Source organism: Hylobates moloch, unplaced genomic scaffold (assembly GCF_009828535.3).
Source record: "Hylobates moloch isolate HMO894 unplaced genomic scaffold, HMol_V3 SCAFFOLD_43, whole genome shotgun sequence".
NCBI classification, from domain to species: Eukaryota; Metazoa; Chordata; class Mammalia; order Primates; family Hylobatidae; genus Hylobates; species Hylobates moloch.
In genome coordinates, this window is record NW_026652318.1 from 666,897 (window position 1) to 738,985 (window position 72,089).

At 38.9% G+C, this 72,089-nt stretch overlaps 1 protein-coding gene across 2 annotated transcripts; it reads right to left on the minus strand.

Annotated features, from left to right (window-relative positions):
* Nucleotides 1-8,641: 8,641 nt before the first annotated feature.
* LOC116463579 (protein mono-ADP-ribosyltransferase TIPARP) lies at nucleotides 8,642-42,895 on the minus strand. Of its 2 annotated transcripts, none has more exons than XM_058434739.1 (6): nucleotides 42,806-42,895; nucleotides 38,077-39,034; nucleotides 21,886-22,054; nucleotides 20,035-20,195; nucleotides 11,719-11,997; nucleotides 8,642-10,729 (listed from the first exon to the last, which is right to left on the minus strand). In XM_058434739.1, the coding sequence occupies exons 1-6, from the start codon at nucleotides 42,810-42,812 to the stop codon at nucleotides 10,282-10,284; spliced, it is 2,022 nt and encodes a 673-aa protein (XP_058290722.1). In that variant the 5' UTR covers nucleotides 42,813-42,895; the 3' UTR covers nucleotides 8,642-10,281. The 2 variants fall into 2 exon arrangements, with proteins under 2 accessions (XP_058290722.1, XP_032002663.1); XM_032146772.2 differs by lacking the exon at nucleotides 42,806-42,895 and adding an exon at nucleotides 41,898-42,148.
* Nucleotides 42,896-72,089: the final 29,194 nt, after the last annotated feature.

Here is a 72,089-nt window from a genome sequence, read left to right on the forward strand (position 1 = left end):
ACTAAAAATACAAAAAATTAGCCGGGCGCGGTGGCGGGCGCCTGTAGTCCCAGCTACTCGGAGAGGCTGAGGCAGGAGAATGGCGTGAACCCAGGAGGCGGAGCTTGCAGTGAGCCGAGATTGCGCCACTACACTCCAGCCTGGGCGACAGAGCGAGACTCCGTCTCAAAAAAAAAAAAAAAAAAAAAAAAAAAAAAAAAAAATTCTGTCCAGTGTTGAGCCTGGCCTGTTTCCCTGTTGTTGGTACTATTCTTTTCCTTTCAGAAAACTTTCTGCCTTCCTAAATGTTTCCTGATTTCAGAGCCCAGCCCCCAGTTTCTCAGACTACTGCAGGCTACTCTGTTATGCCAAGGCCATGAGTACAGCTGCAGTCTGGGCACTAAACTTCTCCGGAGGTGCCATTCACACTGACAACTGAATAATGAATGCTCCCTGGAGTTGTACAGTAAGATAGCCCTGCCTCTTTCCATTAAGAATGGGGTGAATGCGAAAACTTCACTTTCAAAATCAAGAAGCCCATTAGCTAAGAGTAAATAAAAATGCCATTCACTATAGATCACTATTTCTCCCCAAACAATTAATAGAAGTTTTGACTCCAAAGTTATTAGATTGAATTATTAGGCAGAGATCAAGGTCAACATTTTTGTACTTCCCTTCTACAAGTCTCTATGCTGGAACTGGGTCAGTAAAACATTTATTAAACCTCTTTCTCAATCAACTCCTGTGTGTCTAGATTTCCTCCCCTTTTCACCACCACCGCTGCCAATAGCAACAATACTATGATTACTATCACCATCATCATGACCTGCATGATCGCCTTGACCATGAACATCACCACCTCCACTACCACCATAACCATCTCAATCACCACTATACAGCTGACTCTTGAAAGACGCAGGTTTGAATTGTGCAGGTTCACTTACATATAGATTTTCTTATGCTTCTGCCACCCCTGAAACAGCAAGACCAAACCCCCCTTCCTCCTCCTCCTCCGCCTACTCAACGTGAAGATGATGAGCCTCATAACTTTGTGAGGTAGGTACTGTTATTATTCCCACTTCACGGATGGACATTTACTGAATGATGATCCAGTTCCAGTTAATGAATAGTGAATATATTTTCTCCTCTTATAATTTTCTTCATAACATTTTTTTCTATGGCTTATTCTAAGAATACAGTATGTAATACATATACAAAATATATGTTAATCAACTTTACACTATCAGTAAGACTTCTGGTGAACAGTAGGCTATTAGTAGTTAAGTTTTGGGGGAGTCAAAAGTTATATGTGGATTTTCAACTGTGTGGGGGTCAGTGTCCGTAACTCCCATGTTTTTCAAGGGTCAACTGTATCACCATCACTACTATCATGAACATCACAATCACCATCAACATGAAGGACCACTATCATCATCTCAACAATAATGATCACTATCACTACAGCCATTGCTACCTACTTGGCTTTTCTGAGGCCCTGTGGCAATGTCTGAAAAGCTGCCAAAGCTCTCTAAAGTTCTTTATCCTGGGAATTCTATAGGCATGTCTGCCAGCTGTCTGCTTCTGACTTTGTGTACTAGCCAGATACCCTTTCCCCCCATTTCTAGAGAAAAGGATAGAACAAAACTCATGTCCAAGTCCTGATCTCTTGCTTCCACCCAGCCCAACTGTAGGCTCTGACATTGGCATCTTCAGGTTTGGGATTGATCCTGAGCTTTGTTAAGCACGTAACCAAGCTTCCGTATTATTGTTTCTACCCTTTTAATCCTATTGTTTCCTTTTGTCTCTAGAGAAAACTCCCTGTTCTATTTCCTGGACCTAGTGCCATCCAGACAACTCTAACTCGTGAAAAGGGGTAATGGTAATTATAAGCGACCCCTTGCCTTTATTGGCTCCCTCAGGTCCTTGGCTAACCTGTGACAGAAAACTCAAGTCAGAAAAATTTTCAATCCACTCGGCACCCCAGTAAGAGACTGAACATCTGCCACTCTTGGAGCCAGTTGGTTTCTCACCCTCCAGAAATGGGAGATTTCTGTTGAACAAGAACAGCAGGGTTGGGAATGCCTTCACTTGGAGGATGTGTCAGTGCAATGGTGGAAGCCTTCTTGCAGTAGCTTCAGGATCCATCACTGATCCCTGAGTGGAAAATATAAGCATTGTGGCATGCCTTCACAAACAACATTGGCCATGAAGGCACAGCCTTCCTAAAGGCTTTCCATTGTCTTTTTAAACTGAATATGGTCTAATACAGAACAGAGAGGGAATGGAAATCAGATTTTAGAAAGTAGGCTGGGCATGGTGGCTCATGCTTGTAATCCCAACACTCTAAGAGGCTAAGGTAGGAGGATTGCTTGAGCCCAGGAGTTGGAGACCAGCCTGGGCAACATAGTGAGACCTCATGTTTACAAAATAAAGTTTAAAAATTAGCCTGGTGTGGTGGTATACATTTGTAGTCAAGAGGGTGAAGTAGGAGGAGTGCTTGACTCAGGAGGTCAAGGCTGCAGTGAGCCATGATTGCGCCACTGCACTCCAGACTGGGCAATAGAAAAAGATTGTCTCAAAAACAAAATAAAAAAATAACAATGCTTTCCCTGTAGTTAGAAGCACTTCTATAGTAGGAGCTAGAAGCAAAAAGTTGAAACAGTACCTGAACATCTCAAGTAACAAATCAAAAACTAACTTTTGGTTTGATTATCCGGATTGAATGAAAGTGGTATATAGTATAGGTGGAAGCAGGCTACAGTGACTATAAGCACAAATTCCAGAACCAAACTGCTTGAGTTTAAACTTAGTTCCTCTGCTTACTTATTATATGACCTTGGTTAAGTTACTTAACCTCTTGAGGCCTTAATTTGTCCATCAGTAAAATGGGAATAATAACAGTACCTACCTCACAAAGTTATGAGGCTTAAAATGGTTAATGAATCAACAGTGCTTAGAACAGTGTCTGGCACCTATGAGTTCTATTATCCCAAAAGTTGTTTCAGTTATATGTCCCTTGGCTTTTTCAGACACAGTCATAGCAGTAATGTTCTTGGGAGCCCATGTCTGGATAAGAAAGAGCCGAAGCATCTACTTTAGTGTGGAGGGCTCCTCTATCTTTTCCATCACACAATTTGAAGGAGAAGGCCTCACAGGGCACAGGGTTCTTGCCTTGTCTAAGCATCATCCAATATGCTTGTCAAAATTCAGGAGGTTTGAGAAAGGGTCCAGAATCTAGTTTTCACACTCCCAGGTGGTCATAAGAAGGCTCAGGGAAGTTGTAAAATGTTGCACTAGCATAGGAGTTGGCAAATTATGGCTTGTAGGCCAAACTGTGTTTTCTTTTTCCCTTACAAACAGAAGCCGAATCTTGTTCAGGTATGGGTGACCACTTGCTTAATGGATAACTCCTATTCCCTAGGGAGTGAATGTTGGTTAGTTCAAAGCATTCATAGTCAATCTGTCCCCCTTGCCAGGGATTGGTTTAGGCATGGTCTTGTGATGCAACCCGGAATAGTAAGACGTAACTGAAAGTCCACTAGAGTGTTACTGTAAGGTTTTTCTAACTCTTATAAGACACACACAAAAAAAGGCACTTCATGAGGATCATCCCTTTCTGCATTTGGATGTTGCAAATGAGATGGGGTATTTGAAGCCAGAGGAGTCCTTGCAATCATGAGGGAAGAGCCAAGAGAATCACACAGATTCCTTGGAAATGTTGCACCTTTGAGTTAATCAATCTTGAATTAATCTGTTCTAGATTTCTGTTAGGAGACATATGGAATTCATTATATTAATTATAATTTAAGATACTTTTATGTGTCTTTACTGAAACAATCTGATCACCTTGACCCTCTCCACATGACTCTTTGGAGAAAGGTACAATAGAGAACAAAGTTAAGTGGATGTCCCATCCTTCAAAGCAAAGCTTCAAATGAGGTCCTCTGGTAAGAAGTTCCTGATTATGAACAATAAAAAGCTGGTTAGAGCTGGGATTATTCTTAATAAGGTTTGAGACCTTAACAACGTCTTTATGAAAGATAATATTCTTTATGAACAAGGGGCTAAAGAAAACTCTGTACCTTGCTAAGCTTAAGAAAGCTACTTTATATCCTGGAGAAAGGAATTTCCTGGGCTCTGAGCTAGTTAATAATTTTCTAACTAGCTTGGTTCTCTTCCCCACATAAGAAGAACACCTAAAGGATGCTTGAATCTGCAAAGTAAATTTACTATTAGACAATCTCAATGCTAAGATTTTCCATCCTACATCTTTTTCACTAACCAATTTCCATTCTCTCCCATCTTCCACAAGAGATCTGTTTTACTGGGCTATCTGACAAACTGTAGTGCTTGCCATTATTCAGTATTTAACTGCTCCTTTGAAGAAACCTTAATTTAAATGGGGTTTATCTCTAGCATGTAGATATACCACTTTTGGGAAGCCACTGGTAGTCTACTCTTGGAATTTCACATAAATTTTAACACTTTCAACAGGCTTTTGAATTTTTCACATTTGCAGAGCTCGTTTTAATTATTAATTTATATTGGAACAGTTCTCTGATGATTCTCCAATATCATTACTATTATTTTTACTATTTGTATTAGTTTTCTATTGCAGCTATTACAAATTACAACTTAGCAACTTTAAACAACACAAATTTATACTTACAATTCTGGAGGTCAGAGTCCCAAAATCAAAGTGTTGGCAGGGCTGCATTCATTCTGGAAGCTCCAGGGGAGAAGGTGTTTTCTTACGTTTTCTAGCTCCTAAAGGCCATCTGCATTCATTGGCTCATAGTCTCAGCCTCCATCTTCAAAGCCAGCAGTGCAGAGCATCTTTCCATCTCCGACTTGTCTCCTTATAAGGACCCTTGTGATTACACTAGGCCCACTAGAAGATAACCTATCTCAGGAGTCGGGATTCCTAATCAATAGTGCTTTTTTTGCCATATAAGGTTACATATTGACAGGTTCTTGGGATTAGGACTTGGGACACTTTTGTGGGCCATTATTCAGCCTACCGCAGTACTTACTATTCCTTCTGCTGCTGCTACTACTGCTATCCTTACTACCACTCATTAAAATTTGATTGTATATCAAGAGCCAGGCACTCTTCTGCTTTACATTCTTTATCTCAGCCAACAAGCCACATATTCAAATTGTGCAAATAACTTTCTTGGGCAGGCTTGTGACTAAGCCATTGCTTTCTGACAAGTAAATGACACTAATTTATCACAAAATTGAGTTCCCCTAACAATGACTCACAAAATCTGCATTCCCACTCCTGTCTAGCACTGACTTGTATGTGCCTGTTATTAATAATTATAAATAAGACTGCAAACTTGTAGCTTATATAGTCATAAATCTATAGTAATGGATAGAAACTGGCATTTAGAAATCCAGCTACATTTATGAGTGGTTGGAACTAATGCTTATAGATACTGGGTTCAATTAGCTTAGACCACTGAGACTAATGCTAATTAATTCATGATTGCTACTTCTATAGGGAATAGTTAATTACGCCCAGTTTAGAAACTACGACTTAAACCCTTATCCAAAATACTATGAAATGCATGACCTTCAAGTGAGACCTTTGACAAAAAAAGTGCAGGTTAATGCCCCAAATCTATCACTGCTGTTCAAAAAACAATTTATAAATTGATGGTTGCACAAGAATTTATTAGTACAAGAATTTCTTAGTGTACTCTTGCCACTCAAATCTGTTAAATAAGATCCTTAATATACTGTGATACACTTTGAAGAGCAGCTCTAATGTATCTAACATGAGGCCCACCAAATGGACAATTCAGCACCTAAGACTTGCTAAGCATTAGCAGGGTTAGAGGCTCTTGAACTGGGTTGACCCTATTAGCTATCTGATTTAAGGCTATTTTAAGATTGGATATAATTAAGGACATGCACCTAGTTAAAAAAGGAAATTATTTAAACATGAATATAGTCTAGCCCAGTGGTTCTAGCCTGTTAACTATGAACACGAGCAGCATATGGGAATTATCATAAGGAACTATTAATCCATTTAAGCATCATATATGTCTATAGACTAAGTATATCACACATATCAAATGTAGATATATACATTTGTGATGAGTAATCCAAGTTTGATAAAAAAAATCATTGAATTCCTGGTAGCTTTTGGTCATTCTGCATTTTATAAATCATTAGGTAATTAAGAATTACTATGATAATCGATGAAATTGACATATTTAAAATGGCTGGGCACTGCTTCTCTAGCTTGAAGAATTTGGCAAGTGTTCATGAAACACTTCTACCACACAAATACTTCCATTCATGTAAGATTAAAGCTTCAAAAGAGCTGCCATCTGACAGTGCTATACAGGAATTAAGTCTTCCAAAAGATACGTGAAGAAGTGAGTTAAGCAATAAAATAAGACCAACTAATTAATGCTGATGAAATCTTTCAATAGCATCTTTTTCTTTCTATAATGATAGCTTGCAAGTAAGATTAGAAAGTTAAAGAAAGTAAAAAGCACTGTTCAATTTCTTTAACTTGGCTGTAATAAGACTACTTAAATCAATAAACTAGATGGGACTGTTTTTAAAATTATCTTTTAATGGAAAATGTATCTGGTTTTTAATTTACATGCTGTAAGTTGTTTGTATAGCACTTTACAAAAAATTTTTGCATTGTAGTGTTTTAAAGTTAGATAGTCTCATCATTTATAGTCATTTAAAAAAGTCAAAGATGAGAAAACTAACCATGTGGTAAGGTTAAGTGATTTGTTCATGGCTGTATAGTTTAGTTACAGTAGAAGAGCTTATTTTTTTAAAACCACATGGTAATAGCAACAACATACGTGGTATGGATTAGATTCCAGAGAAGTACTATGTAGGATTTTCTAAAATGTGTTTTGACTGTTAGATTCAAACTAAGGAAATCTAGAAGCATCTTGCAGTAATCTTACTTTCCTTAAATGAAGGAGGAAAAAACCTCTATTTAAACTGACAGTATGGTATTGGATTTCTATTTAGTCATTTTCAGACCTTATATAATAAAAATTCTTTACAAGTATTTCAGGCCCTAGTGACTGTTTTTATAACCAACTAATTGTTTACTAAAACAAACAGGTTTGTAACAAGGTGCAGAGCTGGGTCTTAGATTCATAATACCAAGGATCCAATATTTATAAACTTTGCACACATACAAAATCTTCTTGTATATAGGACTGTATGACTCTGGAATCTCAGGGAGTTTGCAGACTCTCTTTTCCTGGAAATCTTAACCATAGTTTAAGAGCAAGTTCCAGCTTCTTGAAATGGTGTAAATTACAGCTGTGCTGGTAGAAGTTACTGAATGCCTTTTAGTATGTTTTAAATCCATAGAACCATTACGAAATTTAGTCTGACTCTGTAGTTATTACTTAGTTAAAACAACATACAATACTATTACAGGGATATAAAAATCATTACACTGGGGCTAAAAGCACTGTTAGAAATGCTTATGTATACTAATCAGATGACTTTTCTAGCTGGCTGAAATCTAAGGGGCTTTGAGAGCTGATGAGACTTCTACAATTCCATTCCCCCCCGCCTTTTTTTTTGAGACAGTTTCACTCTGTTGCCCAGGCTGGAAGTGCAGTGGCGCGATCTCGGCTCACTGCACCTCTGCATCCTGGACTCAAGCCTCAGCCTCCTTAGTAGCTGGGACCACAGGCACACATAACTGCACCCGGCTAATTTCTCTATTTTTGTAGAGACGGGGTTTCGCCATGCTGCCCAGGCTGGTCTCAAACTCCTGAACTCAAGCAATCCGCCTGCCTCAGCCTCCAAAAGTGATGGGATTATAGGCATGAACCACCATGCCTGGCCATACAAATCCTTTTTATATTTCCTTCACATCCAGTGAAGGGGACAACCTGCTTATGTTTTTCTCTGCAGCTGTCTGCTGATACAGGTTGAGTTTGCCTTATGGGAAACACCTGGGACTAGAAGTGTTTCGGATTTCAGGTTAAGTATTTGTGTATTTCCCAGTTGAACATTCCTAATCTGAAAATCCAGAATCTGATATGTTCCAATGAGCATTTTCTTTCAGTATCATGTTGATGCTCAAAAAGTTTTGGAGGCCAGGTGCAGTGGCTCACACCTGTAATCCCAGCACTTTGGGAGGCCAAGGCGGGCAGATCACTGAGGTCAGGAGTTTGAGACCAGCCTGGCCAACATGGTGAAACCCTGTCTCTATTAAAAATAATAATAATAAAAAAATTAACCGGGCATAGAGGCGGTCGCCTTAATCCCAGCTACTCAGGAGGCTGAGGCAGGAGAATCCCTTGAAGCTGGGAGGTGGAGGTTGCAGTGAGCCAAGATCGCACCACTGCATTCCAGCCTGGCAACAGAGCGAGACTCCGTCTCAAAAAAAAAAAAAAAAAAACAAAAAACCAAAACTTGTCCATTTCCTCCAAGTATTACCTGCAAAATAAAATATTGACTCTTCTCTTGTAAATGATAGTGGACTGCTAGATAATGTACTTTCTGTAGATTCACACTGCAGAAAAGTTTAAGCAGCAAGTTCTGGTTAGGTCTGTTCATTCATTCAGTCAATCATACATTTAACCAACCAATCAACATTTACAGATCACCAACTATGTATTAATCCAGTGATCTTAAATGGAACCAAAACAACAAATTTTAAGGAATTACCATAAGTTTTATTTTTGCTTAGTTTTATTAAAAAAATAAATATGTCATAAAGCTTTCTTTTTCCTTAGGGAGAAAAAAAGGAACAAGTCTCATAAAACCAAATAAGCAATGGTAAGGTGTCTTAACTTGAAAAAGATTAGGAGTCACCGGTTTACAAGTTATAATTGAATGAAAGAACTGTAACAGCCACATTTGGCCATTTCATGCCTACGGCAGCAAACAACAGGATTAACTAGGGCAAAATAAATAACTGTGTGGAAGCCCTGATAAGTGCTTAATAAACAGACTGATTCACTGAGACATCAGTATAGATACATCTTGCTTAAACAACACATAAGTTCCTGAAAAGTTTTGTGTAAATGATATAACCACAAACATACCAGGAGAGCTTGGTAACTGAAAGAATTCCATGGTGAATTCTTTTGTGAACAACTACTTTCACTTTTGTAAATCCAGGTATTTGCTTTTTATAAGGAGTTTACCTAGTTGCTACCTCTCTGAACTGAGGAAACAGCATATTCACCAAATGTTGTGCTCCAGCTGGACCACCGGCACAATTTCCAAGTTTGTGTTTCTATTAAGTAAGTAGTGTAAGTAAGGTACAGAGTCAGCCAGGGAACCCAGCTGTATCTGACAAAGTAGGTGTAGGAGTGGGACTGCCATCTACCAATAATTCCAGCAAATATTTTTGCTAATATACTTTGTGCAAAACACAATAATAACCTTATCAATTCGGCTATAGATGTACTTCCTTTTTCTAAAACTTTCAGTCGCAAGCTAGGTCTGGAACTCGAAAAGAAAGTAATACTTCTAACCCTCAAGACTGCCTTTAACCAACTTAGCTGCCCAACTCCTTCAAATTGGAATGGATGATAATGAAAGAGACTGAGTTTTCCAAAGCTGAAGTTTAACAACACAAAAATCACATTTCATATCACTAATTAGTGAAAAGTTTTGCTGGTGACAAAAATTTTTCAAATGGTTGTTTTTTGTTGTTGTTGTTTTAACTTCCTCTAAATAGAACTCTGAATTCTGGGGCAAACTCTGCAGAAGTTACAGTCACTGATGTTCTCTGGTTGGCTGATATATTTTAGTACTGCTGATAGAAATAAAAATTTCTTTCTACCCACCAGAATTTCATGAACTTATACTATACCAAAGCGGTGATGCTTTGGACAGGGAATATGCATGGTAGTACTAGTTCCAGTAAGTTTTATCAAATGTAAATAAATAAATAGAATCCTCACATTGCTCACAGCCTCCATTCCATTTGGTCAAACTTCTACCAGGCCCAAGCCACATTTAAATTAGGCTGTTCAGTTTTTTAATTTAATGCTCCTAGTAACATTGCTGTCTATATGTACAAGTGTGAATGAAGAGTGTGTAATCTGTAGTCTTTTCCACACTGAGTACACTAACAATTAGGAAATAATTAAAGAGTAAGTGGTCATTTTAAAACTTGTTTTTTTTTTTTTTTAAAAAGTATTTTCTAGCACTTTAAAAAATGGGTCTGAAAAGTGCCCTATTAATGTCCAATGCTGTTCCCCACCCAGTCCCACCCATTCAAAACCTGCTACAAATGCTGGATTGAGTTCGTATCAAATAATTTAGCAGTACCAAGATTTTTCAAATGGAAACAGTGTTACTGACTTCTTCATATTGGATAACAAAATAAGGGTAACTCTGGTCATCATTAAAAATGACAAAAATCTGAGGCTCAAAGAAATTATCCACACAAGAGTCATAAAGGTCACTGGTGACACTGCCAGGATTGACTGGCGGGGGCCTTCTCATGCCATGACTGCCCATTGTGTATCTGCCCGTCAGCACTTTGGCCAGAAACATGAAGTGGACTCCTTTGGAGGACTTCTTAGAAAAGTTATGAGAGTAGCTTGCCTTCTTTGCAAAATAACTGCCTTGTCCAAACATTGTAGCATGCTTTCCACAGACTCGAGGGTCAAAGTTGTGTTTGCAGATTCCATCTACCACATCCTGGGATGTTCCATGAAATAAATGTCTCTCATTTATTATCCTGTCACGGCCAAACATTTTCCTGTTCATATATTCCTTTTTCCTAATGGAAAGAACAGGGAATTCAGAAGGATGAAATACAGGTCAATTTAACAGGCATGATGTAGTCATAAACTTCTCTTTATGGTTTTAATGAGGAGTTATCAAGGGCAAAATGCCATCAAAGATCCTATTAAAAGTTGAAACTTATCTTTCCACTGTAGAAAAGGCCTTTTCCTTCTTTCTCCACCAATCATTCACTTGCTTTCTCTTTCATCTTAAATCTATTAAGAGTTCTCCTATGTTTTCCTTCCTCAGGATGCCCTCCTTGCCTAATTCCTCCAATCTGAGGGTCTCTTAGATTCTGAGATTCCTGAAATCTAAATGTATTCCCTCCGTTTGTCCTACATTAGTTTGTTGACTTGAGAGGCACCACAGTAAAGGAATTAAGAGCAAGGCCTCTGGTGTCAGACTGCCTGGGTTCAAATTCTGGCACCATATCATAATAACCACATGACCTGCAGCAAAGTAAGCTTTCTGTGACTCAGTTTCTTCTTCTCTGTAAGATATAAATTGTAATAATCCTACTTATGTCTGTTATGAGGATTATGTCAGTTAATACACAGAAAATATGAACATAAATTCTGTGCAAATGTTTACTATTATGTTCCTCATTTGACACTGGCTACAATAAAGCTCTTTTGATTCTTGAACTTTTCTTTTCTTTCTTTTTTTTTTTTTTTGAGACGGAGTCTTGCTCTGTCGCCCAGGCTGGAGTGCAGTGGCGCGATCTCGGCTCACTGCAAGCTCCGCCTCCCAGGTTCACGTCATTCTCCTGCCTCAGCCTCCCGAGTAGCTGGGACTACAGGCGCCTGCCACCACGCCCAGCTAATTTTTTCTATTTTTAGTAGAGACAGGGTTTCACCGTGTTAGCTAGGATGGTCTTGATCTCCTGACCTCGTGATCTGCCCGCCTCGGCCTCCCAAAATGCTGGGATTACAGGCGTGAGCCACCACACCCGGCCGTCTTGAACTTTTCATACATCTGACTCACCTTTTGTATTTCTCCCAAAGAAACTGGTTTTGGACTCTCAATATCTGCAAAATTCTGTATTTAAACTCAGGCACAGTCTTATGAAAAAGATTGTAAATGATCCGATAACTTTTATCCTCTGCAGAAACAGGCACTTGGATGAAGTCCTGAGATGGATGCATATAAACCCAAGTTTCAGGGTAAAAGTTTGCTGAAGTGACCCCATCTGGGCAGATGATTTGTGATGATGAAGTTGCTTCAAGAGGTGGAGGAGCTTGTGTGGGAACCCCACCAAGTGTCCTAAAATGGAGAGGAAGAAACATCAATGTAAAACATTAAGAAATAAGTACACCTCACATTATAGTGCTATCAGTGTCTACCTAATATTATAATGTGTATAGCTTAAGTGCTTATTTAAAAAGTAAAAATTGCTATCTATTTAATTTAAAAAAAAGTCTTGGAGCAAACATTGCCTGTACATGAATAACCTATTATTAGCCTTCTCTGGGCCTCCTTCCTGTGGAGAAAACTCTGGAATGTATAGCTACAAGGCAAACAAGCAAGAGCCAATTCACAAATACCTTTACTTTTGAATCCTAGACTCCTCTTTACTACCTATAGCTAAAGAAACTTTGTTATATGTTTTCTTCCAAATGTGCTGATACTAAGCAGAAAAGATTTCATTACTAAAGGATGTGTGAGTGGGAGACAAAGTAAGGCATGCAGCAAGGAGGGAGCTTATAGGGAGAAAAAAAAAGCCACTTTAATTTCTGTATAAAAACAAACAAAAATCATGGAGCAGGACCTGAATGCTAATATTTGACATTTGCTTCATTTTCCAAGATCACATATAGAAACAAAACCACCAATACTATTCAACTTTTATAGCTTTGAGTGTGCTTAAGATGGAGCTAATTACTATAAACTCTAGATACCAGAATGCATATCCGTGAGCCTTTAAATTCATGTCTGTTACTTTGAACAATGATTTAAGATAAGCAGCAGCTTTGGTAAGTTACTTATTCCTGCCTAGTTAAATGCTTAAATTTAAATCCTATTTCTTGGCCATTTCGAAACGGAGAAAAAGAGAAGAAGTAGAGAGCAAGGATATCCCGACCCTGAGACCTAGTCCAGGGCCAGGTGCTATAACACTCATTGGCACGTACTGGTCACAAGGAAGTCATAATGTGTGCCAAAATGGATTAGGAAACTGAAATTTTCATAAGAGCTTTGTGACACAGAGACTACAACTTTGTGTGTCTCACCTCCAAAGAGCATAGCTGACCATCTCTCTCATCATAATCATAACCAATTAATACTATGTGCCAGCCATTTTACATACAGTATCACTAATTGTCACAATAACCCTGTAAGATGACTTGGTTATTCCCACTTTTCAAATGAAGAAACTGAGGTTTACAGAGATTAAATAATTTGCCCGAGTATAGCTAGCAGAGAGCAAAGACAGAATTTGAATCTAGACCAGGCCCATCGAAATAGTTTCTAATCTCATACTCTTTTCAGTTCCATATATTTCACAATTTATATTTTTTTCTTTTTTTAAAACAAGGCTAGAAAGTGATCGACAGGATACTAGGATTCCAACCTAGTTTTGCCTGACACCACCACCACCACTACCACCACCACCACCACCACACCATCACCATCACCATCACCACCACCACCACCACCACCACCACCACCACCACCACCACCACCGCATTATCATCATCAACACACAGTCTTTTAAGAGATGACTTTCAAGAAGCTAAAAGCAATGGAAGCATGACTGCCGTCTCTAACCCCCACCTTCTACAAGTGACTGTGCCTTCAAATTAATGTGCCTCAAAGTCTCTTTGTGAGACAGAGTCCTGGATGGGTGGATCCAGGGCTTACTGAATCTCCAAGGTGCTTTTAAGTACAGGGGCAGATTTAAAGTGCTGCTGGTTTCTCCAACCTTCACAACAAAAGGCACAACAGTCCTTGTCCTCTGTAGCATTTTCTCAGAGCCCACACAGATTCCTTTGGATCCTCAGTACTGATACATTTTTCTGGTACAATGGTACATTTTTCACTGGTACACTTTCCTGAAGAGAGGTCTCACTGCTTTAATCAGATTCTCAAATATCTGTAACTCCTTAAAAAGCCATCACTAATCTGGAGGAATGGCGGGGAAGCAAAGAGTATAAGCCCCTTATTTTTATTTAATAGCTCCTCCCTCTATCCAGCTTTGCAAAGAAAAGGGTAAGTCCCCAGCCTACCAGGTTTTCTATTATTATCAGGGGTTGAAGTTACCAACACAGGCTTCTGGTTTGAAGGAGAAAGGTAAGATTCTCTGCAAACACTCTCCTCTAGAGGTTTTAGACTGTCAGCCTGTACAGCAAACCTAGCCATGACAACAGAAGAGATTCTGCCCCTTTTCTTTCTGATATCACTACTATGGACCTGTTCCATAAAATGAAAGCTTCAAATATAGCTTTTCCTTTTTTGGGGGGGATGGAGGTCTGTTATTACTAACATATGCTTGAAGATGAGCTGAGATAAATAAATCCTATCCATTCTAAGATATTAAACTGGACTATGTATATGGTTAACATCCATTCCAACCCATAGATGCTTACTTGTAACAGGCCAACATCCTAACTTGCCTAAAACATAAAAATGCATATACCCATCTGTCTGATGGGCTTCAACACTCTAGTAGCCATGGGTTAAAAAAATATGTTTCAAGCACAGTTACAAATGTGCCTTTATTTTCTGAGAATGAGTTTGTATTCACCTCATGGGTATTCCAAAGATACACTGCATGTTTCACAGACTGACACCAGCCTTCTCTAGCGAGGTAAAGTCAAAGGGAATTGAGCTTCTACAGAAGGATCTCTGAAGAATGAAATTTCAGAATCCAAAGTCACTTTTTATTACTCTTCCTCCTTCCCCTGACCATTTTGAAAGATGTTTACTAAACCAATTTCAGCGATGAAATACAAATTAATTCATTTTATCCTTTTCAGGGGGGATTAAAGAAACTGTGCAGGCATTCTCATGACCATGAGGTGACTGCATGGGATAAATGTTCTTTCAGCTGAAAGCACTGAACCGCCAAACCCCTAAGCTTTGTTTGCTTATGCAGTCTCAGTTCAAGTATTCTAAGATTATTAAAGAATAAACTCCTGTTTATCAGCCCCATTAAAAAGCAGGAGAAACCTTTTAAAAACAGCCGAATTTGTAGAAAATTCATTAATTAAGTCAACCTCCTACCCCACCCCTTCCACTCTTAGACATCTGATTCCCTGAGAATTGTGGCCTCTTTAACACCTTTTTTTTTTTTGACCCTTTGCATTTAATAACACTTAAAAACAAAACATCATGCCTGTAATCCCAGCTACTTGGGAGGCTGAGGCAGGAGGAATGCTTGAGGACAGGAGTTCAAGACCAGCCTCAGCAACATAGTGAGACCTTGTCTCTACCAAAAAAAAAAACATTAGCTGGAGATGGCAGCATCTACCTGTAAGTCCCAGCTACTTGGGAGGCTAAAGCAGGAGGATCACTTGAACCCAGGAGTGCCAGGTTACAGTGAGCTATGATGATCATACCACTGCACTCCACCCTGGGCGACAGAGGAAATTCTGTCTCTAAAAAAGTTTTAAAAATTTAACAAAACAAAAACCACTTAAAAAAGAAACTTTCTCCCTGGCTAAGATCATAGCCTCTGGAATCTGATTCTAAAATATGCTTTTTGGAACCAATTCCCCTCATCTTTCTCCCTACTAGGTCCTTCAGCCCCACACTCTAGGGTAGATAGGATCACTGCATTTACCCATCCCACCCTGGTGGACTGGCTATTTCTCTGCTCTTTTCTCACTAAAGTTTATCTGCCTAGTATTTCTTTGATTTGCTGATCTCTTACTTTAGACCCGATTATCAGTTTTAGACAGAAAGATTAAAATAGAAAATTTTTAAAAGAAAAAGGAAAATAAAGAGTAACTATTTTTGTTCTCTGGTAAGCCCATATTATGAATATATGACTACCTAGTAGATATTGAGGGTTCTATTCCAGACCACTGCAATAAAGCAAGTATCACAATAAAGTGAGTAATACAATTTTTTAGTATCCCAGTGCATATAAAACTTATATTTACACTATACCATAGTCTATTCAGTACGTAATAGCATTCGTTCTTTTAAGAAAACAATATTTATACCTTAATTTAAAAATACTTCATTGCTAAAAAATGCTAACAATCATCTGAGCCTTTGGTGAGTCGTAGTCATTTTACTGGTGGGAGGGTCTTGCCTTGATGATGGCCTGACTGATCAGGGTGGTGACTGCTGAAGGTTGAGGTGACAGTGGCAATTTATTAAAATAAGACAATGAAATTTGCCACATCAATTGACCCTTCCTTTCATGAAAGATTTCTCTGTTGCATGCAGTACCATTTGAAAGCATTTTACACACAGAACTTCTTTCAAAATTGCAGTCAATCCTCCCAAACCGGCCGGGCATGGTGGCTCAAGCCTGTAATCCTAGCACTTTGGGAGGCCGAGGTGGGTGGATCACGAGGTCAGGAGATCGAGACCATCCTGGCTAACACAGTGAAACCTCGTCTCTACTAAATACAAAAAATTAGTAGGGCGTTGTGGCAGGCGCCTGTAGTCCCAGATACTTGGGAGGCTGATGCAGGAGAATGGCGTGAACCCAGGGGGCGGAGCTTGCAGTGAGCGGAGATCCCGCCATTGCACTCCAGCCTGAGGGTCAGAGCGAGACTCTGTATAAAAAAAAAAAAAAAAAATCCTCCCAAACCTTGTTGTTGCTTTATCAACTAAGTTGATGTAATATTCTAAACCTTTTATTATTTCAAAAATCTTTATAGCATCTTCACCAGTAGATTCCATCTCAAGAAACCACTTTCTTTACTCACCCAAAAGAAGCAACTCCTTATGCATCCAAGTTTTATCATGAGATAGCAATTCAGTCACATCTTCAGGCTACACTTCTAATTCTACCTCTCTTGCTATTGCCACCACATCTGCAGTGACTTCCTCCACTGAAGTCTTTAACCCTTCAAAATCATCCATGTGGGCTGAAATAAACTTCTTCCAAATTTCTGTTAATGTTGGTATGTTAACCCCCTCCCATGAATCACAATGTTCTTAATGGCATCTAAAATGGTAAATCCTTCCCAAAAGTTTTACAATTTACTTTGCCCAGATCCATTAAAGGAACCACTACGTATGGCAGCTATAGCCTTACAAAATACACTGTTAAAACAGGAGGTCTTGAAAGTCAGAATGACTCCTTGATAAGTGGGCTGCAGAATGGATGTTGTATAGCAGGCATGAAAACACTAATCTGTACATCTCCATTAGAGCTCTTGGGTAACCAGGTGCATTGTCAATGAGCAGTAATAGTTTGAAATAAATCTTTTTTTCTTGAGCAGGTCTCAATAGTGGGCTTAAAATACTCAGTAAACCATGCTATAAACAGATGTGCTGTCATCCACGCTTTTTCCATTTATAGAGCACAGGCAGAATAGATTTAGCACAATTCTCAAGGGCCCTAGGCTTCAACTTAAAGTCACCAGTTGCATTAGCCCTTGACAAGATAGCCCTGTCCTTTAAAGCCAAGCATCAACTTCTCTCTACCTATGAAGTCCTAGATAGCATCTTTTTCTAATATGTTTTGTCTACACTGAAAATCTCTTGTTTAGTTTAGCCACCGTCATCAATGATCTCAGCTAGATTTCTGGATAACTTGCTACAGGTTCTACATCAACACTCCCTGCTTCACCTTGCACTTTTATATTACAGAGATGGGCTCTTAAACCTCATGAACCAACCTCTGTTAGGTTTAAACTTTTCTTCTGCAGCTTCCTCACCTCTCTCGGCCTTGAAAGAACTGAAAAAAGTTATGGCCTTGCTCCGGATTAGGCTTTGGCTTAAGGGAATGTCGTAGCTGGTTTGATCTTTTATCCAGATCACTAAAACTTTCTCTTTATTAGCAAGAAGGCTGTTTTACTTTCTTATAATTTGTGTGCTTACTAGAGTAGCACTTTTAATTTCCTTCAAGAACTTTTCCTTTGTATTCACAACTTGGCTAATGTTAAGGCACAAGAGGCCTAGCTTTTGGCTTATCTCAGCTTTCGACATGCCTTCCCCACCAAGCTTAATCATTTCTGGCTTTTGACTTAAAGTTAGAGATGTGTAACTCTTCCTTTCACTTGAACACTTTGCCGTCTTACGTGGGTGCTGTTCTTGGCACCCCAAAACAACTGTAACGTAAAGATCACTGGTCAGATCACCATAACAGATACAATAATAATGAAACGCCTGAAATATCCGAAGAATACCCGAAATGTGATGCAGAGATACAAAATGAGCGCATGCTGTTGAAAATATAGCACTAATAGATTTGGCTTGACCTAGTGCTGCCACAGACCTTCGATTTGTAAAAAACACAATTATCTGTGAAGTACAATAAAGCAAAGCACCATAAAACAAGATATGCCTGTATAATGAAGGCATATTTGTGCCATTAATTGTATTGCTGCTTATATTATCTTTATAGTTCATACTTTTACAAAACAAGCCTAAGTTTCAAAAAAAAAAAGGAGGAGGAGGGCATATTCCATAATTACTTATCATGAGATAAAAACAGATGCATTTTCACCATTCACTAAAACTTTCCAGGCCAGGCGCGGTGGCTCACGCCTGTAATCCCAGCACTTTGGGAGGCCGAGGCGGGCGGATCACGAGGTCAGGAGATCGAGACCATCCTGGCTAACACAGTGAAACCCCGTCTCTACTAAAAATACAAAAAATTAGCCGGGCGAGATGGCGGGCGCCTGTAGTCCCAGCTACTCGGGAGGCTGAGGCAGGAGAATGGCGTGAACCCCGGGGGGCGGAGCCTGCAGTGAGCCGAGATTGCGCCACTGCACTCCAGCCTGGGCAACAGCGAGACTCTGCCTCAAAAAAAAAAAAAACAAAAAAAAAACCAAAAAAACAAAAAAACAAAAAACTTTCCAACAATGCAGAACTTGCATTCTTACCCTCACACAGAAGTTATATCTTGCTTGATTGGCTCAGCATGCCAAGCTGCTGGTCTCACTAATGAGTTCTACTGTCTCACCAGGAGGACAATATATTCCTAACTACTGGACACTGACACTATCTCCAGCTGTGCTAGTAAAATCACAGAAATGGCATTTTTTACTAGTTCTAATTTTTTAAGAAACCCTACAAGGTAAAATTTTTCAAACCGGCACTTAGAAGAAAGAACACACTTAACCCAATCCAATATATATTTCTAAGATTAATCTTACTACAAATTTCTTTTGGATAATGATCATTTCAGGGATTTTTATTTGTATTTTGTTTTTACTGTTCCCCTTCCAAACATGGGATTAGAATCACTAAGATTTTGTCATAACAACTTAGGGAAAACAGTTTGAGCTAAAATAAAAACAGTAGGAATATAAAAATGGTATCTTTACCTCAAAGATCAGCACAAAAAAAAAAAAACAATTATGCTAGACCTCTAAAGTTCATAAAACCAAGTAAACCTGTATCATTTTCAAAATCAGTCTCTAAAAATAGCATATCTGACTGGAGTAGATAATGATTTCCCTAGAGATACTAATTTTCAAAGGTGGCCATGCAAATGGTAATGTGCCCCACCTTTTGGTATCTATAAAGATGTGCCACTGGGTTGTCTGGAGACCAAAGGAAGAAACAACTCTTAGCAAAATGGAAGAAAAGCTCACCTACAATTCAGAAGGGTGAGTTCAGTCCTAACCTTCTATTAAGAAACCGTATTCTTAGTAAGTATGACAAGTAATTTTAGTGAGTATCACAAGAAGACGTGGCTTACATAGCAAATAATGTAAATTATTTGAAAAGGTGAACTTTCCCCATTCAAATTCCCTCAAGTAAAACAAGAAATCACCTTGTAGGACTCTCCTCACTTGCCCTGGCAGTTTGGCTAAGTTGTCCTGTAACACAGAAGGGTCTCATCTTGAAAGCAGTTTCATGGCAGGAAAAAATCTTCCATGAAGAAGGTAAATGCAAGTTCTGTGCCTCATTCCACACACAATTATATTTAGTTGTGGAAAAATGTTAACTCTAAAAAATCCAATAAGATACTCATTCTTTTAGTGTAACTGGATTTATTGTAGCTTATTTACACTCAATTTGTTGAGGAATTAAAATCCAAAGAATAATTTGGAATTTCACATTCTAGGGGTACTAACCAAGGGAGACTCTTATTTTTTATCTCTAGTATTCAGAAATGCATTTACATAAAATGAGAGTAAATATTGAGACCTTATACTCGACACTTACTGTAAATATGGAAGCAGTATAAAACAGGAGCGGAAGAGGGGTCTCCTTTTTATCTCTCTTCTGAAGAATGAATTGTGGAGGATGTAGTGGTTATTCCACATCATAAATCGAACCTCTTTCAGACCCCGAGAGTTGGCTTCTTCAATCAATCGAATGACAGACTATGGAGGAGAAAACAGAACCAAAAAAAAAAAGAAAAAAAAAAAAGGAAAGTTAATAATCATGGTTAAAAATGAAAATTTAACCAAAGGCAAAAGTTAATCTCACAGGAATTTCAATAAAGTACAGTGAGTTTAACTAATTCCCTTTATATGCTAAGATTTTTTTTTTCCTTCCAAGTATGTAGGGTGGAAAGATGCTCCCTGTTCATAAGGCATGGATTTCCACCTTACAAAACATATGGGGCCCAGGGAACTATTTTATTCTATTTTGAGCCTTAATAATATCATAGAGAGTTTTCGTTCATATTTCTTAAGGGAGTTTTCAAAAGAGGAATTAAAGATAGTGATGTTGGCCAGTATCAGTGGCTCATGCCTGTGAGTGGCCTGTGAGCCACTCCCAACACTTCGGGAGGCAGAGGAAGGAGGATTGTTGAGGCCAGGAGTTCAAGACCAGACTGGGCAACATGGCAAGATCCTGTCTCCACAAAAATAAAAAATAAAAATTAGTTGAGTATGGTGGCATGCACCTGTAGTCCCAGCTATTTGGAAGGCTGAGGCAGGAGCACTGCTTGAGCCCAGGAGTTCGAGATTATAGTGAGCTATGATTGTGCCACTGTACTCCAGCCTGGGCAACAGAGCAAGAGCCTATCTCTCAAAATAAATAAATAAATAAAATTTGAAAAGGTGGTGGTATATAAAGTTCAAGCTCTAAACCCAAAAAAAACTTCTCAGAGGAAAAACATAGGAACAGTCTGAGTATTCTGAGAGTACATTTTAAACAGCCTTGTATTCTATTTGGAAGGTAGATAACTAGTGATTACCAAGTATTCTGAGAGTACATTTTAAACAGCCTTGTATTCTCTTTGGAAGCTAGATACTAGTGATTACTTCAGCTTACTTAGTTTAATATTGTGATTTACAATAATTAACATACTAGGTTTTCTTCTTTTGCTATTGTCTTTAAAAATAAAAGTAAGGTAGATAAGTTGTTCCCCCCTTTTGTAATGCTGGAAATGAACTTAAATTGAAAAAGTCAGATCTTTGGAATGTGAAATTAATCTCTAAAGTCCATTTGAGGGTGTTTAAACGACTCAGAATTGTCATTCAGAAGCAAAGTAAACCATCATCATTTTAAAACCTTGCTTTGAGACTGAAGGGCTATTATCACTGTCTCAGACTAAGGATGCAAGTGCACATAGGAGAAAATTGTAAATAACTGATTTCCCTGACCACAACTCAATAAACATTTTCAAGTACTTCTTCCAGAGACATGAGTGATTGCTTCCATTGGGCTTCTAAAATGCTAAGTGTAACACTTGATCCAATCTCCATAAGCCCAGGAGCCAGATATAATCAAAAGGTATACCAATTCTTATCTCGTGAAAATTACTCCATAGGTGGCAACAGGTCAAAGTATTTCATCTCTATAATGTAAGATTCTGTGGAAAGCATTTTATTTATCTGATAATGGTGGTATGCTATCTTTAGATTTCAAATTAATGGAAAGAAATAAATTTTAAGAGAAAGAGAAAAGTTTTCTTGTATCAGTGAGACTCAATTTTATATTCATAAGCTATTTGATTATATGCATAGTTCTGCCTAGTCACTGTTGTAAAGAAAGAATAAAAGAATACAGGAAGAAAAAAATAAATTTGAAAAAGGTACTTGTCAACAAAGAACCTGTAAATACCTCGGGATACTCTCTCCATCCAAAGTGGTCCCTACAGAAGAATTTCCAGACTGTGTGGTAAATAGAGTTGACATTGCTAGAGGGTGGTGTGGACAGCCTTCGTAGTTGGTCAAATTCTGTTGTTTCATACACGTTCATGGCATTCAAATCTGCCCAAAATTCTTGTCCTCTAAAAACAAACAAACCAAAAAAAAACCCCAAAAACCTGTTAATAAATTTGTAAAACAAAAATATCTAAAAATATCATTGGACATTAAAAATATATAGCATAGCCTGTTGTAGAATTTTCAAAACTTGCTTTACTTGGAGTAGAAGCATATTTATTGCTGGTTGTTTCCACAGCATCCATTTCCTACATGCCCTTTCTAATCAAGACCAAAATTTCTAGGCCATGGAATTATAGTAGTAAGATTGATTTAACCCCACAGCACCACTGGCCTAACCCAATCAAAATAAGCCCACCCTCCACTCTACAGTGGGCTGGCCTCAGCCAATTAGGGAGTCAGTTTTACTATGATGCTATGTAGAAACTAAACATAGACAGAAAATTTCTCTTCAAGCTTGACCTTTTTTTCAGAGGCCATCAGTTTACTTGAGCCAATACAGGAATACGCAGTATTGCCTGATCAAAGACAGAATAAAAGAAGGGAAAAATGAAATGAATCCAGATAAAGCCAGTATTAATCCACCCAACATCAGTATTATCTTTTATCCTGTGGGTTGAAAAATGTTGGCAAAACATGAAGAAAAAAATAGTTTGGATTATTATGAGGTTTAGCTTTGAGAATATTTTGGTCATCTTGTTATCTGGTCGACTGCTGCTGAATCATTCCTTTACAAATGTCTCCATACTGTTGGAGGGGAAGTCCCACTATATGAATCAGACTCATTTAATAATTTATAAAAGGTAGTCCAATAAAAACATTTGTGTTTCCTCTTTTATGGAACTTCATCTAGAGTTTGAAACATTTGAACCATTATTTCAAATAACTGGCATAATGGTCATTATACTCTTCTGTCTTTTCTTTTTTGTGTATGTCTGAAAGTTACTATAAGAAAATATAAAAAATTAAATATATGATAACAGCATAGATATTGTAGCACAGTCTACCACAGATTTCTAAATGGATGTCTACAACACAGGAAATACTCTAGATCTACAGGCATTCAGAAAGACTGGTACATGTGAAGTCTAGGTGTTGAGACAGATTTTCCCAATAATTAACATTTCCTTGCTGTAAATTAGGATTTTGAAAAGGATATTAAGTTTGATCTACGGTTGCACCACTGCACTCCAGCCTAGGCAAAAAGAGCGAAACTGTCTAAAAAAAAATTTGATCTATGGGTTTTGCTAGCTAGCACATTTTCCAAAATCTGCTCTTGGAATAGTTTCAAAAACTATTAACAAGTATTCTGTGCACAAAAGATTCTGCAGTCAAATATTTGAAAAATGGATTATACAAATACTTGCCATCCTCTATCCCAATGTTCACAATTTATGAATCAGGTTCTACAATGAAAAAATAATCATATAACCAACTGATGATGCCAAAAAGTATAGAACTTAGAAAAGCAGTATACTCCTTTAAAATTCCTAAAGATCTTGCCAATAAACCCCAAACTTCTTGCTTAGTAAGAGTACTAACTAGTTGGATATGGTCTCAAAAACAACATATAATTTTAATTAAGCATGAAATAAGACAATATAATGTACTTTAAAATAATATTTGGCCGCTGTTTTAAAATGATTTATGGTAAGTAGGAATATTTAATTCAAATAGAAAAATGTTTCTGGGAAATCCTAAAAAGCAAAACAAACACAACAAAACAAAAAAACAAAAAAGTCCTGTAAACTGGAACTCCTATGCCTAAATTAAACTTCCTATCAAGTTGCCTTAACATATTTTCATTAACTTTAGGAGAATCTGATGTTATGATTGGGAAGTGTGATAAAAAACTTTCTCCCTGTTAAGATTGTTTCAAGTTTCTAAACATATTTTTCCCCCTTTAAGCTTATTGCCCAGCAACTGTTCCCAATTATGAGTCACAAATCCTCAGTATTTCCTTTAAGGAGTTCTTAGAACAGCAGTCATTATGTTAACATGCATTATAATATAAACAGCCAATGCTTTTTGCTGTTTAGTGTCAGATTTTATTCTGGACATCACTCTAGCAATTTCTGTTTAAGCCTGTATTACTGAGACTTCATAGATAATGATTTGCATGAGAAAGACATCTACAACTGCAGCTTTTGCTACATTCTCTGTGCATGTCAGTCCTTTGGGCATTATGAAGTTTCTACGACAAATCCTAATTTACTACAATCAACTGTTCTTTGGATTGATGTATCAAAGTACTGTTTTAGCTCTACTTGATTTTCAATATGCTTTTTCTAAACTTGACAGAGACAAAATCACAAATTTGAAAAACATTAAATTATCTTTTTGTAAGATTAATTTTACCACCTGCTTTCCCTTAAACAGGGAATGCTTTAAAAATCTAAAGCCAAGAGGTTTTTTTCTCCACAATCTGCATCAGCATAAATGTGTGCAATATGGATGCCAAATGTTCAACAGCCACCACACTCTTCTTTATCAAACTATTGTTTCCTATTATCAGAAAGCAGTTATGAGTCATCTATGTGTGATAATCGTGATGGTGGGCTCTACTGGGCAATACACGAAGAATTAAACAGATGTAGTCCCTGTCTTCCAGGGGCATTAAGAAAGAAATAACTAACAAAATGTAAGCCAAAGAAGCAGTGCATCTGCCTATCTAAATTCATCAGTGGCAAGTACATTCAGGAAATAAGAGACAAAGAATAAACATGCAGCAATATGGGAGAGGAGATGGTTATTGGCATCCAGTAATGGATAAAGGTCAGGAAAATTAAGAGGTTTTACTTTATCAATCCAAGACAGCTTTCTGCAAGAAAAAGAATCTTAGGAGCAGTTTAAATAACAGGAAATATCACTGTAAGTAAAGAGCTGTAAAAACAAGGAAAAAGAGGTCTCCAAGCACTTCGCTTCTTTTTTTTTTTTTTTTTTTTTTTGAGACGGAGTCTCGCTCTGTCGCCCAGGCTGGAGTGCAGTGGCGCGATATCGGCTCACTGCAACCTCCGCCTCCCGGGTTCACGCCATTCTCCTGCCTCAGCCTCTCCGAGTAGCTGGGACTACAGGCGCCCGCCACTACGCCCGGCTAATGTTTTTGTATTTTTAGTAGAGACGGGGTTTCACCGTGGTCTTGATCTCCTGACCTCGTGATTTGCCCGCCTCGGCCTCCCAAAGTGCTGGGATTACAAGCGTGAGCCACCGCGCCCAGCCACTTCGCTTCTTGAAAGACGGGTGGAGACAGGATTGGTACAAGTAGTTGGAAAAGGAGACCTTCTGAGCAGGGGTATCTGAGAGATGAGGAAATGGGAACTTGTAAATTCCTATAAGGGGGTAAAACAAAGAATGTGAGAGACTTCAGGCAACAAACTGAGAACGTTTAAGTCCAGGGTGTCAGAGCCTTAAGATATAAGGTTAGGAATTTACAGTATTGAGCAGATGAAGTTAGAGTCAAAGCAGTAAATACAGGATGTTGGAAACTGTGCAAGAGAGACAGTGCTAGAGATTGGGGGTGTCTCTGTAAAAACAAGGTGCAATAATCCTTGTGGATGAAAACCCCATCTGGCCCCAAGGCATCTCTACTGAGGGATGGCCAAAAAAGAGTATGGGTGATAGCCACTGTACGGTAGGATTTATATCTTGCTATTTGTATCAGATGGCTAAATCCATCAGTATTGTTTTATCTAAGATACAGCCCTATCATGAACCAGAAGAAAACAAAACCTTGTGAACAGACTGCTGATTTTTGCTATTAAGGGAAGAATCAACTTGAACCACTGAAATATTAACAATTCTGTTTTTACATGTCTCACCACCACACCCACTATAAGAATCCATATACAACACTAATTTAAAATGCTGAAAAGGACGCCCATTCTCATAATTTAGATGCTTTATAACAATGGTTCTCCTCTTATTCAACAAATATCTACACATACCAATTAAGCCAACATTTTCCGACATACATTACCAATGCATAGAGCACCAACACCCACACTGTCAGAAAGTATGCCACACACATTTCTTTAATAAGTATACTAATATCTTAGTATTTAAGATCCTGAAAAGAAAGTAAAAAGGACCTATGACATGAATAATAAACAGTTGGAATGCAAACCAAAACTAAAAAAGAAAAAGATGCTAAATGAAACAGAAAATAGTAAGAACATGACTTCTTTCTCAGATAAATAGCTCTTGGGTTTATACATTTGGGAGCTCAGTAAAGAGTGTAACCATTTTAGGCAGTTTCTCTGTTTATAAAGTGTTTGTAACCAAGAAGAAAACGAGACCAAAAAAAAAGCAAAGTAATTTAAAGTAGACACATTAATTTGGTACTAGGCTCTGCTTTGGCCATAAGAAAATGAAAAAGGCAAAATGACACAGAGCACCAATCTAGTGGGGAAAGGAAACCTTGTAGCATAGTGTGAAGTGTGGCACAAAGGTGGTCAGAAGCAGATGGCTTACCTCTGCTGGGAAAGGTGTCAAGAAAGGTGGTCAAGGGAGTTGTCCCAGAGTGGATAAAATGTGAGCCAGGTCCAGCTACCAGGCAAACAACGGGAGGCAGGACACCACATGCAGAGTGACTCCATGTAGAAGCTAACCAAACAAGGCACACAAGAATAGTGTGCAAGAGGCACACCCAGTTCATGTGGGAAGTTAGGGTATATGTATCTATGAGAGATAAGGGATAAAACTGGACTGGATAAGTTGGCTTGGGCCAGATAATGAAGAGCTCTGTTTACTGTGTTAAGAAGTTAGGTCTTGATTCTATGGGCAGTAAGAAACACCAGTGAATTTACAACAAAGTCCAGACTTGCCTTTATAAAGGTCACTCCAATTGTAGTGGTATAGAAGAATGATTTACTTATTTATTTTTGGCAGTGGACAGGTAGAGAAAAACATTCATCTGCTAAATATTAGGATATTTATCAATATTATTCTATGAACAGCCATCTATAGTTATTAGAACTGCACATGAGGCATGATGAAAGAGGACTAAGGAGGCAATATAGGAATGATCTGAAGTATTTAAGAGTTAGAATTTAACTGCATGAAGGATAATTACATGTGGGGCAGAAGTGAAAAGAGACTAGGATGTGTCCCATGTTTCTGGTCTGGGTGGTTCTATAATGGTGCTATTAACAAGACAAATTACAAGACATACAGCAGGTTTAAGTGGGAAGGTGATAGAAATAAAACATAGAACTCAGACTTTGGCGTAGGTTGATTAAATACAAAGTTTTCTGAATCCTACTCTGTACAGTTTTAACCAGATCGGTTAGACTTCAGAACCTTGGCTTCCTGCCTGTAAGAGTTAACTGGTTTCTCCAAGGATAAGCCTGTGACCTCAAACTAATTAACACACACCCTAATCAGCTAGACTCACCATGCACAATTAGTAGTGTCCTTTTATTATTATGATGTAAAGTGAAAATATCTCCCAATACGGAGTGTCATAATGATAGAAAGATAAAGATTAAATGCAATGTGGAGAGTACTTGAGGTTCTGCTACTGGCTTGAGACAGGCACGGCAGATGGGATATGTTGGCCGCTGCTAAAGAAATTTCACTGGCGAACAAAATATAGCTGACTTTTGATACCTGGCTTTGATATTTCCAGGACTCATTTAGCAATGCTGGAATATCTGGCAGCTTATATCGCTTCAAATATGTTACAAGGTGATGAGAATCAAAGCCATGGCATACACAATACCAACACATTTTGTGAAAACAGTGTAGTTATTAAACTTCAGAAAACTATGTATTCGTAACTTTCTTCTTTAGAAGCAAAACTATCGTTTATTCTGTTGCTACTTCAGTTTTTGCTAACACTGCCTCAAATAAGTAGCACAGGGCTGTTGGGGGGGGGCGGCAATAAAACTTATTCATAAATGCTTACATCCAAAGCAACATCTTTTAATACTCACCAGAGATTAAATTTTTTTCTTTCACTTTTTTTTTTTTTTTTTTGAGATAGGGCCTTCTTCTGTCACCCAGGCTGGAGTACAATAGTGCCAACTAGGCTCACTGCCACCTCAAACTCCCTTGCTTAAACTACCCTCCCACCTCAGCATCTCCAGTAGCTGTGACTATAGGCACACTCCACCACACTCAGCTAATTTTTGTATTTTTCTGTAGAGACGAGGTTTCGCCATGTTGCCCAGGCTGGTCTCAAGCAATCCTTCTGCCTCAGCCTTCCAAAATGCTAAGATTACAGGCGTGAGCCACGGGGCCCTGCCTCAGAGGTTAAAATTCTACACTTAATTACCACACTATGACACTGTAAAACTATTAACATAAAACTCAGATCATGGATTTATCTGAATACCTCAAAAGATTTTTGGGTAGGTAAAAGTGTTTGTTCCCCACCTTAAGATACAATGCATTTCTCGGGATAAATTCTTGAAGAAGTGATCATTAGGCAAAATTCTATGTTGCTGCTCCCTTGGTACCTCCTGAAACATCTTGGAAATTCTTATTCCAAGAAGGCAGCAAGTTAGTGAGAAGGATGCTGTCTGAAATCACATTTATCTGTGTGCCAAACCTCATGTCTGATTCATAAATTGTTAGACAACTGTAGTCTTAAAAGTCACTCTAGAAGTGAACCCAGTGAAATGAAAAATAAAGGATAAGAGATAGAAGAGAGGCAGGTAAGTTTCCTAAATGAAAAAGATTATCTGTTTTTAAGCTTTTTAATTGTATATTCTCCAAAAGCATGTGGGGAACTAAATAAACATAACACAGCTTATTCTCAAAACACACTGATACGAAGACATGGCCATTTGAATACATCTAGATGTTTGCTAAACCCCTAATAAATAATACCATACAATGAAGTCCACCGGCCCCAATGCAACCACTAAAAGCAAATTACAGTATCTACTTAAGGAAAATAACCTACTAAAATATTGTTATGCTGGCTTTTTTGTTGTTTGTTTTCTATTACAAAACTACAGATCAAAGCAAAGAACACAAAAAGACTTTTCAATAAAATGTGGGTAAGTCTAAAATCTTTCATAAATAAAAATCACACTTATGAGATCAGAAGATCTCATTGCCATCTATTTATGGTAGTGTGGGATTAAATTTTGCATCATGAAGGTACCAGAAATGTCATACAGCCTTAACTTTTATTCAAGTTCAGTCACATGTCCTAAGATCACAGAAGGCACTATAAGTGAGACATACTTCTCAACCATGGCCTGATGAGAAAGTGAAACTTAATTTCTGTAAGAACAGCTGGGATAGAAGGCACAGGTTAGTTTTTATAAATTGGTAGCATGCCTTATACTACCTTAAATTATGCAATCACTGATTTTTATAAAGAGTAGATATCCCCTCTGTTAAGAAAAATATTTTTAAAACTGAGAGGTTTCTATCTTATCTCAAAGTAAACAACAAAAAATGCCTCCCATGTATTCAAGGCACAAATAGTGGTTAATTCAATTTTTTGAATATAGAATTTGACATCCCTTAAAAAGGGATAAAATAAATGTTTTTCTAATTTTTTCTACATAAATATAATACTATATGTAAATGATAAAATTACTTAAAAATAAGTTGCTTTCAAATACTTCAATTCAGCACTCATTCACACATAAATACTAGTTATAGTTATCATAAAAATATTTTCTAATAATGCCTAGTAAGATATAAACTATTAGCTTAATTTATTTCTGCTTTGACTTTTAAATTAGAAATGATCCCCATAAAAAGGTTTTTACTCAGAATTTTCTATTATTTAGCTTTGGCTTTTTCCCCAATTAGTCCAGATGAACTAACTGATCAATGAAAGAATCAGAAATATACTCATTGGTGACTTATTACGTATTTGATACTAAGAACCGAGAGATGAGTAAACAGCTTTCAGCAGACTAGAGATTTGAATACATACAAGCAAACTATATATAGAGAATTCATCACTCTGATAGTTCTTTAAACAAATTGCTGGAGAAAAAGACTTCCTATAGAAAAGACAAAGAGTCTTTTTATTGTCTAGGTTTTATAAGCTATAACAAAACCTTTCAAACATAGTCTTAAATTGGTAACGTTTTCTGAGGGAGTTGGATTCTACAAAGCCAAGTTTCTATGATAGATTCAATTTTATCAATTAGTTAAGAGAGTCGAAATTATTTCTGGGTAACAAATTTGTAGAACACTTTACATAATGCTTCTGATGTCTGCCAGCATTTGGATAATCCAAATGTCAGAAAGCAAGCAAGCAAAGTTCCTTCTGTTTCACATACTTTACCCTGACTCTGTTTCACATACTCTGCCCAGATTCAAGGATGTCTTTCTTTTATTAGGATGAGTAATTAAACCTTAGAAGGCAAACCCAGTGTTTATCCTGTGCTAATTTTTACTCTCTACATGCCTGGAAATGAAAGAGCTAAGCCAGGTGACAGTCAGAAACCAAAGACGAACCACAGCAGGAAATTATTCAGAGTATTTTGTGCCGTTTGCCCTCTGCACCTTGATCAGCTGCAGGAACTGTGAAGATCACAGGGTGCATGCAAGATTCTGAAAGCACATGCACTACTGCAAGCAAAGTTCACCCTTTGGTCCTCACCCTTGCCATTCTTCACTGGCTATTCAAGTGCTAGTGAAAATTTAGACCAAAGATGATCATCCAAACTCTTTGGCTCTGTCACGTAAGTGGAACAATTTAAGAATTCTCCAATTCAGAAAGAAAAAGCTAATGTAATAAAGAGAAATTCTTGTAAGTGTGGCCTAAACATATTTTCTAATCATTACAAGAAGTACTATGTTTCAACATAAGATTACTCACAAATCCTTCCTTATACTCAGAGGCAATAGCACCAAAACAGAGGACTTCAATTTGCATGACGAATACAAATTTACTGAACTCTTCCTCAGTCAACTTAGTCATGGGAGATTCTCAATACACTCCTTACACAACTTTTTGTGGTACACATACTTGAAAGTCACTGGTTTCTGTAGAAGGTGAAAAGGAATAGTTGCTCTAGCATTCTCACTCTTATAAGAACTTATCCTTTCATTGTGATGACCATGCAAAGGTGTTTTTTTTTTGTTTTGTTTTGTTTTTTTTTTGAGACGGAGTCTTGCTTTGTCACCCAGGCTGGAGTGCAGTGGCGCGATATCGGCTCACTGCAACCTCCGCCTCCCGGGTTCACGCCATTCTCCTGCCTCAGTCTCTCCGAGTAGCTGGGACTACAGGCGCCCGCCACCACGCCCGGCTAATTTTTTGTCTTTTTGGTAGAGACGGGGTTTCACCGTGGTCTCGATCTCCTGACCTCGTGATCCGCCCGCCTCGGCCTCCCAAAGTGCTGGGATTACAAGCGTGAGCCACCGCGCCCGGCCCATGCAAAGGTTCTTTACTTGTCAAGTGGGTGTTACTAGTAAGTAAACAGCATAGAGCAGAGAAAGATCCAGGAGACAGACACATTTTGTTGTGTGGAAATGGCAAATAGGAATGCTTAGTTAACTCTCTTCTATGCTTGCCTTAGTAACAGTAACTAGCTAAGTCAGTAAGGAAAATTGGAAGTTTCACAAATGACAATTAGAAGTTTATTAATGTCATCAACTTCTAAAATTTGAGTTCCTAATAATAGAATTGATTATATTTAGCTCAAGTCTGCAATACTGTCCTCTTCACAGACTGAATATGTCTTTACAAACAGAATTTATTGTGCATAAAATCCTTAATTTTCAAAAATTTCAAAATGTATTTCAGAACCTACCACTTGTAATTTCAAATTCCCTATTAACAAGGAATTATCTATCTCAAAAATTTGAAGCTTTCAGTTACTGTGTCAGGGATTGGGGTGGATTAGGTTTAACATCTGAAGGAAGAAATTTTAAACTGGGGTGAGTCTGCATACGGTATAATTCTCAGTCCTCAGAAAGCACTGTCATAAACAATCTATAAATATAAAAATAAGCCCTATTTAGTTTTGTTAAAGAAATTCCTTCACATCAGCCGGGCGCGATGGCTCACGCCTGTAATCCTAGCACTTTGGGAGGCCGAGGCAGGCGGATCATCTGAGGTCGGGAGTTCGAGACCAGCCTGACCAACGTAGAGAAACCCTGTCTCTACTAAAATACAAAATTAGCCAGGTGTGGTGGCGCATGCCTGTAATCTCAGCTACCCAGGAAGGCTGAGGCAGGAGAATCACTTGAACCCAGGAGGCGGAGGTTGCGGGAGCCGAGATCGTGCCACTTGCTGCACTCCAGCCTGGACAACAAGAGCGAAACTCAGTCTCAAAAAAAAAAAAAAAAAAAAAGGAAAAAGAGGAATTCCTTCACATCTAAAATGTGGCTTGTTTGCTCCTAGAAATGGTGAACTTCAGAAGTATTTTATTCCTTGTACAGTTTCTGTTTAAGGTGTTGCAAAGTAGACGTAAAACCAAGATTTCAGGCTATCACCTATTTCAAACCCAGAATCAAAGGGAAAATGGCTCAACCTTCAGCACTGTGGTCCTTTTTCAAAGATACAAAATCTCTCGAACTCACTTTACCCTAAAACCCCAATCTTACTATAAAACAGAAACTCTACTACTTTTACAAAGTGAGTTTCTTTCAAAACTTTTACAGTGTCCAATTGGAACTAGCCATACAAGTTGTGCCAAAATAATTATCTTGCAATTTGAAATATATTTTTTCCCTTTGCAAAAAATGATATACACATGTACTAAGTTTTCCTTCCACAAAAAAACAACTGCGACTCACAGATTGGAGACTGATAATTATTAAAGGTTGTTGGCTAAGGTTAAGAGGACTTAAGGTCCTAATTTAAATGCAATCCAGAATCATCACCATCAGACAAAGGATGCAGAATCCGGTGGTCTCAAATCAGGAGATAAAAATAAAAGAGACCATGGGAAAAAAGTCATAATCTCAAATGGCTGTATTTTTGTAGCATTCCTTGAGTAGTCAAGGTTTGCATGGACTACATACTGCTTTATCCTTTAGGAATAGCACCCAAACCCAGAATAAAACTGAGGATCACTGACCATGATTAGAAATACACAAAAGAACTTACGAAGTTTATCTTTGCTTTATGGTAGATTGTAAATCTATGATCCAGAAATTCTAGTATAATAGGATAATTCTAGTATAATAGGAAATAGATTTACAGGGACACAACAGAGTTATCAGTCAAAAGTAGCATTTTTTTTTGCATGCCCACTATGTGCAGAATGAAGTTTTAAATGCTGAATGGAGTTACTACTATAAATTGAGCACCCCAAATCTGAAAATCGGAAATGCTTCAAGCCCAAAACTTTCTGAGCACCAAGATGATACCCAAATGCTCACTGGAGCATTTCAGATTCTTAACTGGGGTACTATGCAAATATTCCAAAATCCAAAATCTGAAACACTTCTGGTCTCCAAGAATTTTGGATAAGGGATATTCAACTCATATTCCTTTTTTTTCTTACTTACAATAAAAAGAGCGAGCTTTGGATTCAACTCAATGATAAAATACATAATGTATCATGCAATTATTTTTAGGGAATGCCACATAACCTTACAAGCTATTTCCTCCAACTGTCTGATTTAAAAGTTATAAATCATTTTGACAAGGTTCATTTTCATTACCATAAATACATCAGGAAAAGAATGACCCCAACCTGAAGCCAGGTGGCAGCTGCTTCAAAAAGTCTAATCTGCTTATTGATGAAAAATCAAAAAGGGAATAAATAAATGATTGCTATTGATTCCAATGATAGCTCTACACAGATCCAGTAACTTCTCTGGGTTAGTATAGATAGAAGCCAATTAGTTTTATTTCATATGTAAATAGTAGCATAAAGAAGTACAAAAAATAATTCATTGGATTGCTTTATCCTAAAGCACAAGGCACACATTTTGAAAGTCACTTCAAACACAGTTCTTGCTTATGGAGCTGTCTTTCTCTTAGGCAGAAATTTTTAAAATAAATTTAAACTCATCCAGCTGTGTATATTCAAGACCTACCAAAAAGTCACAAGGCATAGTAAGTTTCAGCTGTTCTCCTCTCTCCAGTGTTATCAATAACACATAATGAGTTAGTTCATACATCATCACAGCTGTGCACGCCAGAGCTAACTTGGCTAATTTAACTACTCCAGTAGAGTTCAGTCAGGAGCTTGCTCTAGTTTAGCTAATTCACTATGCAAGTCATATAGGGACTATAACAGTATATGCTTTTTATGATCATTAATATACATTTCTCTTTTATACAGAGTTTCTGTGAAGTCATCTAATGGTATTGTCCCTTGGACAGATTTTAAAAATAGACTTCTAAGGGCAATTAGCAATCAAAATCACTCAGCAACTAAAACTATGACAACACTCTAGCCTATAGCCTTAAAGCAACTAAAGCTCCCTCTTTTATCAGTGAGCATTAATCCCAAAAGAAAAAAACCCTGTCCTCTGAAAAAAATTAATAATGGATTCAGGGTTTGCAACTTTCCTCTTCCTCTTCACCTCCACTCTCTTTCAATAAATTCAGAATTGGAATAATCATTGGTCATATGCGCACCTGCAGGTAGCCTCCAAAATAAGGTTTGCAGTGTGTCCCTTCTTGATAGGTGGAAATAACTAGAAAATTGTTCTGGCTCAATTTAAAATGAATGTAATATGAAACTAGTGGTGATCTTGTTTGCTAAAGAGAGATTTGCACAACCTCCATAATTTCAATTATCCACAACAGTACTCCACAGTGTGCAAGGCTCTTTTAAAACTGCTTAATTCTGCCATTCAATGTCATCGTCTACTAAGGATGAGTGCCTACACTGTTCGAGACTGTGTTTTCTTAATCGAAAACACAACACTCAATGTTGTTTCTCAACTGTATATTTGGAATTTGGAAACTCTCCAAGGCTCATCTCGTGTACAAAAAAGAAGCCTCAGCATCTATATCTGGGAAGTACATACACACTAGTATGCAGTTGATGTTGGCAATGAACGTTTGTAGATGTACAAAAGCAAAATGAGAAAGCAAAGTGGGATTACATCATAATTTCATTACAAGGAACAAATAAGCATGTATTATTGAAATCCTTTTTTAATGTGCTTTTAGTATCTAAGCATCTTGACTAAAAAGTTGGAAAGGTCCTGTGAATTTATCTAGTTCAACTTCCTTTCCAATTTCATTCCTGAGAACAAAATGAACACTATACATATAATTTAGATTTAGGTATTAAATCCAATACATTTGCAAAGCTAAATAAAAAATTTTATCTGTACAGTTTGAAACTATGAACTTTCATCTCTGCTAGAGACCCAGAACTATGAACTTTCCCCACGTATCACACAATGAAGATGTTATGGATATACAATATGATAATGATTTACCAAGCCATATAAACTACTGAAAACAGTGGGATAAACAATTGCCATTCATTATTCATTATTTCTGAATCCAAAGACTGCTGGTTCCAACTTCGACATATACACAGCTGAACACACACTTCCTGGTTATGTACAATCTGCACAGATAGACCAGCTTTACAGGCCTGACCACAGAGATTAATAGCTTTAGCCAAATAATGTGGTAACCATGTGAACCTGGGCTGCTCCAGCTTGTTTGTGAATCTCTCAGCAAGGCTCAACATGCCGTTATCTGCATCTTGTTGCCAGGAAACACAACATCGCTTTGGAATACAAGGAAAACCAGGTTGCAATGACCACAAGTCAACTTCCCAAAAGCCTAATTTTTGACACTTAGCTATCTACTATATTACAACATTTCATCCTGTAATCTTCAGAGAACTTCACTTTACTAGTAATTTAACAGTTAATACTTTTTGCTATTTTCCTAGGATAGGACCACTCATTACCACTAACAATGTAGTAGGAGCAATGGTAATAATAATACTTCACTCACACTTTTCTTCTCCCAAGTGCCAGATAAACATTACTTCATTAAAACTGATTTGGAAATCAAGCACCCATTGCAACTACCTCATAATACAACAATGCAGGCTTACGGGCCTATATCTATGTCTACTCTTAAGCAAAACAATCTTACCAAAGGATAAAAAACACCCATATGTTCCTGACCTAAGAATTCCTGGATTTTCTGGGATCAAAATGATTATCTTGCCTTGTTCTCATGGTAACAGAATGTCATGTGTTGGCCAATAATGCTGCTAGTTTCTTCCTGATCAATTCAAACAGATAGAAACTTAATGTACCAAGATGCTGAAGTACTCAGCAGACTGGAAATTTGCTTCATGAGGGTGAAGTGGGAGCCGCTGTTCTGCAGAGTTTTGCAATCTGGAGATAGAAGGATTAGATTGGCTTTGAGAGTATATAAAATTAATTACCTTTGACACAGCAATTAGAATTGCTAGCTCATGGGCAACAGAGATTTTGGAAAATATGTTATTAAAAAGATTTTTAAGATAAAATGGAAAAACATTTTTCTCTTCCAATGCTGGCTTAAAAAAATAAGTTAAAAGTACTTAGCTGTATTATAAGATTTTCACTACCGAAGCAAGTTGGAATCTTGAGTGTAATATATTATCAAGTTAATACATTTATAGTCAGGAAAACTGCACTCTTGATACGATCTTACTTTTATCTCAGAGGGTCTTCTATGTAATACTTTTGAATTTGGGCTTTATACTATTTCTCTTCTTGCTCTTCACTTCCCTTTTGAAACACAAGATGCAAAGTTGTAGTCTCATAATAATTAAGTTGCTAAAAAGACACATGGATTTATGTACTATATAACTGAAATATTAAAATTATTAAAAGACAACCATTTACCCATTACCATTACTGAATGGGAACGAGATAAATGGGGGAAAAAAAAAACACGTTTCTGTAATGCGAACAAGCTCTGGCACCAGTCAGAATTCAGAAGGTTGACACGAAGCTACCAGAATCAGACAACTTGGAAATGTTTTACTGCAACCATTTGCTGACTCTCTAGATACATAGGTAGTGTAAACCAACATATCTGTGAACAAAGATGACTCAAGGAATTCTTTTCTCTATTCAGTGTATTTCCCCCTCCAATATGGGTCATCTCAGTACTATACCAGGCCATTCATTAGCTATGAAGCTGTTAGGTTGCCTTCATGGCCACCCCAATCAGACAGCATGGACAGAAGTCCTCTTCTCTCCCTTTTAATTTTAATCCTTACTCTTGATCATACACAAATAGCTACTAACACCACACACTTTAGCTCCTTCTATGCTACAGGAGAAATAACTTAGAGATGCAAAGATTAATGCTTATTATATAGCCATTTTTGCACTAGCAACTTTACATGAGGCAACTATCATTTTCTTCATTTTAAAGTTTAATTAAAGAAGAATTCAGATGTGGAAATACCAGTTCCCTGCCAGTGAATGCTGCTTAGACATCCATACTAAAAGAACTGAGTTATGTATATACACACATCTTGTGTACCAAAACTCAAGGATAATTGTTTGAGTATTAAACATACCTTATCATAAATTCATCCCTTCACTGATTGTTAAAAGACTCTTCCAGGTTAAAAAAAAAAATACCCTAAATTCTGGAAAAATTTATTTTATCTATAATATAAACTTAATGGTGAAAAGTTCCAAGGAAACTAATCAAAGATCCAGAAGTATGGGAGGAACTTCTGAATCATTCACAGAAAAGATGTTTATACCATTCAAAATGAAGAGGGCCACAAACATCTCTCGACGATACTATTTTTCTTTAAAAAATAACAGCTACTCAACGTGCAGAGCTTTAAAATTAGATAAATTAGGTGTTCATTATTTATGTTATAGTAAGATTCGCCAGACTTTCTTTCAAAAGCCAGTTTTCCTTGGGTGATTAAAACAGTATTTGATTCACAATATTTAATGTATGTGCAACTTCTCAGTCACACGCACGTTGAACTGAGTGACATATGAATTGTTCAAATCATAAAACTTTCACTGTCCGGTTGAGTTAATAGCCTGCATTCACCCACCATGAAAAATCAGGATAGCATAGTCAAAAGAATAATAGTGGGAAAAAAAAAAACCTGTTACTACTGAAAGAAACCATCCTACTAAGCTTTTAGCTTCTTTACCTTCTCTATAGCATTTAACAACAGTTCTACAAGTTGTTATAAATACATACCCATACTTCATTCTCATTCTATCATTTTCTGGGTTACAGTAAAATCTTTCCAAGTGCTCCTGAGAATCATTGAATACACTCTGCCACTTTTGAGTAGTTGTCCTTTTGATCTGCCAATGATATGGCAAGACAGTGTGGTGCTTCAAACAATCCCTGCCATAAATACAAGTGCCTTGCAGAAAGTCCATGCAAATTTCAATTCCGTTCTCTTGGTGAGTGTGGTACTGCAACTGGTTCACCAGCTCAAACACGAGGTCAAGGGAAGCCTCTTCACTTTTGTCCTGGAAGAGCTCAGTACTCAGTTTATCACTGGTGTCCAAAATGTATTGGATTGTAAAACTGTTTTCTTGGAAAACGCCTGGAACATAATCTATGACTTTGTCTAAGCAGTCAGGACTAGTAGGAACATCACTTGAAACTGGGTGCAAGAGATCAGTCTGGAAGTGACCAGTTGTAGAATCTGCCACCGTCCCACTGAAGGTTTCTGATGGAAAGCTGTGATCTTGGATTGGAACCACTTGTTCCGGAGCTTCGGTGGAAGGATGGGCTTCTGCTATCTGGTCCCCAACATTTGTCCTATCAGGAATCAGAACAGACATATTATTTTCTGCTGGTGGGCATGATGAATTGATTTCCATGGCTTTCTTCATCATAGGTTCATGTAAGCTGTTCTCATCTGTACTCTGGTTCCTAGATCTAAAAACCCCATCAAGTGAGCCAGATTCTAGAAGAGTGTTTAATATTGGCCTCAAAGACCTCAGGGTTCCAGTTCCCAATCTTTTCTGATCCTTTTTCTTAAAACAAGTCTTCAATGGAGTGATCTTCTCAGAGAGTCTCATTTGGCATGAAAAGTCATCAGGAGGAGAGGGAGGCTGCACTACACAGTCTGGCTCAGGTTCGGTGGTTTCCATTTCCATGATGTGGATTAGCTCCAACTGCTCCTCAGAGTCTAAAAATCCTACGAGGAAAGGAAGGAAGATGATCATTTACAAACTGAGAGCAACTGGATTTCATTCATTCATTAAAATGTTTTGTTTTTGTCCTGACTGATTCCCTGAAACCATTCCTCTTATACTATATTTAGTTTTTACAGGTCAATTTTAAATTTTATTGAGAAATTAAGGCTCCAAAGCACCCAAGGCTATTCAAAAGCACACAGCAGGTAAAAGCACACAGCAGGTAAAAGCAGAAGAGTCTTTCAATAGGCCATTGGCATGCATTTGTGGACTGAATACATAAGAGTTTGCAATTCTGCTAGGTTATGAATTTTTACTATAAGGTTAGAGTGGGGTGGGAAATGGGAGGTAGAAATAACTGTTTCTAGATGATGACAGCAGGGAAACCACATTTCCACTCAGCTTTGTGGTTCTCTTCCTAGTTGTTTATGTATCACCTATCTCATGAGTTTACAAAAAGTTTGTTCAAAAGTTCATCAAATGAAAGATAAACTTCGAACTTAAAACAGTGAGTGAATTTAAGAGTATAAGAATATACACAAGAAACAGGGGCTCTCAATTGAAATGTTACATGGGAGAAAGCCAGGAGTCTGTTAAGCATTTCTATATTCAGAAAACTCTAATATACTATCCAAGAATGTTAAGAGTCTACTTTTGCAACCCCCAAAAACATTACCACTACTGATGGAATACAAGGGTGTGTTTAGTAACAGAAGCCCCATTAGCAACAACCACTGCAAGCTGTGTCAGAAGACAAGCACAACTTGGCAACACAGAAAAAGCCTCCTAGTTCTTGTCTTCAGAAAAGTTACATATATACATTTTTAAAGAGCAAATGAAGGTATACTATAGAAAAATAAAACAACCATATAAAACACACACCAAATTTCAGATTCCTAATCAACCATTGAAAGAGACGAAAAAGTCCTTCCTTCCAAGAATCAGACCACTTGAAAAAACTGAAATTTGAAAACATTTACTGAGATTGTGCCAGGTGAGAAAGGAATGGTGATGAGCAATTAATCCTCTTCTCACTTGTCCAATAAACTGAAAGAGATCTGTGACGCAAGGTCCCATGACTTAATCAAATATGCATCCTAGGTGCCCAGTAAAGTGCCTAGCTACCACAATGCACACAGCTGGTGTTCCATACATATTTTGTTGGCTGAATTAGTTAAGAAAAGCACATATTAAATGCTTAGTTCTTTGTTGTTTGTAGGTCAACAACAAAAGATAAAACTGAGTGTCCCCAAAAGTGAATATTAAAAACTTAATTGGAGTCATAAATCTATGTGTAAGAAGTCCATCAAATTCAGAAAAGTAAAATACAAAGCAGTTTATAACAAAGTATTAAATTTACATGATAAGTACAAAAGGAAAAGGCAGAAAAAGGAGAGTTCACTGTGAGCTGGCATTGTTAGGGAAAGCTTCACGAAGAAGAAGGGATCTGACATGAGACATAAATCAACTGGAAAGCAGCCAAGCCAGGCGTTATTATTCATCATTTGGTGCTATTGCCTCAAGGCACAATTGGCACAGATTGTGGTATTCCCTCTCCACCATACCAAACCGGCCTGTGCTTTCCCCACGCGCACACACTCTAACCACTCCTATCAAACCCAATCAAGGTAAAATAGACACTAAATCGATTTTATTTATATGTGTGTCTGCGCATACGCACGCAAGCGCGCGCGCAACTTTTCCTATTACTGCCCTTCATGAAACTCGGAAACAAAACTGGGAGGAAGCAGCAGAGAATTGGAGGAGCGGCTGGAGGGGGAAAGCCACTAGAACCTAGTTCCTCAATTAGTTTTCATAACGGAAAAATAAAGATGAGAAGGACACATCCTCCGGTCTCCAGCGGCAGGCGACACACCGCGACACCCCTCACCTCGTGACCCCGGGGTTCTCCGGCACTCCCGGCCGAATGCACTTTCCGAAGAAACCGCCGCTCCAAAGCCTGCCCGCCAACCGCCGCGCGACACCCCGGCGCCGAGCCCGGGTCCGAGCGACGCCTCCTGCTGGCCGCGGCGGTTTGCTCAGCTCCTGGTCCCGGGCCGCGCCAACTCCGCGCAGCGCAGCTGAGGCGCCGCCCGGCTCTGCAATTCCGGGTGTTCCCGGGCGACCCCGCCCCCGCCTTCCCCTCAGCAGGCGCCTGGGCGCCCCCCAACCCCTGTCCAGCCTCCTTCGGACCAACGACTCGCCCTGGCCTCCCTGCATCGCAGAGGCCACTCGCGGCGCCTTCTCTCTTTAATCCTTCTTTACCCCCTCAGCTCACCTCCCGAGGAGCGTCCAACGAGTGTTGGGGGCTCGCAGAACTGAGCCGCGAAGCGCGGGGGAAAGGCGGCGAGCGCTTCCCGCGGCGGCGGGGAGGAAGACGAAGACTTGTGCGCTCTCAAAGTTAACGTGAAAACATCTTCCAAACTTCTGGGCTGCAGCCCGAAACGCGGGGTAGCCGGAAGGCTCCCGTAGCTGCCTCCCCCGGGGTCTGGGAAGGGCTCCTAGGCGCCTCAGAGCACCCGGGGTCGGCCCGCGGGGGAAGCCGCATAGACGTGCCCCCACCCTGACGAACGGGGAAGGGGCAGGCTCCGGCGACCCCAACTAAATCCTTCAGCGCCTCGATCTGATGTATACACCTGCCGGAGGCTCTGAGTGCCTAAGAAGTGTAAACCAATTCCATCCCGATGCTGACGGGACCCGAGTGAATTCGGTACAAAGGGCAGTCTCAAAATCAATCACCCCGATCCGCGAGAGCCCAGAACACTGCCGGCGCGGGGCCGGGACCGGGGCCCGAGCCGCGAGGCCGGCGCTCGCACTCCCCGCTAGGGTCCTTCAGCCCCTCAGTGCCCTCCCGGAGCCCTTTACCTGAACGGGAGCCTGAGAGAACGGACGACAGGAGCCGAGTGGAAAGCAGTGTCCGCGCCAGAGGTCAGTGCCGAGGGCGGGAGCCGGCGTCTAGGGACCACAGAGCCGCGACGCCGTGAGCCGCGCACGGGCCATTCCGCCGCCGCGAACGCAGAAAGCCTCGACCGCGCTCCGAATCCAGCCAGCTCGCCTGTCACCTCGATCTCTGCTTTAAGTGGCTTCCGGTCGCCTCCTCCCGACGGCCCGTCGCGGAGGCGGAGCCTGGGCGGCCGGAGCCCAGTGGGGTGGGGTGAGGAGGCCGGGCGCTCAGTGGGTGCCGGGAAGAAGACCCGCCCTCTGCGCGCGCGTGCGCGTTCGTTCGAGGGGAGGTGCGCGGGTTGTGTGCTGTGGACTTGTACTCCCGCGAGGGGGCGTGTCCTTTCTCGCGCCCACAGTTTCCCCGAGGGTCCGCGTCTACACGCGGCTGTGAGGAAGGAAGGCGCGTGCCGCGTGGGACGGGCTCCACCTGCCTGCGGACAGATGGAGGGTCACTTTGTTCCGAGAAGACCCAGGCACCCGAGGGAGGATGTGAAACGGAACGACCCGTTTCGGTGCGGTTGGCTTTGTTTATTTGCCTCCTCCCCAGACGCCTCCAGCCCCTGATTCCGGCGCTCCCTGTGAGGAAGCAAACGGCTGCCTCCTCCACTGCCACCAGACGAGGTCGCCTGCCCCGAGCCGGACAGGCTGGACGGGCTGCGTACCTGCGGCGGCCGACTATTTCGTGGGCCTTGTACGCCACCTTGCAGAAGGGAAACCTAGCTCTGAGGTTTTGGCGATAGAAGCGCATTTACTTGTGCTTAAAGCCCACAAACGCCGTAGTGACTAATTTATTCATTCAGCAAATGTCTGTCAGCGCGTCTATTACGTACCAGGCATGTAGCCTGAACTTCATGCCTGACCTCATGGAGCTTGCAGAGCACCTCTGAAATACACACCACATACGGAATGGCCATATTTTCTGGGTTGTAAAATACTTTGAATCGTAACTCCATATATTGAATAGATTTTCAGTGGTGAGGGAAGAAACAATACATTTAGTTCATATAATCCATATGTACGAAAAAAAAGTGCTGGTAATTCCAGACATGGAAGTCAGTAAAACTAGGAGCTAAGAGGTAATAATCATAGACATTATGATTCTAAGCCTTTGTTAAACTGTTCTAAACCAGACTGGGTAAGCGCACCAGCAATGAATAGATTAAGGGTGTTATCTCCTCAGCAGCTTATTTCAAATTTCATCAAGGCAGGGCCATTAAACTAAGGTGAGAATGATATGGGCGGAATTCAGAGGACAATAGGTAAAAGATGAAAATCTTTACATTTGAAATCTTATTGAGACAAGATCTTGGTCGTGTCTACTCATACATAGAATTGCCTAGAAACTAATATTTGAGTTTACCGTATTACTGTTGGCTTTCTATTTTTCTCGTTTGTTCTGTTTCTTTTCTGTCCTTTTGTGCCTTCTTGTAGATTATTAATTCCACTCCCTTGTAACAATTAGGTTGTTATACATTCTTTATGCTTTTAGTAGTATTTCAGTTATTTATTGCTGTGTTCAAACCACCCCCAAAATATAATGACCTAAAACAATGGCTCTTTTATTTACTCATGATTCTGAATTCTTTGGCACAGGAATTCAGTCAGGGCATAGTACAGGTGGCTCATTTCTGCTCCATGATGTCTGGGGCTTCAATTAGTGTGGGCATACTGGGGCCTGGCTAGAATGGCTTAACTAAGGTCATAAGTCTTGGGGCTTGAGGATGGAGATGGAGTTTCATGACAAAAATGAAGTGAACATGATGTGGAAAATATGGACATGGAAGCTAAGGATGCTGGAACAGGAAGAAGGCCGTTAGCTACATACCTTGGTTTTCTCTACATGGCTTCTCCATATGGCTAATTTAGGCTTCCTCACAGCATCATAATCTCAGGATTGCAAGAGGGGACATTCCAAAAAGACAAGCCTCAATGTGCAAGCCTTTACTTTTATCATGCTTACTAATGTGTCACTGACCAAAGCAAGTCTCATGGCCAAGCTCAGCATCAGTGTGGGAAGGAACTACACAAGATTGTGAATATTGGGAGGTGTGACATATTGGTAGTCATTTAGACTAGGGACAGACCACCTTAATCCAATCGGAGAATAATTAAAAGTTACTTCCAGGGTATAGCCCAGTTCCAACTTAAAATCTTTCCTCCTTAGGTCCTGAGCTCAAAATTTTTACCCACCCGGCCGGGCACGGTGGCTCACGCCTGTAATCCCAGCACTTTGGGAGGCCGAGGCGGGCGGATCACGAGGTCAGGAGATCGAGACCATGGTGAAACCCCGTCTCTACTAAAAATACAAAAAATTAGCCGGGCGTGGTGGCGGGCGCCTGTAGTCCCAGCTACTCGGAGAGGCTGAGGCAGGAGAATGGCATGAACCCGGGAGGCGGAGCTTGCAGGGAGCCGAGACTGTGCCACTGCACTCCAGCCTGGGCGACAGAGCGAGACTCCGTCTCAAAAAAAAAAAAAATTTTTACCCACCCAATCCCACACCCACTCCCCTTGAGGCAGTTGAAAACTCTGGCTAGTTTCTCAGCCTCTCTCCATTACTGCTTTCTGAATGTTAATTGCCTCAGAGAGAAAAATGGCGCCAAATTCTGGACTCAAAATCTTGGATTTAGGCTCCTCAGACTGTTGAAGTTTTACTACTCCAGAAAAGGTATCCTCTACAATCTCTACCTCGGATGTGGCCCATCTTTTTTTGAAGGAGGGATGACAATGTGCCTAGCTGAGAAATTCATTTCCCTAGAGCCCATGGAGTTATGGATGGCCATGGGATACACTTCTAGACACACGCTTGAGATTTCTAGAAAAGCATTTCCTTTCCTAATACAGAGTCACCCCTTGAATTTCTTCCTTTTGTTCTTTCTTCTAGAATAATAACAGGATGGAGATGGAGTTTCATGACAAAAATGAAGGTGAATATGATGTGGAAAATATAAAGATGGAAGCAATAAGCTAAGGATGCTGAGGCAGAAAGATGGAACCTGGGTCACTCGTGACATCTTGAAACTGCTGCAGCCATCCTAGACTGGCTGCCTGTAGACTTAATATGTTTAAAAAGTAAATCCCAATTTTATTAAACTGTTACCTGTTATGTATAGATGAACACATTCTTAGCTAATAAACTATCATGTCCCCTAACTAGTCTTCTAGGCTCTACCAGTTAGATAGTAATGTGAGTTGGTATGGCAGAAATACAAGAACTGTCACAAAGCAATACAACTCCTATAACAATTCCTGATAATTCTGTAAATATACCAAATTATTGTAGGATTAAGAAACATGTTAATTAAAAACAGGAAGTAGAAGAAATAACGATGCCCATAGTTGAACCTTTTAAAGTCTCATTTTAGCCACGCAGTGGCTCATGCCTGTAATCCCAGCACTTCGGGAGGCTAAGGCAGGAGGATCAGTTGAGGGCAGGAGTTTAAGAGCAGCCTGGCCAACATGGTGAGACCCCGATCTCTATGGAAAAAAAAATTTTAATTAGCTGGGCACGGTGGCATGCACCTCTAGTCCCTGCTACTCAGAAGCTGAGGCAGGAGGATTGCTTGAGCCCAAGAGGTCAAGGCTGCAGTGAGCTATGGTCACACTATTGCACTCCAGCCTGGGCAACAGAACAGGACCTTGTCTAAATCTCATTTTAACACTTTGATGTAGTTATAATCTGTCTTATTTATTCAAGGTATTTTTCTATATTATTTTACCTAACATTATGTCATAAACAGCTTTCCATGTTAATACTGTCTTTTAAACAAATAGCTGTTTAATATTCCAAGTAATTATAATATTTTTTGCTTATGTAGTTCATTCTAATTGCCCATGTCAATTCACTGTTTTTCATCACTTATTCACTGCGTATCTACTACATTCTAGTAACTGGACTAAATATTATAAGTACACATAGATGAATAAGATGTGGCTCCTCCCTGAGCACTCTTCAAAACTACAAAAGACACATGTACATGCAATATATATGTATATATGGCATATGCATGTGTATACTTTTTATATGTGACTCTAAGCTATTTAATAAGCTATTTAATTATCTTTATTGTTATAATTTCTTTTTTTTGAGACAGGGTCTCACTCTGTCCCCTAGGCTGGAGTGCAGTGGCGTAATCTTGACTCACTGCAACCTCCGCCTCCAGGTTCAAGTGATTCCCCTGCCTCAGCCACCTGAGTAGCTTGGATTACATGTGTGGGCCACTGAGCTCAGCTGATTTTTGTATTTTTAATAGAGACAGGGTTTCACCCTGTTGGCCAGGCTGGTCTCAAACTCCTGGCTTCAAGCAATCCACCTGCCTGGACCTCCCAAAGTGCTAGGACTACAGGCATGAGCCACTGTGCCTGGCCAAATCATCTTTAAATATGCTTATAGAATGGAAATATTTTAATTTCCAATTCCTTTTATTGATAATTTCTGTCATTATCTGCTGGATTTGCCTTTAGCATGACTGATTAGTTATCAGTAGAGTACTTACAATGAACAGTTTACTAATATAAAAGCCATTTCTTCTTACTTGAATTTCAAGTGACCCAAGGCCTCCAGTTTTCATTTTCAGTAACAGTAAGTGCTATCAAATGTAAATACCAATATTCTATTGCTTTCTGTTTTCAAAATTGTTAATTTCCTAACATCCTTCTTGTGGAAAGATAATCATTTTTGGTTACCACATAAGGAAACAGTGAATAACATGACTCAGAGCAGAATGAAAAACCTGAGATTTGAAAATAAAGGCTTTAGTAGCTTTGCTGTACTAAAAGACAGTATTCCCCATGCTGTATATGGGAAATACAGCCAACTTGCATAAATGGCAGACTGACGACTCCTTATCTAAGAGAGCTAAGTCCAAGCTATAACGTTTTCTATGAGTGTATATGTAAGAGTAATTTATTCTTTAACTAAAATTGTGTATGTGCATGTATCTCATATATCTAAAGTCAAAGAGGCTGGATGCAGTGGCTCACACCTATAATCCCAGTGCTTTGGGAGGCCAAGGAAGGAGGATTACTTGAGGCTAGGGGTTTACGACCAGCCTGGAAAACAGTGGGACCCCATCTGTACCAAATTTTTTTTTTTTGAGACGGAGTCTCACTCTGTCACCCAGGCTGGAGTGCAGTGGCATGATCTCTGCTCACTGCAAGCTCTGCCTCCCGGGTTCACGCCGTTCTCCTGCTTCAGCCTCCCGAGTATCTGGGACTACAGGTGCCTGCCACCACACCCAGTGAATTTTTTGTATTTTTTAGTAGAGACGGGGTTTCACCGTGTTAGCCAGGATGGTCTTGATCTCCTGACTCCGTAATCTGCCCGCCTCAGCCTCCCAGGGTGCTGGGATTACAGACGTGAGCCACCGCACCTGGCTACCAAAAATTTTTAAAAAGAAATTAGCCAGGCATGGTGACATGCAGCTATAGTCCCAGCTACTAGGCAGTTGAGGCAGAAGGATCACATGAGCCGAGGAGGTGGCGGTGAGCCATGACCACATTACTGCAATCTAGCCTGGGCAACAGAGCAAGACCTTGCCTCAATAAATAAATAAATAAATAAATAGTCGCATTACTGCAATCCAGCCTGGGCAACAGAGGAAGACCCTGTCTAAATAAATAAGTAAATAAATAAATAAATATAATGAAACTATTATTCTCTAGGCAACTGAAGTACTGTTGTTTTTAAACCTATAAAATTTATTATTAAAAATACTGTCTTGATGTTGTTATAATGAACCAACTCCTGGAACTTACCCAAAGGAGGATTTCCTATTTCCCTGAGAAGGACTTCTGCACTCGTGGGATTCTAGAACAGGATAAGATTTGGGCTGTAATTTATTTACTTCAAATATGATGTTGGTGGGAGAAGATTAGAAAATGCTCCTAGGGAATATGTCAAGCAACAAGGTAGGGAAGTTAACAAACTTGAATTAATGAATTAAAGGTAACCTCAAAGGTAGGTTGGTTTAGAGCCTGTCATGAACATGCTTTGATAAATGTAAACTTAAAATTCATGTTTTCATAAGGTGATGGAATATGCACCTTGCAGACCATTTCCAAGTTTTAAAAATATCTCTCAGTTATAGTTTCCTCCCTCTTGAAACTCACTTTTTTCTCTGCCTCTGACGAGGCAGCAGAGTGCTTCTGTCTAGGAAAGGTGAGGATTACAAGGCCTAGTAGAAAATGAAACAGATAAAGTGTGAATAGGACAAGTTCTAAAATGCTTAAGCAAGATCACAAACTATTCTGATTATCTAAGATTTGCATTTGTAAATTGCCTAATCATCTGCTTGACTGTTTTCTTTTCTCAAGATCCCTAACAGTCAAGTATTCTCTTCAATCCCCTTCAGTTTTGGACCTGTTGAGTAATTCTTACAGCACATACTGAAAGTACCGTCTGATCTAACTGGCTTTAGGTCTGTATGAGACAATTTCCTCAGAGAAATCCCTAGATGTTTTCCTGATCACTCAATCAATTGATTCAACACACATTTATCTAATGGTAGTTATTGCAATGGTGACTAAGACAGTCTCCACTTGTCAGTTTCTTGTAGGGAAGTCTGTGTACTGACCACCCAGAATCACTTGGGAAAGCCTGCTGCAGATGCCCCAGTCCCATCCTGGTCCTCCTGAATCTCAGAGAACAGGTCAGGAGAATCTGCACTTTGCAGAAATTCTCTAGGCACTACTGCTTTAAGAGCTCATAGTCTTTTAAAACACTTGGGGGTGGGGAGGAGGTGGCTTATGGGTGTGGCCAAGTAGGAAAACAAACACACTAGCAAGGTAAGTGCCATAATAGAGATTTACATGCAAGGCCAAATACAGTCAGCCCTCAGCATCTGCACACTCCACATCCACAGATTCATCCAACCATAGATCAAAAATATTTAGGAAAGAAAACAATAAAAAAATTAATGCAAATAAAAGTACAATATAACAACTATTTACATAGCATTTTATTAAGTAGTATAAATAGCCTAGAGATTACTTGAAGTAGGAGCATGTGCATAGTATGCAAATACTATGCCATTTTCTATAGGGGACTTGAGCATCCATGGATTTTGGTATCTTAGGGGTTCCTGGAACCATGTCCCTGAGGAAGAGTTGCATAGAGATGATGAATTAAGCCTAACTATATTGTCAGAGAAGAGGATTACCATCAGCAGATTTTTTAAAGTAGCTAGAAGTATTATTCTTTAGAGTGTTAAGAGACCCAGCTGTTTTTTACGTGGGGTACATCTAAAATCCAATAGAAAAAAATTTAAAACCTCTACTTAAAAAAACAAGTGAATGCCCAACTGAAATTAAAGATCTTGATAATCATGTGCAGAGATCATCTGAGTTAACAGCACTTCTACTTGTATGAATTTATCCTGAGGATATAATTAGAGTTTATGTGCATGGGTTTGGTTACGAATCTCTTTCCTACAACAAATAAATTGTGACTGAGTGCTCATTTTAATCCAGCCCCAGACACAGTTTTCTGTGGGAAAGCTTTCCTCTCCCCACTTCTTATACTGTGAAAGACATTCTGGGCCATGAAGAGTTCTCATTTTTGCTATTCAGGCACTGAAAAGCCAATACTCTGTTTTTATAGTAAAGAAGGTTTTTTTTGTTTTATTTTGTTTTTGTTTTCCCCAGCACAGTAATAGAATTTAGGAATTGAATTCATTAATATCCCTTGGCAGCCTCACTGTGCAGTCTCTTGTATACAGCATACGTTTTCATGTTGATGTCCAAATTCAATATGGTGATTTTCTCAGACTGGACATCCTAGCCATTCACTAAAGAGAGATCATTCTGATGCTCACCCGCCTTTCATCTCTGACTTCTCCATTAGGCAGATAGCTCCTGGGTTTTTAAACTGGCCTGCACATGAGAATCACTTGAGCCACTTTAAATAAATATATATAAATAATATGTATTATATAATAAATATATTTATTTATTATATAACTAATAAATATACTAATTTATTATATAAATAAATAATAAATAAATATATTTATTATATATAAGTATATATATTTAAATTTCATGGGCCTTATGCATTGCATAGGGACTTTGTTGTATTTGTCTTCTCCTCTTTGGTTCCCAGTAGAGCACTGGACATATGTCGGGTAATCAATGACTTCACTTATTCATTCAACACATACTCTTGAGCATTTGTGTTCTAGGTACTTCTAAGTGCTAGGAATGCAGTAGAGAATAAAATAAATGGTCAACTCTTAACATTCTAATAAGAGGAAGACCGGTGGTATCAGGTGGCGATGGAAGCTGTAAAAATAAAATAAGACATGGTAAGGGTAGGACAACCACATAATTTATCAAAAAAGGACACTTTGAGAATAATTATTCACAATTATGTCAATATAGTACAGCTGAAATCAGGACTGTCATGGAAAAACCAAGATGTGTGGTCACTCTACATAAGGTGTTAGAAAGTGCTGTGGAAAAGGAAATGAAGTGTTTTTAAAAAATATGACGTGCTGTTACTAGAAGGCCTCCCCAAAAAGAAAACATTTAAGCAGAAGCCTGAGGAAAACAAAGGCATAAGTCACACAGCTATTAGGGAAAGAGCATCCCAGGTAGATGGAATAGCATGTGTAGGGACAAGCTTGGCATGTTAGAGGGAAATCACAGAAGCCAGTTTGATGGGAGTGGAATGAACAAGAGTACTGTTAATGAGGTCAACGGGATGACCAGAGGCCAGATTTCATAAGATCTTTTAGGCTAGGCCCATGGTAAGGACTTTGGATTTTACCCTGAGACAAAAATCTATATAATTTACCTTTTAAAAGGATCACTCTGGTGTTGTGTGGAGAGGATGGAAAGAGTGAACACAGGAAGATTAGTTAATAGACCAAGCAAGAGATGATGGTGGCCTGGATCATCATAATGGAGAGAGGTGGTTAGATTCTGGACACATGCTGAGGGTAAAGCTGAGCGGATTTGGTGTATGAGGGAAACCGAAGAGCCAGAAATGAGTCCTCAGTTTTTGGCTTGAGCAACTAGAAAAATGGATCTGTCCTTCACTTAGATGGTGAAGATTGTAGGAAGGACACGTTTTGGGGAACAGGGAGAAACAATAATGTAGTTTTGGACTTGTTAAGATTGAGACATATTAGATATTTAAGTGGGAAAATTAGTAGGAAATTGCATAATTAAGTCTAAAGTTTAGGGGAGACGTTGGAGCCACTTGCTACCACACCTAAGAAAGTCCCCATTGCCAAACTTACATAGCAAACATGTTCATTCATCCATTTTACATGTAGGTTAATTAGGAGGTCTTAAAAGTGTGTTTTTTAAAAGAGGAGCAGTGGGCCATATTCTGCATTTGCAGAGGAGGGAGATTTACTTTCACAAAGTCTGGGAGTGAGGTGTTGCCCAGTAGTGTGTCCACTCATATCATATTTCTCTAGCAGAAGGAAGCTGTAATCCCTATAAACATGAGCAAATTTAAAGTTCCCATTACCCAATTGTGACCTCATGACCCCATTCTGGGAAGCTGACTAAGAAATGACTTTGAGGCTAAAGAAATCAAACAGTTGCTATTTGTATGTTATGTGACTAAAGAAAGAAAAAATAGTCAGGCCAAGCATATGAAAATAAATCTATACAGGCTCATGCAAGCTTCTAGTAATGTAAGCCTAAATTTGGCCTTAAAACAAAAACTTATAGTATCAATTAGCATTCCCATTATTTATTGGCTTCTTGCCTACAGACTTTAAAGAAGCAGCTGTCATTTATTTTCAAATGCAAAACAGATGGAAATTTATGGTACCAGGGAAATCTATACTAAGCCAAATAAAACACTTGCAGCATTATTTACTGTATGCATTATTTTTACTTCATCACCTGCCTGAGACTCTTTGGTTTTTATTTTTCACTTTCTGAAGAGTTAGCTAAATTAGAAATCAAGGCTCTGAATGGCTTTTTCTCAGTTATCAGTGTGTTTACATTGAAACAAAGATAACCTCTTGGTTTGAAAGTTTTGCAAAGTCACCAAAAACAATGTTACTTTGGTTATAAATAACTCTCTATTGAAATGAAATAAATGTCAGCATTAGAGAAATGGAAACCAAAACTTTTTATCAGACCTCAAAGTTGAAAGGCAGGAAATGTTAGCTGCACTGACAGAACCCTAGGTACAGGGAGTTGGTGAAAATAAATAGTATGGTTACACAGATAAGTGACCCAGAAAAGAACTTGTTGCTTGACATAATTTTTATTTATTCCTCTATTTTGTTGAATGCCTGCTACAAGTAGTTGCTGGGCACGCAAGTAGTGAAAAAAATGGACATGATCTGTGCCTTCATGTTGCATATGGAAGAAGATGTATTAACTCAAATAACCAGTCAAATCAACTTACAACTGTAAACTTTAATAAGTGCTTTGAAAGAAGCCTTTCCTGGTGAAGAAACATTTGGTTGGCTCTGATGATGGAGTAAGCATGAACTAGGTCAAAAGGATATGGGTGGGAGCAGCTAATGGTGGTCAGGGGACAGAATGTTAAGTGCAAAGCCAGAATTGTGAAGCTGTGGCATGCCAAAGAGAGCCACTGTGTCTGCAAAATAGAAAGTGAGAAGGAGAGTGGCAGGAGATTACCTGGGAATGTAGACCTTCAGGCCCCCTAAGTACAGATTCTGAAGAAAAATGTATGTCATTGAAGTGCTTTAATTAGGAAAATGACATGATCATATTTTAGTTTTTAAAAGTAAAGCTGTGATGAGGGGAACTTTCACTTCCAGTAATGAATTAGGCAATTCAGCTAATACTCTTACCAAGTAAAACCACAAAAGTTGGACAAAATATTTTGAAAATTACTCTGAGAGTTAACATGACAACATCTGGGATAATATCTGGGAGAAAGAAACTCAGAGAGGTGAGTAGAGCGTTTAGAACCAGTTTTCCAAAGAGGAGTCTCAGAAGCTGAATAGAAATTTTAATAGACTAACAAGGATAGAGAGAGAAAACTGAAGTTCAAGGAAGGTAAAGGGGAGTCATGCCAGGTTTTGGGTTGGTACCCAAAGGCCTACATGAGAGTAAGGGTAAACTGGAAATAGGCCAACCCTCCTGGAGGGTTGAACCACCCACTTCAGAGTCTCTCAGGCCTTCCAACTGGATTGAATTAAGGTGATGTAGGATTGCTACTGGCCTTAATATCTTACCAGAAGCACATATAAAAATTCCTTGAAGAAAGATAACATTCTTCTTGGTCTCAAACTATTTTTACAATGATCCAAATGCAATATCTGGCACTCATAAAAAATAACCAAGAAAGCATTCACAAACTGGTGGGACAAGTCAAAGGACAAAGAAACCAAATTGAAGGTCCTCCTACAGGCCAAAATAGGGCAATTTGAATGATAAAAAGAATAATGATGGTAATTCATTAAAAAACAGTGAATAAAAAGAAAATCCATGAGTCTATAAAAATACTCAAAAAAAGTTGGAGGGCCTGGCATGGTGGCTCATGCCTGTAATCCCAGCACTTTGGGAAGCCGAGGCAGGTGGATCACTTGAGGCTGGGAGTTGAGACCAGCCTGGCCAACATGGTGAAACTCTGTCTCTATTAAAACACAAAAATTAGGTGGGCATAGTGGCACGCGCCTGTAATTCCAGCCACTTGGGAGGCTGAGGCAGGAGAATTGCCTGAACCCTGGAGGCAGAGGTTGCAGTGAGCCTAGATCGCAGCCAATGAACTCCTGACTTTCTCAAAAAAAAAAAAAAAAAAAAAAAAAAGGAGAGGGAGGGAGCACAAAAAAAGAGAGAAAACTTTTCTTTATAGAAGAATGCCAGCTAATAAATGTGGACAGATTGATAGAATTGGAAAATCACCATTTTGCAATCACAAAAGTAATAATAACGGTATATGAGGTAAACTGAAGAGCCAGGGATGGCTCTTCATTGACAATGAAAGGATTATCAATGGATACTAATGCCGCTAGGTGAGAGGTTGCAAAATAGTCATAGTTTCCAAGTATCTCCTTATACATTACTCATTAATAACACAAAGAGATAATCTGACAGTAGAGAAATCCAACACATATCACCTTAACCAAATGATCAAACTTAAAAATGAATACTGATGGGACTAATGAACATTACGAGCCTTCTTATATTAATGAATAAAGGAGGATAAACCATCATCTATGTAGTGTTGTTGCCAAGATGTTTAATCTAAACCTAAGCATTAGACAAATCCAAATAGTAAGACATTCTACAGAACTCTTTAAAAACTATCAATGTCATGAGAGGGGAAAAAAAGGCAATGGAACTATTCTAGATGAAAGGAAAGTAAAAGCTATGCCTAAACCTAATATAATACAGGATATTTTAAAATGCTATAAAGGATGTTATTTAGGCAATTGAAGAAATTTGCATATGTACTGAATATTAGATATATTATGGTATCAATGTTAAATTTCTTGAGTGTGATAAGAGAGATATTGTGATCACGTAGGAGAATATCGTTCTTAAAAGAGATACATGTTGAAATGTGTAGGAAATGAAACATCATTTTATATGTAGAGGACTTTCAAATGGTTCTGTAATATCTGTATCTATACATATGCATGCAGTCTTCACTTTGCAGGACTGTAAAAAGAGACGGTAGTACAAGATTATAAAAATGGCCATGCAAGCTGAAACTACAAAGTGATCTTAATGATCAATGGGGAAAATCACGGTTGTTCTGTCACCTTTAAAAATGTTTACTAAAACATTAAGAACACTCGTATGGTCACTTATAAATGCAGAAAATTGTAAAAAAAAAAAAAAAGCAAAACTAGTTTGTATTTAGTGCACTGTAATTTAAAACATTAGAAATATTGAGGATTAAAGTGTTTTATTTCTTTGTTAAAACTTACCAAAGGCCAGGAGTGCTGGCTCACACCTGTAATCCCAGCACTTTGGGAGGCCAAGATGGGTGGTTTGCTTGAGCTCAGGAGTTTGATACCAACCTGGGCAACCTGGTGAAATACTGTGTCTCTAAAATAATACAAAAATTAGCCAGGCATGGTGGTGTGCACCTGTAGTCCCAGCTACTCAAGAAGCTGAGGTGGGAGTATGGCTGGCACCCAGGAGGCAGAGGTTGCAGTGAGCCCTGATCATGCCACTGCGTTCCGGCCTGCATGACAGAGCAAGACCCCATCTCAAAAACAAACAAACAATCAAACAAACAAAAAACATCAACAACAAAAAACTTACCAAGAATAATTTGAACAGTGTTGCTTCTTCTGATTATATAACTTATCTTATGGATGAAGCATCTTTTCTCCACTTTCACAAATCATCATATTCCTTTCTAAGTTTAGATTAGTTTGCATTATTTTATCCTTTGCATTTTCAGTGTTGTGAAATGTTTCTAAAGAGATTTTCTAATTCTATCAATCTACGTACTTTTTTGTGAAGTTTTTTGGCAATGTCACTTCCTCTGGGGCATCTTCATCCTTTTTTGTCACAGCCACTTTCTTCATTAATGTCAATAATTCCATCTTTACTAAGTTCCCCTGACTGCATACCTAGAGTCTTTCTAATGATTACAGCGTCAACATTGCCATAGCCAACTATCTTTTCTGTAACTCTATGTTTGATTTGAATTTCACTTCCAGTGTTACTACTTTTCATGTTTTCCCTTCACTTTCATTTTTCTTGGCCAATTTCCTCTTTTTAATATCTGTTTTGTTTTGTTTTGTTTTGCTTTGTTTTGTTTTGTTTGAGACAGAGTCTTGCTCTGTAGCCCAGGCTGGAGTGCTGTGGTGCGATCTTGCTTACTGCTACCTCTGCCTCCCAGGTCCTGGTTCAAGCAATTCTCCTGCCTCAGCTTCCTGAGTAGCTGGGATTACAGGCAGGAGCCACCATGCCCAGCTAATTTTAGTAGAGATGGGGTTTCACCATGTTGGCCAGGCTGGTCTTCGACTCCAGACCTCGTGATCCACCTGCCTCAGCCTCCCAAAGTGCTGGGAGTACAGGCATGAGCTACCATGCCCTGCCTTTAATATCTATTTTTGTAAAATATTTTGTGAGTTTATCACTGGGAGACAAGGAAGTAACACAATTTCACACCTTGCTGTCTGTGCATGAACTGAAAAACAGATGTGCAGTGATCAATTGCTGACAGATTTTGAAAGCAGTGAATGATTGTTCACTGTCATTGATCATGATGCCCATTTATTAATTACATAGTGGTTGGCAGACTGAAGTTTTTGCAGTGAAGTTTGTACTTTGTGTAATTACATTTAGTAAGCATAGTCACTGAAATTTGAATCATGTCATTGGGTAACTGCCTTTGTTTGTGTATGTATGTGTATATGCACATATACATAATGTGTGTGAATCTAGAAAAAGGTCATATAGGTAGCCCATTGTATTATTCTTGCACTTTTCTGTCACTTTCAAATTTATCTTAATAAAAGTTAGGGATGGGAGGGTGGGAAGGAAGCAGATGATAAGGAGATAAGACAATGCAATAGAAAATCTAGAGAAAGAATAAATAAGCCAGGCGCGGTGGCTCACACCTGTAATCCCAGCACTTTGGGAGGTGGATCACGAGGTCACGAGATTGAGACCATCCTGGTTCACATGATTAAACCCCGTCTCTACTAAAAATACAAAAAAAAAAAAAAAATTAGCTGGGCTTGGTGGCAGGCGCCTGTAGTCCCATCTACTAAGGAGGCTGAGGCACAAGAATGGCGTGAACCTGGGAGGCGGAGCTTGCAGTTAGCCAAGATCATGCCACTGCACTCCAGCCTGGGCGACAGAGCAAGACTCCGTCTCAAAAAAAAAAAAAAAAAGAATAGATAATAAAAACAGGGAATCCAGAGACTAGAAAAGGCTATGGAATCAAACTGCCTGGGTTTGAATCTCACTTTAATTACCAGCCACGTGATCTTAGACAAGTTATGCAATATCTCTGAACTTGTTTCTCTTAAAAATTAGGGCTAAAAGAATATCTACTTCATAGGGTAATATGGATGGTTAAATAACTTTCATATATGAAGTAATTCTAAGTGTACAGATGTGTTAAGATGGGGAGATTTTACTATCTTTAGATACTAGTAAGAATCCAGAAGAGAAAGTTTGAAGCTAGGAGAAGAGATAGTAGTATATGCTTCTTAAGAAGGTGGGAGGGGACGGGATCCAAATAAGAAACAGAGGAGTTGGTCTTGCACTAAGACCCTCTCTATTTTAACAGGAGGGAAAGAGAATAGGATGGGTGAAGGTATAGGTTGGATAGTAAATTTGCTAGGGAGAAGAAGTTATTTAATTTTGTAGTCTCCAAGAAATAAAAGGTGAGGCATTTTCTGGGCATGAACATCACAGTAGGGGATTAGAGGTTGAAGAGAGTGTAGAAGACTTGAGATGGCTCTTGCAGAAAATAAGAGAGCCAGCTGGCCAAATAACTATAACAGCATTGTTGGCAGTGTGGAGTGCCCAGAGTTACTGACCTTAAAATTATAGTTCTTTCAGTCTGCCCTTTTGTGTTTCTTACTTCAGCTGCCAGTGGCTCAGCTGCCTTGGTGCAGGCATGGAGAGTGTGGGCGGTTGAGTTCATCCAGGATTGAGGTTTTTCCAGATGGATGTGAGGAAAAGATAGACAAGAGAATTTATGGTATTGGCAAGGAGATTACTGAAAGTATGTACCATGAAATCTAACCTGGGAGGGAATTAGTAGTAGGAGAGGGCTAGTGATGAGGGAGAAAATAGAGGGGACCTATTTTCTTTGGAGAATTGTTGGAGTGCTTTGGGTGTTTCCTTCCTTCTGTCCCAGGGAAAGGTAGTGGCGTCCGTGTCTCCTTAGCTCAAATAAAAAGGATACTTTATCGAAACCACCTGAAGAGGTTTAAATGTGCCTCTGGAGTTTGAAGAGCATTAAGGACTGGTACGAGTAGCTCTGTGCAAATCATCCAGGTTAGAGACGGTGGGGAGGAAAGGGGAGAAGTGGGCAGGGGCACTGGGAGCAAACTGCACATCCATAAGCAGTGAGGCAAGGGTGAGTGACTGTTTCTCCTGAGCCAGATGTGGGCCTGTGGAGAAGCTTGCCTGGGGCAACTTCAGATTCCAAAACTGGCTGGAGGGGGTATGTGACCACAGGGAGGGGAGTGGCCACCAGATAGCTAGGGGCTGAGGAGAGAATTATAGGCGGCCAGCCTGAGGAGAGACATTGCCTTCACAATGGGAGCATAGTTGGATGTTCCAAGGGGAGTATCTCCCTGAAATTCACAAAAATACCCAGTGAAGTAAAGAGTGGGCAACAGGATTCTGCCATACCAAGAGGCTGCCATAAGTGACTGTGTCTGTGCCTACCAAGTGGGACCTTGATGACCTCTCCTCCCTTTTCCTGATCCAACCCTGAAGGACACAGAGGTAGTTAACTGGGGGGTTAAGAAGGTGGGTGTGGGTGGACAGAGAGCAAGGAGAGGGAAGAAGCAGCCATCTGTATTTCCATCCCTTCTCCCCACCCCCTAGGTTTTCCAGTCTGCTGCAGCAACAAGATGGGGGTGGGGAGGTTCAAATTTTATGAGTGTCATTCAAATTTTATTGAACATTTTAATTACTGAACTGAGACCATTCTTGTGGCTGAGTTACCAGGAGAATTTTTATGACCTGAAAGAAGCCAGGAAAGTAAGTCTGCACTAGGGACAAGGAAAACAAACAAAAAAACAACTAGCCTATAGAGGAGTTGGAAAAGCATGATTGATGTGGTTTAGATCTGTGTCGCCGCCCCAATTTCATGTTCAATTGCAATCCCCAATGTTGGTGGTGGGGCCTGGTGGGAGGTGATTGGATCATGGTGGTGGTTTCTCATGAATGGTTTAGCACCACTGCTCTTGATGCTATCCTTAAGATAGTGAGTGAGTTCTTGCGAGATCTGGTTGTTTGAAAGTGCATAGCACCTCCCCACTCTCGCTCCTGTTCCTACCATGTGATATGTCTGCTCTCCCCTTGCCTTCCTCCATGATTGAAAGCTTCCTGAGGCCTCTCCAGAAGCAGAAGCTGCTATGCTGCCTGTACAGCCTGCAGAAACGTAAGCCAGTCAAATCTCTTTGCTTCACAAATTACCCAGTCCCTGGTATTTCTTTATAGCAGTGCACGAATGGACTAATAGAGTGATTTAGGGAAAAAAAAAAAAACTTGTATTATCATTCTGCTCTATAAAATTCAGTTCATTCACTGTAATACTGATTACATCGGGTTAGTAAAATAATGATAACAAGGTCCAGAGTGTGGCTGTGGAAGTAGCTGGCTCTGATGGAGTGGACTAGAAGGTCATTGAGGGTGAAGAAGGCAAGGTATGAGAAGACTTGGTGATGGCTGAGTCATCTTTGTAGATAATGAATTCTTCCATGATGCTGGCAAAGGTTGGGGTTGAAAGACTGCAAGACCAAGGCCAGTGGTTCTTAAACTTTAGAGCATATTAGAATCCACGTAGAGAGCCATTAGAAGATAGAGGGGCCCAGGCTTATTGAAGTAGGATAGGGCCTGGGCTTCTGTATGTTTTCAACAAGTTCTCAGGTAGTATGAAATATACAACAAAATTTGAGAACCTCTACCCAATATTTAGTGGTGAGTAGTAAGTGATCAATAAGTACATAACCATATCTACCTGAAGAAAGGAAGAGAGGGCAATTTAGCCAAATAGCAGGAGTACCCAGGAAGCAATTTTTTTCTTTTTGTTACATGAGGGTAAAGAAATAGTAGTTTGAGAACAGTAATAGGGTCAACTAGCCTCTCAACCCATTATCCGTAACTATTCTTTTTCATTTTTTTCTTTTTGTGAATATGAGTGTTGTGGATTGAACTGTATCTCCCCTGAAAAAGATCTGTTGAAGTCCTAACCTTTAGTACCTCAGAATATGACCTTATTTGGAAATAGAGTCATGATAATTTGGAAATATATGTAATCAGTTAAGATGGGTCCCTAACACAATATAATTGGCATCCTTATAAGAAGATGGCCACATGCAGACACAGAGACATACAGTGAGAATGCCATATGATAATGAAGGCAGAGATTAATGTTATGCAGTTGTAAACCAAGGAAGGCCAAAACCACCAGAAGCTATGAAGGGAGAAAGAAGGATTCCCCAATAGGTTTAAGAAGAACCATGGCCCTGCTGACACCTTAATGTTGACTTCTGTCTTCCACAACACTGAGACAGTAAATTTGTGTTGTTTTAAGTCACCTAGGTTGTGATACTTTGTTACGGCAGCCCCGGGAAACTAATACAATAAAGTTGAGATATTCCTTTCTTGGTGTGTCATAAATCATCTCTCCTACATTCTGCGCATGTTGTGTTTTTGTCTCCTTTGCAATGAACTTACAGTCTCTCTCAGGACAGAGAAACCATGTTTGAGTCAGCAGATGCCATTAGAACAACAAGAAAAAGAAAAGTCTACTGCTTCCCAACATGCTTAAGCTAAAAACACAATATACTTTATGTGTTCTTGATGGAGTAGTCAGCCCCCACACTGGCGTCTGCATTTATTATTGACAAATGAGTCAGTTCATATGAGACTGGTAGCTTATTTGAGTAGGTGTATGCTAAAGTTATTTTGAAAAAAGGAAAATAAGCCTATAAATATACTTGTATGCTACTTTCATGAGAAAGCACTTCTCATGAGGAATCTTTATTAAACCAGTTTTCACAAAAGTGCTGAGAAAACTCAGCAGTCATACATAATGGGTTCCACTTTCAAAAGTCCACCCACCTCCTTTGACTTTGATAATTTCTCTCCTCTCCCTAATATTGAAGGAAAGTCTTGGGCCACAGATGGCCCAACAGACCACACTAACTGATCCCAGGAAATATTAAGTTTCTAATTTATTTAGCAAAGCCTACAGAAACCAAGGAGAAGTGAGGTGCCATTCAGAGCAAGAACATAGAAACATACCACATCCCATTTCAACGTCCCCTAAGAGGGTGCACGGCTGCCTGTGACCCATCAGATCAAAACATACTGTGGTCCAGAAATGCTACTTGTAGAAATTTAGCTTGCAGAAAAAAAAGTCAAAGGGCAAGATAAGGGACTCAGTGGCTTATAGATTCTAGAGAGAAGATAGAGCCAATGGTTGCTAGCTGAGCAGAGTAGTCCAGGACTTATGCCTGGAAGAGGGGTCTTGTGTTAAATCTCCCTTTTTATGTCAGGAACTTGAGTGTGGACTATAGGAGCAGACAGGGTAATGTCAAAAGGGGATCTGGGCTAAACATTCTATTTCTTTTTTCTTTATTCTTGAGACAGAGTCTCACTGTCACCCAGGCTGGAGTACAGTAGCACAAACTTGGCTCACTGCAGCCTCTGCCTCCTGGGTTCAAGTGATTCTCCTGCCTCAGCCTCCTGAGTAGCTGGGAGTACAGGTGTGCACCACCACACCCACCTAATTTTTGTATTTTTAGTAGAGATGGGGTTTCACCATGTTGGCCAGGAAGGTCTCTATCTTCTGACCTCATGATCCGCCCACCTCGGCCTTCCAAAGTCCTGGGATTACAGGCGTGAGCCACCACGCCTGGCCGGGCTAAAGATTCTTATCCCAGCTTTGGCTGCACATGCATGCTTTCCAAGCTCTCTCTCGAGTCATAATCCAGCCTTCTGTAAGATATTTTCACTTGGATGCTCTGCAGCTACCTGAATGAAGCTCATCATACCTAAAAACTTAGTTCACATCTCACCTCCATCTCCCTTCCCCAAATCTCTCTCCTCCTCTTGAATTTTCTTTTTATGTACTCTCCCGAACTCCCAAAGAGAGTTGTCTGCTTGTGATGTCTCAAAATGCTTTACTTCTCTCATGTTCTCTGATCCGTCTTCAGCATCCTAGATATTTCTGAAGCTGCCCGGTTAAAGCCTCCAGTGACCCTGGTAGCATGCAATTGAATAGTCTCTTTGCTTGTCCTCACGCTCATTGCTCAACAGCATTCAAGCTGCATACTTCTCAGCTGACCATTCTCTCTTGACCTCTGGTACATTACCCATCTAGTTTCCCGTCTACTTTGGCTATTTGTATATAGTCTTCTTCTCTTCAAATTCTAAAATATAGAGTTCTTCTTACATTTCTTTAAATACTATCAATATATGCTGATAAACTATATTTCTAATAGGCTCCAGACCTGAAAATGTAATTAGTAGCTCAAACTTTCTCTCTCTCTTTCTCTCTCTCTCTCTCTCTCGATGTCTCTCAGGCATCTCAAACATAACATACTCTCCATCAGACTCTAGATTCCCTTGAAAGCCTCCCAGTTCTGTGAGTCCCAAGTCTTTCCAGCTCAGTAAACGGCACGCCATTTCATACAGATCAGAAATCTCTCCCTTTCCCTCATCTCCCATATCTAATTCATCTGTAAGTTCTCTGGTTCCTACTATCCTTTCACCATTTTGATATAAGCCAACACCTGGACTCTGGAAATGGCCCCAAACTGATTTCTCTGATATACTTCTTGACATCTTCAGTCCAACTCTGCCCCAATATCTTCACTGAGAACAGCCGTAGAGTAAACTTTTAAGAACTTGCTGTGGCCCACAAGGCCATGCATGATTTGGCTTTTGCTAGTCTCTCCAAGCTCATCTCATTCCGTTCTCTTCTTCGCCCACAGAGCTTAAACCTGCTGTCCTTTCAGTTTCTGGGGCTAGCCCAGCTTTCTCCTGCTTCAAGGCTTTGCATAAATTGTTCTCTTTTCCTTGAACACTCTCTGCCTACTCCATATATATGTATGTGTGTGTGTGTATATATATAGATATATATATCTTTTGCCTAACTACACTTAACATTTGGTACAGCAATTGATACATAGTAGGCCCTCAGTATTTGTTGAATGAGTGCAATGAATGGATCTAACTGGAAAAATTCTACCAATAACCCGTTGGTCAGCAAGGAGGACAAAGGGAAACTACTCACTAAGTGCCAGAAACTGCCTGTTAGAGAAACAGAATGTTCTTATAGATATCTATATCTCCTTTTCCTTAAAGATTCTATGATTTCATAGGGCAGATTAAAAAATAATCAAAATATTGAAAGAACAATACGTAGTGTGAGACTATGTAAATACTTTCAGCAGAAGTTAAGATATAAATAATAAATACTGGCAGCAGCAGTACAGAAGACAATTAATTGCCAAATGATTAGTACAGGCTCATGGTTTCATTTTCATCAGTAAGGATTTGTTCATTATGCTTTTTCCCACAAGGACCTCATATTTTTGAAAACATTTGCCTATTAAACAAACTACATTTACCATGTGATAATTATTTTTCACTTTAAATCATATGTAATCCCCAATTAGACATATATAACCCCTAATTAGGGCATTTAGTCAACATAGCAATGCAAGCCAAAAGCAAGATCAGGTACTTTTGTTTTAATGTCAATAAAATTTTTACTGAGCTTTTCGAAATATTTAAAATATCTTGCCAACCCCCACCTGGTGTTTCATTCAAAGCTTTAGCCTGTGTTTTTTGTAAAGAAAATAATACATAGGTTTGTTTACCATATGTATTTTTTTTCTTCATGAAAGTCTCCCTGTGTCTTTTTGCAGATTAGTAACTGTAAGTGAATTGGGTTCCTTGAGGGAGAGAAACTTCTATCATACTGGTATTTTGAAAATGAGTTAATTGAGGTTTTGATAGTCTACCAGAGCCAAGATACATAGCAGACTCTGCCATGGATTCTAACATGCTTCGTCTTTTCTCTACTTGTCATGCAGCAGTAAACAGAGAAATGAAGAGAAAGAAATGAACAAAACTTTCCTTTTTAGTGAAACTATTGGATTTCTTTTTATCCTGCCTTAATGGTAGGAAGTAACACTACACACTAGTCCAAACTAATTTAACTACTAAAGCTCTTTGTTCTTCCTTTGAACATGTATATGTAATTTTAGTCATTTCAGACAGCATAGGTTCTCAAGAAGTAATTTTTGTCAAGGAAAGGAAAAATATGTAAATATTTTATATACATAAGATGAACACTCATCCATGTGCTTTAAACGGGTCTGTTTTCAAGCTGCCACTTTGAGAACACTTCCTAAAAACTGACCATTATTAGCAAAATCAGTGTTTCTATAGAGGTATTTAAGATATTCAGATAAATCATGTTACATAAGTTCTGAAGATGAAGGGTGTTAATCATATAGTTATTGAGCAACTTAACACTGGAACTCAAGATATTTCAATTCATAATTTTGCTAACAGGTGCAGAATTTTCTATATTTTTATAGCTTTTGTGTGGGAAGCAAGCTGTAGTGGAGTTGGTGGCAATTTTATCTTACTAGACAAATGCTTGATAGATCAAGCATTTTTGGTACTTAAAGTGTCTCACAATAGATCCAAATTTCACTTCTTTTTACTGTCGAGATGCTCACAAACATCCCCCACCTTAAGACTTTAAAGAACTTTACAAATGAATGTCATTTTCCTGCATGTTTTAGCCATAGACAAGATGAAACAAATATATTGACTCTTCTGTTATAAAGTCTCTGCAAAGCTGGAATACAAAGCTGTAGGCTTTTTTTTCCCATTAGGTATATATAAACTTTTTATTTCATTATGGTAAAATATCTGTAACAAAATGTGCCATTTTAATCACTTTAAGGATACAATTCAGTGGCATTAGCAACATTCACAATGTTATGCAATCATCGCCACTATTTCCAAAACTTTTCCATCACCCCAAACAGAAACTCTATCATCAGGTACACTTTTCATGCAATATGTTGAATAAATGTTTATTCATTAAGAAATAGTTCATCCATTAAACAAATAGTTATCAAGTATCTACCACCAGTGTAACCCTCTGTTAGAAATTAGAGATGAGCAATGAGAACAATGTGAGATGAAAAGAATAAACAATGGAGAGAGTGGCCCATTATCAGAAATTGGTGCCTCTGGAGGCCAGTCGACCAACTAAAACACCAGTAATAATATTAATACTATCTAAGCACTTTAGTTATATTAATTCATTTAATCTTTACAACAACCCTATGAGGCAGGTACTATTATTATTATCCTGATGCTACAAGTGATGAAACTGAGGCAAAGGGAGGTTAAGTCACTTGCTCAAGGTCACCCAGTTAATAACAGTTGGAGCTGGGTTTCCAACCCAGGCTGACACACTCAGAGTATGTACCCTTAAGCACTGTGTGCAACTTAAAAAAATTTTTTTTTAACTGAGGTATAACTGACATACAATAAAATGCGTCCAATTTAAGTTATGGTTCAATGAATTTTAACAAGTGACTACAACCATGCACAGCTTAATCAAGAAATTGCACATTTTCATCACCTTAAAATGTTCCCTTGAGCCATTTTGCAGTCCGTGCTCCCTGACCCATAACCCTTAGTTTTAGGCAATCACTAAACTGCTTAATTATAGATTAGATAGATTTTCCTTCCTATAATTTCATATAAATAGATTCAAACAGTACTCTTTCCATCTAGCTTCTTTTGCTTTCCGTCTAGCTTCTTTTGCTCAGTAAACTTTTTTTGAGATCACTGATGTTGTTGCAGGTGTTAGTAGTTTCTTTTAACAGTTGAGTAATATACTACTGTTATTTGTTTATCAGTTCATTTGTTGATGGACCCTTGGGTTGTTTGCATCTTTGACTACTATGAATAAAGCTGCTGTAAGCATTCATGTACTAATATAAGCAAATGTAGGGTTTAATTTATTTAGGATAAATACCTACAAATGAGATTGGTGGGTTATATAGTAAATATGTGTTTAACTTTTATAGAAACTGCGGCCGGGTGCGGTGGCTCACGCCTGTAATCCCAGCACTTTGGGAGGCCGAGGTGGGTGCATCACGAGGTCAGGAGATGGGGACCATCCTGGCTAACACGGTGAAACCCCGTCTCTACTATTAAAAAAAATACAAAAAATTAGCCGGGCATGGTGGCAGGCTCCTGTAGTCCCAGCTACTCGGGAGGCTGAGGCAGGAGAATGGCGTGAACCCAGGAGGCGGAGCTTGCAGAGAGCAGAGATCGCGCCACTGCACTCCAGCCTGGGTGACAGAGCGAGACTCCATCTCAAAAAAAAAAAAAAAGAAACTGCCAAATTATTTTCCAAAGTAGTTGTAGTGTTTTATGGTCCCACTAGCAACGTATGAGAGTTCTGACCATCCATGTGCTTGTCAATAGCGAGTATTTCAGTCTTCTTAATTTTGGCGTTTCTAATGTCTAATGGATATGCAGTGGTGACACACTGTGGTTTTAATTTGTAGTTCCTTGAAGATAAATAGCGAGTATCTTTTCTTGTATTTACACAACATTCATATATCTTGTTTTCAAATCATTTGCCCCTTGTTTCATTAGATTTTTCCTTATTATTGAGTTGACTACTTACTATTGAGGGTTTTTAAAAATATATTCTGGATATCAGTCTTTTGTCAAATATATATTTTGCAAATCTGTCCTCCCAGTTTGTGGCCTGTCTGTTCATTTCCTTAATTTTGTCTTTCTAAGAGCAGAGGGTTTCATTTTATGAAGTCCAATTTATCATTCCTTAATGATTTGTCCTTATTTTTATTCTAACAAACTTTTGCCTATCCCAAGTTCACAAAAATTTTCTCCCATGTTTTCTCATCTAGTCTTTCATGATTAAGTATGTGGTTAGTTGCAGACTTTCATAAATGTCCTTTACTATGTTAAGGAAGTTCCCTTCTGTTCTTGATATGCTGAGAGACTGTCATAAATGAAGCATTTATGAAATGCTTTTTCTGTATCTATTGAGATGACCATATAGTGTTTTCCTTTTTTCTGTTAATATGGTGAATTCCATTGATCACATTTGAATTTCAGATCAACCTCATTTTCCTGAGATTTCACTGGATTATGATACAGCATCCTTTTAAATACTACCAGATATGATTTGCTAATATCTACTGAGGATCTTTGCATCTATGTTCATGAGAGGTATTAGTCGGTGTTTTCCTTTTCTTGTTGTAATGTCTTTATCAGGTTTTGATATCACAGTAGTGGCGGCATCACAAAATGGGTTGAGAAATTTGCCCCCTCAATTTTGTAAAGAATTGATACTATTTTTTTCCTTAAGTGTTTGATGAAATTCACCACTAAAGCCACCTGGGCCTGCAGTAAAACCCAGCTTAGAACTTCAGTTTCTTTAATAAATATGAGGCTAATAAGGTTTTCTATTTCTTCTTGAATCAAGGTTGGTTATTTATGTCTTTCAAGGAATTTGTTCATTTCATTTAAGTTGTCAAATTTATTGTCAGAGGTGTTCATATTCCATTCTTATGCTTTTAATATTTATAGAATCTGTAGTAATGTTCCCTCTTTAACTTCCAATGTTGGTATGTTTTTCTTTTTGATCAGTCTAACAAGAGACTTAACAGTTTTATTGATCTTTTCAAAGAACCAGCTTTTGATTTCATTGATTTTGTCTTTTGTGTTCTATTTTATTGATTTCTGCTCTTATCCTTGTTATTTTATTCTTTCTGCTTACTTTATTTCCTCTTTTTATCATGTAAGTTGAAAGCTTTATTGATTTTAGACCTTTCTTCTTTTCTAATATAAGCATTTAGAGCTATAAATCTCCCTCTAAGCACTGCTTTTGCTGCATCCCATAAATTTTGATATGTCATATTTTCATTTTTATTATTTTCAAGATGTTTCCTAATTTCTCTTGTATTTTTTTCTCTGCTGCATAAATTATTTAGAAGTTGTAGTATAATTTCCAAATAATTAGGAATTTTTCAGATTCTATTTTTGATTCCTAATTAAATTCCCTTGTGGTCAGATATTATACTCTGAATGATTTCAATTTATTGACACTTGTTTAATGGCCTAGAATATGGTCTATCTTGATGATTATTCTATGTGTATTTGAAAAGAATGTGTATTCTGCTGTTGTTGGGTAGAGTAGACTACAAATGTCAATTAGATCAAATTGGTTGGTAGTGTTGTTCAAGTCTTCTGTCCTTACTAATTTTTTGTCTACTTGTTCTATTGATTATTATCAAGAGGGAAATATTGAAACCTCTGACTGTATTTGTGGATTTGTCTATTTTTCCTTACAGTTCTATTAGTTTTCACTTCATGTATTTGGAAGCTGTGTTATTAGGTGTCATTAAGGACACACTTCTCCAGCTGGAAAGAAGTCAAATGACTTCCAGGCCTTTGAGAACACTGTGTATTGTTTGGTTTACAATTCGCCAGTCATTTCGTAATGAAACTTCTTTGGAATTTCCCCCTATGTCTTCATGATGACTTATTCAGCAACGATCTCAAGGGCAACCCTACCCCTACTCAATTTTCTGAAGCTCTCTCTCTCTGTCTTTTGTTAGTAGAATTCCCCCTCCTGCAACTCTGCTATTCCAATCCCAGCTGTTCCCACCTTCTGAATTTCTAATCTTTCAACTTAGCAAGACTGCCACACCCTGCTTGGCCATGCCACACCACCACATGAAAAGTATCCTAGGAAGAAAGCTAGTACTATTGCAGAGCTCATCTCATTTTTCTCAGGGTTCAGAGCACTGAATTACCTGTTGTTTTTCAATGACTACAAACAATTGTTCATACATTTTCCTTAGAGTGGGAAGGTATGTCTAGACCCAGTTACTCCATCATAATTAGAAACAGAAGTCAGTAACTTTTGAAAAGAAGCCAAAGTACTGCAATATTCACCAATTATAGCTTACGTAAACTAAGGTGAATTTTAAAAGGAGAAAATCCATTGAAAAATACTGGAAATATTTAGATTTTCAAGAGTTTCAGGAACTCTGAAAAATAGTTTAACTAGTATCCCTGACATCAGGGGTTGATAATTCTGTTTGAATTAAGCCAGAGCTAATATTCCTAAGGATTCTAATGATTCTTGCCAGCTTTTAGGATTTCGGCAAGTAATGCTTATTTATTTATTCATAAATAATACATTTACATATATCTCATATTAATTATGACCTATTTCATAACTTAGTATGCATTCATTCATCTTCTTTCTCCAGGGATAATAGATGTAAAGCAGAAATACATTCCATGTTATATATTTGCATTATGTGAATGTTCAGAAAAACCCAGTCAAACTTTCATACATTAGTTACAGATAAATAATGGAATCTTCAGGAACTCTCTTTTCTCTCCTATGTCTGCTGAATATGACTTCTTCCCAGTGGCTGGTCCTACCATCACCTGGAAAAAAACTCTTCAAAGCTTCTGATCTACTTCTTTCCTCAATTTTTACTTCACCCCATGAGGCAGAGTTAGGATTTATGGTAAGAGGATAAAAGGAGAAAAGAGAATAATCATGAATAATATTAGCATTGAATATTAAGCACTTTCAATATGCCATATATTGTGTTCATTAGTCAGTATAGCCTAGGTTTGCTGTGATAACAAGCAATCCCCAAAGCTCAATGACTTATACCTTGTAATAACAAAGATTTCTTTCTTGCTATTTTAGATCTTTATTGTATGCTGGCTATGACTTTAGTCTATATTTTCTTTTCTTTTTTTTTTTTTTTTTTTTTTGAGACAGAGTCTCGCTCTGTCGCCCAGGCAGGAGTGCAGTGGTGCAATCTCTGCTCACTGCAGGCTCCGCCTCCCGGGATCACGCCATTCTCCTGCCTCAGCCTCTCTGAGTAGCTGGGACTACAGGCGCCCACCACCACGCCCGGCTAATTTTTTGTATTTTTTTAGTAGAGAAGGGGTTTCACCGTGGTCTCGATCTCCTGACCTTGTGATCAGCCCACCTCGGCCTCCCAAAGTGCTGGGATTACAAACGTGAGCCACCGCGCCCAGTCTATATTTTCTTTTCTATGAGACTTTGAGGAATGGAGCAATAGCTGTCTGGAATATTGCAGGTCATTATGGTAGAGGGAAAAGAGAAACATGGCAAATGGTGTACTGGCTCTTCAGTCTTCTTCCTCAAAATGTCATGTGTCATGTTCACTCATATTTCATTGGTGAAATCAAGTCTCATGGCCTAGGCTGACATCAGTGGGGTTGGGAAGTCTAATTCTCCCCCAGGGAGAAACACCAAATATTTGCAAACAATAAAGTAATCTGCTATACTGTACTAAGCACTCAAATATTTTCTCCTTTTGTCTTCATAACAGCCTTCTAGAAATAGGTACTATTATTCTTTTTTTTTTTTTTTTTTTGAGACGGAGTCTCGCTCTGTCACCCAGGCTGGAGTGCAGTGGCGCGATCTCGGCTCACTGCTAGCTCCGCCTCCCGGGTTCACGCCATTCTCCTGCCTCAGCCTCTCCGAGTAGCTGGGACTACAGGCGCCCGCCACCTCGCCCGGCTAATTTTTTTTTGTATTTTTGGTAGAGACGGGGTTTCACCGTGGTCTCGATCTCCTGACCTCGTGATCCGCCCACCTCGGCCTCCCAAAGTGCTGGGATTACAAGCGTGAGCCACCGCGCCCGGCCTTATTGTTCTATTTTAGAGATGAATAAACTAAGGCTCAGAGAGTAACCTGGCAAAAGTCAAACAATATGAAATGGTAAGGCCTGGACCCAGATTGTCTGACCCTAGTGTAATTGTGTTATACTGCCATCAAATGAGAAAAGGAAAAGAAAGGAGTTGGGAAGGAATGAGCAGAAAGAAAGGAAAGGAAGCAAGATATTAAAAATAATTGCAAACTACTTCTTAAGGAAATCAGATGCAGTGATAAGAAAGGAGTAAGGAGAAGTAAATGGGAAAGATGAAAGGAAAACGTTCTCTTACCTCATTGCTTGCCAGTCCACCTGCATATATCCATCCTGCATCACATGCCTTTATCTTATGCCATCCCAAGAAAGCCCAGCTCCTGTCTCTCCACATTCCAAAGGCTCTAACCCCATGACCTACCTCGAGGTTCCCCAGAGTCCTAGTCTATTTTAATTGATTGTTCTTTTTATACTGTGCAAAAAAGTGAGTTAACCACATAAATTTAGCGTTGACAAAAACATTTGTATTCTTTATACCTGGCGTGTTATAAAAATGCAAACACTTGATACTTTTCTATTGTTGTCTTTGGAAACATGCATATTATTGATTTGTATCTGCCCTTTGAACAAAAACCAGTATCCAAAGTTTTCTGAAGCAATTCTGTGACAACGGAAGGTGAATATAGCTCATTAATATAACTTTAAAATTACATTAAAGTTGGAAAAGAAACTGGAAAATGTCACTAGCATTAATGAAAAAGCTTAAAATCTATGTTCTATAAAATGCTCATACAAAAATGAGCTGAGGAAAGAGATGCCTCTTCCAAGAGGAAATAACCAGTAAACAAATACATGGAAAGGATTTCAACCTCACTAGAGGTAAAAGAAATGCAAATTAAAACAAAAGTGAGGACTATTTTGTACTTATTAAAGGGGCACACAACTCTTTCAATGTCACTACTTGATTATGAGTTGTTTTTTCAGTGAAATTGTTATAATCTTAAAGTGTTGGTGATACTCCTTGTAGGAACTATGTGTAACATATAACAAGCTTGTATGGGTTAAATCATACTGTTTCAGACTCTACTTTTCCGAAAATGAACCCTGAGCTTGTCCCAGCATTCCAGTGGGGCTGCTGCAGTGGCTGGATACATTTCTGATGGAGAAATGTCTTATCTCAAATGTAAAAGGTGGGAGGTTGTGGGTGGAACCTTCAGAGTTCCTCAGTCACTAGATGAAATGAAAACCTCCTCATATCCAGGGTTTTGACCTTTGATCCTACCTCTTAGAATAGATTCTGAACAAGAAATCCATAAGGGAAAAAAAGCCAAATAAACAAAGATTCGCTGCATTATTTCTTATAGAAAAGATTATGAAATGTATGTTGGACAACAGGATAATAATGTAAAAGATGATGTAGCTATTAAAATGTAGATTACAAGGACTATACAGCAACATGGAACATGCTTCTGAAATTGCATTAATTGAAAATGGCAGAATGCACCCACTGTGATTATCCACAATGGCTAGAAAAGATCAGGGCCAAACAAAAAGCTGGATCTGCTGAGGTGACAAGATTGTAGGCAAAAGTTTTCTGTCACTTATTTAGATTTATTGTGTAATACAGACAGAATATTTATGTAATTAGAATTTTATTTTCAGAGTAAAAGAGAAATAGGATACTGTGACCCTTTCCTACTCTTATTGGAGGCTTCAGGATTTCATTAAAATG

Bases quoted from the DNA above. Each gene is read 5' to 3' on its own strand.
- LOC116463579 (XM_058434739.1), bottom strand. The intron at 22,055-38,076 runs GTATGTATTTAT...GTTTGTTTTTAG, and splicing joins AGAATGAGAATGAAGTATGG to AGGACAAGAATTTTGGGCAG. The intron at 20,196-21,885 runs GTATTTACAGGT...TCTCCTCCATAG, and splicing joins GATGGAGAGAGTATCCCGAG to TCTGTCATTCGATTGATTGA.